The following is a 72,089-nucleotide window of genomic DNA, read 5'->3' as shown; positions in this document are numbered from 1 at the left end:
TTGAGCAAAATCCGAGACCAATACGTCCTGGACTTTGTCAATGTCGTGTACAGTATTGCAATATTCGTGGTCTTCATGCAAATATTCAAGACCATACAGTTGCTTCCAGAGTGTATAATATTCTTTTATGCTCAGAAATTTTGGTTTCTAATGTGAGGCACTCATCTGAGCTATTTTGAAACGGAATGTCTTTCCCAGGGCCAGGGACATTGAGGTGTATATTAGGAGTGTTTACCCTGTTTCTCATAAATCCTGCTACGAATGTAGATGGCATTAGATTCAGGTAATAAAAGTTTGTGTTCGATCTACCGAAATCCAGACATGGATTATTCTATCTTCGACTGTCTTCTTACCATTATGGTTAAGATACAAGAAAATGATAGAGAGGCCTCTTTTGTTTTTGTTGGCGATTTCAATGCTCACCATAGGGAGTGGTTAAATTTTGTTTTTTCCTACTGATCGCCATGGCTTAAGAGCTTTGGACTTTGCCTCTGAATCAGGCTGTGAGGAAATCATAAGTGAAGCTACTCAAAGATCTGGTAACTGCATGGAGCTTGTATACACCAACATCCCTGGCGTTATAACACGTAAACTTAGTTCTCCAGTTGAGACATCTGATCATGCCTTGATTTCATCAGTAGGGAAGACTGAGCAGCCTGTCCCTTGTGTATCATTTTCATATAAGATTTATTTAAAATCTCAAGCAGACTGGAATGGCACTTTGAGTAATCTTTTGGGCTTGAATTAGTCATAATTGTATAATAGTTTTGATCCTGTTGTTCCTTTGAATGAGAATCTAGTCATCATAACTGATAGGCATATCCCTTCTTGTGTGCTAAGGTAACCGAGTGAAAGACAAACCATAGTTCAATGATTGTGGACGTGCTTATTTGGAGAAACAGGAGGCCTATCATCTTTGGAAGGGTAACAGATCAGAGTTGACCTGGAACAACTGTACATTAGCTTAGAGCTTTTGCTCAGAGAGTTTATGTCTCAACTGAAAAGGAATACAATTTAATCATAAAAGAAACCCTTTCTGGTACAACCCAGGAACATAAGTGGTGGGCTACCCTTAAATCTGTCCTCTTTGGTGTAGATGCAACAGTATCTCCTTTACTTAAACCAGATTGCTCTGTCACTCACTGTCCAAATGAAAAGACAACCTTTTTGGCTTATGCGTTTGACAGTAAGCAGAGTAATGAGAAACACGATCTTCCTCATTCTTGTTTTCCTGAGACTAAAATAACTAGTTTTGCTTTTCGATCTTGTGTAATTAAAGCTCTGCTGATAGACCTTGTTGTTTATGGAAGAGTAGACCAAAATGGTATTTTTCCTTTGTTTTATTTTATAAAAGCTGCAGATTTGTTAGCTCCAAAGTTACCTGTTATTTTGTGCATGTTAGCAAGAAGAGGATCTTTCAGCACTTGGAGAATTGGTAATGTTACTCCACTATGTAAATGTGTTTGTGGTAGCTCAAGTTCAACTGATTACAGCCTAATTTCCATGATTCCCATATCATCTAAACTTTTTGAACGTCGGTTGGCAAAACTTCTAAATAGGTTTGCTGAAGGTAATCATCTGTTCCCTAGTTTGCAATTTGACTTTCGTAAAGGGATGTCTTTCTTACAATCTCCAATACTCTACAGAATTCCCTTGATTGTGGTTAGGAAGTACGTATGATTGGCCTTGATTTTAGTGCTGCCTTTGACCATGCTAATCATGAGGCTCTTGTTTCTAAACTCAAACAATTAGGAGTGGCTTGGTCTTTTCTCAGCAACATTATTGAATTTTTAAGTGATAGATTACAAAGAGTTGTTGTTGATGGGCACCATAGTGAGTATAGGATTGTGTTCCTGAGGGTAGTGTTCTTGGCCAATTACTTTTCATACTATATACATATGACATGTAGTTTAGCCTAGAAAACAAGCTCGTTGCATATGCAGAAGTTGCTACTGTCTTTGCATGGTGAAAATTATGGGGTATAAAGTTTAATCATATCAAAACTCAAAGTATGATTGTAAGTAGGTCACGGACAGTTCCTCCTCAACATTCCGATCTCAGCATAAATAATGTTTCTTTAACGCTATATGACTCTTTTATCATTTTAGGTGGGATTCTTGACAGCAAATTTACTTTTGAGAAATACAGTAGGTTTGTGTCTTCTTCAATTGCACACAAAAAATTGGTTTATTGAGAAAGTCTTTTAAGATTTTCAATGATCAATCTATTCTGAAGAAGTGCTTTAATTCTTTCATTCTACCTGGTTTTGATTATTGTTCTCCTGTCTGGTCTTCAGCTGCTGATTCTCATCTTAATTTGTTGGACAGGAACTTACGGTCTATTAAATTTCTTATTCCTGGTCTTGATATTAATCTCTGGCACCGTCGTTCAATTAAATTAGTTCGTTACGCATGTTGAATAAGGTTTTTCATAATTCTGACCATCCTTTACATTCAAATCTTCCCGGATAGTACCATTCTGTTCGTAATACTAGGTCTGCAGTTAATTCCAATAGTCAGGCCTTCTCCATCATGAGGCTCAATACTACACAGTATTCTAATAGTTTTATTCCAGCTATGACCAAGTTGTAGAATGATGTCCCTAATCGGGTATTGAATCAGTAGATCTTCAAAAGTTCAAACTTGCAGCAAATGTTTTTATGTGGAACAGGCTAAGATAAGTCTTTTTTGTAGTTTATATATGTAAGATCTGTTTTAATGATTTTACTGTTCTTAAAATATTTTCATTGTTCATTACTTCTCATATACTTTATTTATTTCCTTATTTCCTTTCCTCATTGGGCTATTTTTCCCTGTTGGAGCCCTTAATCTTATAGCATCCTGCTTTTCTAACTAGGGTTGTAACTTACCTTTAATAATAATAATAATAATAATAATAATAATAATAATAATAATAATAATAATAATAATAATAATAATAATAATAATAATAATAATAATAGTAATAATAATAGGCCGATGGCAGCCAGTTATATAATAAAGGACAGGTCTACGCTCTAATGTTAATTGTTTTTCCTATTGTGCTAATCCTTTGTTGTTTTCTTTTTTTCTGCAGTTAGCTTAAATAAGTAGTATACGTAAGTCAATTATTCTATTCAAAATTTAGATTTGAATGATGTTCACTTTCTTAATTAATCATTATATAATAAAGTTATAATCTATTTCTTATATCTGAGTAATTGCAATATTAATTGATGAAATGTTGTAGACCCAATAAGTCCTGACGATGTAAAAGCTTTTGTCGTGTCCAGGCATTAATACGGTTCAAACCTTAAATTCGGTAGAGTTTGAATGTCAATAATAAAGTTTCGTTTACTGATATCAACTGAAACTTACAAATTAGATCACAAATAGCGGATGGCCACGCCTAATATAATTCGCGCACGTGAAGATGCATGACCATGCTCATCAGTAATACATTTTTCTATATAACCATATAAGTTCCCGAGTAGTGTGTAGGTATAGCTTCTTGTTGAGCCTCAGAGGCAAGTTGACACGTAACCGGATTTACGATCAAAGATGGCAAAAAAATTATATTGTGAAGAATTTTCTTCACTCTTCTTCTTTTAATCGTATTTTTAGCTCTCTTCTACTAATACTATAGCTACCCCTTAAACGGCCTCTCCTATATTCAATTTTCTTTAACGAAACATTGGGAGGACTATTCTAAACTAAAACTTGTTGACAGTGGCGCACGCCTTGCTCGTGACGTCACAGCGTAGATACGCACAACAGAGGGCCTTAGTGTAACCCTGGCGTATGTTGGTTCTTTCCTTAAACTACGTGGGTCGAGATTAATTTCCTAAACTTAATTTTGATATAAATTCCAATACTGCTGAATTAATGCATCTTATATTTCTCAATACCAATTAAGGTTTGTTAATTTTAAGTTGTATGCCCATCGCACCAGTCCATTGCTAATTAATCATTTTAGATATTAATTTTTAGCAAGCCAGAATAGGTAGGACTGTTGTATATATAAACTCCCTTAGAGCAGCAAGATTTCTCTAAAGTATTTAGTACAAAATCCTGCCTCCTATGCACTCCTTGCAACAATATATTGCCCTGTCCTGAAGTCCCGATATGGCACCCCCAATGGATTACCGCGCGCATCATGACCGTCACTTGTTTGGCAAGGTGAGGCCAGGTGATCTCCTCGACCTTAGTGTCGAGTCCATTCGAGGAGAAGCCGCCCTGGCCTACTGACCTGCCTGGTCAGTGAACCTGTGCACCTCTGGCTCAACCCCTCTCCCAAAATGTGACTCACCAAGGAGTCCTGTGGCTGCCGGCTGGAGACAGTGAAGGAGTGGAACCTGGGAACCATATTACCACAAAAAAGGATTCTTGGGGTGGGCCAGAAAAGAGTGCAAAGTGCAACCAGGTCAACAGCCATCACGGGCATAGGACTAATCTTCAAAGGAGTGCAGGTACTACAACAATGGCCATTTAGTTTTCCCCCATTTTTTTTTAGCTTAGACTAATTTTAACTTGCTTAGAATAACTGGCTTTTACACTATTCGGACTGTGTGCAGTGGGATTGTGTGTAAATATTTTTCCGTTATCATTTCTTGCTTGGAGACTAGCACAGTCTCTGGGTCACATGGGCCACATGTCCGACCCCATTTTGATTATTAATTATTGTAGACCACGTGTTTAAATCATTTGAATTGCATTTCTTTTGATACCATTTTTTTGTGCTGTTAAGATGTCCGTTTTCTTTTAATGTAAATTTGTGAATAAATCAATATTAGGTTAATTAAACCTCCTTAGTATTTTTGCTCCCTTATTTATTTTAATGTGTGAATTGAATAGTTGATCACGGGACAAAATTCACAATATTTAAAGAGTAAGTCTATAGGTGGTAACAGCGAGGAACTTTGCATTAATATATTTGCTTCGAAGGTAAAGATCCTTATCTTTAAACTTTTAAACTACTTTACATCACTGCTCCCATTTTGGATTTTGTCTAATTACATTAACGTAAAATACCTGTCCAGCATCTCATTGGGGTAGCTGGGACGGAGTCGGAACAGAGCCTGAGAATGAGATGACTATAGACCTGACAAAGCTAGAATAGGCCATAAATTATTGCTAATTCTACGTGTGGAGTTCTCCGGCCTCTGGACAGTAAATTTCCCCCTTTTGTATTTAAGAGTGAAGGTTAGTGAATTGTGACAGTAAAGTATTAGCAGGGCGTTTGTGCCCCGAGAGTAAGTGCTCATTATCCTCCCCTGTTGAACTTTATGTAACCGTCATAAGGAGAGTTTCCCGGACTAAGTTCCCACTCAGAACACACAAAAAAATTCTCCACATATATGAAATACGTATATGTATAGTAAATTCATTGTAGAAATATCATTGGTAAGCTACTGTATACATAGCATAAGCAAAATATTATAATTACACCATATGTCTGAAGAAAAATATTCCTAGGAAATTGAATCGAGTCTCTTGAAGGCGCAATATTGTGTACAGGACATGTTCCGTTGGCTTCGTTGCATTAAGTTGAACAGTATTTCGTTGATAATTGTTAACAATACAGTGTGCTTAATGCTTTATTTTATAGTCTTTTAAAAGAGTTAACAAGAATATTTCCTTCAGAATAAAAAAAAAAAACAATTAGAGTTTTAAAAAAATCATATATTATTTATGAACCCATACGCAACTATACTGTGACTGTCCGTCTACGCGGTCGACGGACGCGTTAGTTCTCTGTCGGCTTTTGCGTACGTGTTGAAAATATCCTTTTATATCTCTGTAATCTTTTCAGAATTTAGCAATGTCTCCCAAGAAAGTTAAAGTGTGTTATTCTAAGAGGAATGCAATTACAGTGCAAGACAAATTGGGAAATGATAAAGATATAAAAAATAGTGAAAAGTTATGAATATTGTTTGCGCTTTAGGCAAGCTTCGGATGATGGTGTCACCTCATTCAGGATAAAGACCGCATTGTCCAATACGTACACAAAGTTCTGCGAAAAAGCTCCATCATCGAAATCTTCTACTATCAATGTGAAGAGAAGCATAATTTACGATGAATTGTAATAGAATGACTGACACATGAACGAATTCCCTAACCCTACATACTTATTCAAGAGAAGGCCAAGTGACTTTTGAAACCAACAATCCCTATTAAATGAACACTCCATTTGTTGCGAGTCCAGCATGGTTTAATTGGTTCAAGAATTGTTTTACCTGACAATTAACCCATAGGAGAAGCTGCTGCAGCTGAGGAATTTCCAGAATAGGCCTACCTGGGAAAAAAAAAATCATTAATCGACATCGAATTCTCATGGAACTTATCTTCAATATCGACAAGACAGAATTATTCTGGAAGAGAATCCTTGATTTTTCATATATTTACCTAGAAGGCAGCGAAATCTTTACAAGGTAAGCAAAGCTAGACTCAACCTTATTATTAGGGGGGAAATATTACTGGATATTTGAAATAAAAAAATAAAAAAAAACCCTTTATTAGTGTACCATACCCTTAACCCCCATTCCCTCAAGAATATCTCGAAGTCCACACTTCCCAAGATCTGGATGTCTAATTCCTAGGAATGGTGGCCATTTAACATAGTTGGTCAAGGAGTATCTCTGTTGCAGGGCAAAGAAACTGCTTTTCAAGGTTATGTTGATACTGGACTAATGGACTCACGCCTGAACTACATGGACCTGAATGCTGCATAAGATCTTGTATTCGTACCATGCAGCCCCACCCCGTCCCCTATACAACCCATGGACAAAGGCGTCAAATGACGATATTCAAGAACTATTTAAGACATTGTTAACGCTACTTTATCAGAGGACGGGATAACTATTCAGGATTTTGGAAGGCGCTATCAGGGAGTGTTAAACATATGCAATTCTTCGGCCTGAAGTGGTTCATCTGTGTCTACATTTCGTGCATGATTAAAGGCTGTAAAGAACAAGTCGAGGAAATCATAAATTTGGTACCCCTAGTAACGAACTAGAGATGGAGTTGGGAGAGGATTATTTTGAACAGTTGATTAAGGCTCACAGTAACCACTGACAAATAAAGAAATATTGGATTTAGAGGAGCAAAAGATTATAGAAGTTTCCCAGACCCTGTGTCGGGGGTTTCGAACTGATCATTCGAAATCCCCGCCATTTAACTCCACGAGCGTTGCGTTAAATTGGGGTAAGATTGGAAGATCTCGCGGGCGTTTCTGCGAATGAGTGTTGTCCAATACGTGACGGTATTGTGGCATAAATTTCAACCACATGGTGGGGAAGGAGCGGGTGTCAGAGAGACAAAGTATTTATTATTTACGAATTACAAAAATTATATTGTACTGGTTTACAACGACAAAAATATCGATGTATATGTTTAGAGCCAAGGACTCTCTAGCTTGTTGGATTACGGCAAATTATGGCCTTCAGCCGAAGTATTAAGTTTACCCTTTGATCTGAAGTAAGACTTTGATTGTTTCTCTGTCTTGTGGTCGATAAAGAAGCTTTATCAAACCCCTTATTGAATAAATAACGCAAGAGTTCCCTCGCATCTCACAAGGACACTTTAGTTAGCGCGGGAGATCGTAGTTTTCCTTGGAGCTGTCCAGCACGACGCTCGTTCATTCCTGCCTAAACCTCCAACCCAGTAAGTTAAACTATATTGTTCATCTCTCTGTCTCCGGCTCCAAGCCACCGTGATACCAGGTCGGTTCCTTTTGTGTTTTGTATGTAACTTTGTATCTATCTGTAAAATTGTCATCCTTGGGACTGGGGATTAGTTTTATGCATCAGAATACGCCTGTGGACCTTGGTATGTGATTTACCAAGGAATAATTGTTGTAATTACAAAAACTTAGTCTTATTTAGTCCAACGTGGACTCTGTGACAGTTCTATTTTTCAATTAGCTTAAAGTGTTATTGTGTGTTATTTCTCTATCAAATGATTATTTTTGTAATAAACTTGAAAATTGTGATCATATTTTATTGAATCCTGAATAGTTTTGGAAAGCAAACCTCTTCAAGGTCTTGTCATCGGCCCATTCCATCGGGCCTAGAATCATTAATTTCAATAAGTCGGAGAAAATTCACGACATTTGGTCCTTCGAACCGGATGACAAGTGCTTTCCAGAGCTTGAAAGGAAAATCAGTAAGATATGACCTTTAGGGTAGCCCAGATAGGACACAGCCAGCTCCCCCCGAATCTGCCGCAATGTTCTGGTAATGAGGTAGAGATTTACCGAAGGCCAGGAGGTCTGGTCAGTCAATTTCTAAACGATGATTTACAATATTGGCAGAGGAGGTATGAACTGATTGTGTTGTACCTGGGAGGAAACAACCTGGCAACCGATCACCCCAAAACCATGTGGGATAACTTAAGGATCCTGATTGAACGCTTGAGGAAAATTTATGATATTATTGCTATTTGTGACGCCGAAGTTAGGGAGTATCTACCTGACAATAGATTTGCTGCCAATCCAGCCGAGTACATTAGCAAGGTCAAAAACTTTAATGCGAGAATCTCTAAGTATTGTTCAAAGAGGCATCAGTACGGAGTGAGACACCTGCCGATGAATTCAAAAGCCTACCGCGAGGGCAGGTTAAGGGACGGAGTCCAATTTGATCAAATTATTTGTAATGCATTCCTCAATTGTTTAATGAGTCTTATCAGGAGAGAGAGGGAGAGACGAAACAACTAAAGCCCTCAGTGTCCCGATGTGCGATCGACCGCGTGTGCCTCTAGTTTTTTGTGCCCCCATCTTCGTAACGTAAACCTAATTCTCTTCCTTCCTAGTTTGCCAAACGCCCCACCCCCCCCCCCACCCCCCGAAATAGAGCAAAGTCAATCAAAATGGCGGTGGCCACGATCGTACACATCGAGGCATCGATGGGCCTCATAGTAGACTTACTGGTTGAAACGCAGCGTGCGTTAGTTGACACCTATTCTGAGTCCGTGTACCAGAATCTGGTCACGCAATTGCAAGAGGAGGAAAGACAGCTAAGAGAGCTGTACAAGAAACAATCTGTTAAACTAGAACCTGGTTTAGAAACCCGAATCAGGCACACGTTAGGAGAAGCTACGCGAGGTTCTACCCTTCTGTATAATTGAATTGATAGAGTGAAAGTCACTCCGATGGGGAATGTTTCCCTCCCCAGATTGAAACCGCTGCCTCTCCCCACGTTTGAAGGGGAGGTGCAGGAATATGCTTCATGTCGAGAGCTCTTTACGATACATGTGGATCGAAGAGCAGATTTGGATGATGTATCTAAATTCACATATCTGTTGGGGACTTTAGGCAGGGATCCGCTTAGGATCGTAAAATCCCTAAGTTTAACTGCCGCGAACTATAGGATAGCATTGGATCTCTTTGACAAACAATATGGTAATGTCCATCAGACACTCGTAATTCTGCACAGAAAGTTGGCTAATATCTTTGTACCCTCATTAGATCCTGTAGAGCTGAAAAGGTTTCGTTTTGAATTAACAATCATAATTGAGCAGATCAAGAGGCTAAGTAGTAACGATATAGGCCATGGTATGGTCATGAGCCTCATTAATCAAAAGTTATCAGAAGGGAAGCTCTACAGGAAAGTAGTTGAGCATCTGAGAAAGTGTGACTATACGCTAGATGAATTCTTCGACGCGATCGATTTCATTATTAGAATGCTCGAGGACGATGCCTTGCAATGAGGAGATAAACTTGAACCTGACAAGAGAGTAGACGTCAGTGTAAGAGCGAAGTCGAAACCCATTCAGAATAATTCTTGTCCCTTTTATAACGAACGCCACCCGCCTCACGGATGCCGCCAAGTAACTGACGTGGCTGCCAGACGTCGCATTTTGCTCAAGAAGGGCCTGTGTTTCAATTGCACTAAGTCTGATCATCGAAGTGATAAGTTTCCCGTCCCTAACTCTTGTAAGAATTGTAATGGTAACCACAACACAGCCATTTGTGATAATTATAATGCTGGAAAATGACCGCAATCAGTTCCCTCCACTTCAGCCCCAAGTAATAGTGGTAGTCAGTCTACAACATCCCGCCCCGTAGTAAATGCGACGCCTCGACAGCACGAAACTGCCCCCCGTCCATCTAAAAATAAAGTGGAATCCAAACAGTGCAAAAGTGCAAAGATCGCACAGATGTCCAACGTGGACCTCCAATGTACAATCTTGCCAACGGCTATGGCCGAAATCAATCATAAGCAAGGTGGTAAGCGAGTCCGCTCATTTCTCGATACGGGAAGCCAAAAAAGCTTCATATCTGCGAAAACCACGAGGCAATTAGGCCTACCGGTGGTAGGAAGGGTAGCGTTAAACATAGCTCCGTTTGGCTCCGCAGAAATAAGCGGACAATATGATGTCGTAAGCTGTAGGGTAGAGATAGGAAGAAGAGTAGTACGAATGAAGCTGGTGGCACGCGAGAACGTTGACGTCCCAATACATAACGCTGGTTATGTACAAGTTAGACAGCATCTGTTGAGTAAGGGAGTCACGTTGGCCAATCCAGAGAATAAGTCCGATGAGTTGAAAAATGTCCACAATTTAGTAGGGGCCGATTATTTTAGCTACTTCATCATAGGCATCGAGAAAGTTGATGGGATAAGTCTTTTCCTGACCCCTAATGGTATGTTGCCATATGGGAAAGTGCCGCAGTGGCTATTGGAAGGAAAAAAGATCGAACATGTGAAAACGCTCAGTCTGTAGAATTGCGAGTGAACCAAACCAGTTTGACGTAGATGAGTGGTGGCGTTGGGACCGTGTTGGCATCACCCCATCAGAACAATATACTGTTCACGAAGTGGAAGCCATGCGAAAGGTGTCGCAAAGTGTCGTAAAGAAGCCTGAGGGATATCAGGTTAGCCTACCATTCGGGTCGGATGCTAGGCCAGATACGAACTATCGAAACGCTGTAGCGCAGTTAGAATCGTTGCAAACTAAGTTCAGGAAGGACAGGGAATATTTTGATCAGTATCAGGGAGTGATGAATAAGTATCTAGAAGCAGGCTTTATATCAGAAGTAAAGGAATCCAAGATTGAAGGGTATTATATGCCACATTTTGGAATTAAGAAAGATAGCCGCACGACCCCCCTCAGAATCGCGTTTAATGCCTCAGCAAAATCTAAGGGTCATAAATCGTTGAATGAATGCCTCTTACCTGGCCCCAATCTAGTAGAATTAGCACATCATTTGCTTATAAGGTTCAGGTTGAACGAATATGCGATGCTAGCCGACATCAGCAAGGCCTTCCACCGTGTCTTGTTAGATCCCTGTGATGCCAAATACACACGATTTCTGTGGCGCGAGGTAGCAGGTCGAGCGCACACCTTCGCCTTTAGAGTCGTGGTGTTCGGCATCACGGCGAGTCCGTTTTTGTTGCAACAAGTTTTAAATTGTCATTTCGATAGGGAAGGTAGGCCAGATTTGGCGAAGTCCTTTTACGTAGATAATTATCTTAGTACTTTCGAGGATGTAGAGAGCATGAGGCAGGAGCATGAATCTGACAACAAGAACCTAAAAGGGGCTGGTATGCCTTTAGAAGGGTGGGCGTCCAATAACTTAGCCTTCGATAGCGAGAAGCAGTGGAGTGAGCCGGTGAATATGAACGTACTTGGGCTGCGATGGGCCCGAGACGTCGACCAATTGTGTGTGAAAGAGAGTAAGAGAATCAGTGAATTGGGGGAGGGATGGGTACCTACGAAGCGTAGGGTACTTTCCATGTTGGTCTCCATTTATGATCCTCTAGGCTTGATAAGCCCATTATTTGTTCGAGGAAAGCTTTTCCTCCAACAACTATGGGAGGATAACGTAGGTTGGGATGACGTGTTAAAGAGAGAGAAAGCTAGAGAAGCGAGTGAGTTGTTGTGTGAATTGAAAGCGGTAAGCAACATCACATTTCCAAGAGCGGTAGGCAAGAAAAATCTAGAGCTCCATGTATTCACCGATGCCAGCAGTAAGGCATACGGCGCAGTAGCATATACTAGGGACAATTGCAATCAAGTAAGCCTACTCACTAGTAAAATGAGGATCACTCCAAAGGGGATAAACAAGTTGACAATTCCCAAGCTAGAACTATTAGCATTGTTGTTAGGCTGCAGATTAGCCAGGACACTCAAAGGCCTGATAGAGCCACGAGAGATAGTCATGTGGACCGACAGCAAGGTCACGTTGGCATGGGTAGCATCTCCCGATGCCAAGGATAACAAAAATGTGTTCATATCTAACAGAGTGGCGGAGATTGTTTTTCTTCATCAGGTTTGTCGTTTCAGTCTAAGCCATGTCCCAAGCAAACAGAATCCTGCTGATGTCCTGTCCAGAGGAGCAACGACGCAACAACTGCTACAAAACACTCTTTGGCGGAATGGTCCAGAGTTCCTAAGGACCACGGGAGAGCCTGTTCCTTACAAGGAGGACGATCCAACCAATGAAAGAACCGTAGTGGCGGCGGTACAAGAAATGAGGGAGGAAATAAGACCTGTTCCACCAGGAGAGATATGGGAAATTCTACAGAGGGAAGTAGAGTCCCGATTCTTATTGAGAGTTACTAGGATAATCCTAAAATTTGCCAAATTAAAACGGCATCCATTCAGTATTGTTGTCCAATTAGAGCAAAAACATTATTTGCCTACAGTCTATGCTTACTTGGAGGATGGAGTCAGACCCCCTCGTGAAGTTACTAATTTTGTCAGACAATTAAATCTAGTGTTAGATAATAAGTTAATTTGCACTAGGGGACAAGTGTCCTAAGTAGAGGAAATGAAACATTTGATTCTTTTGCCAGCCAAAGGGCACTTAGTTAGTGCTTATCTAAGATATTTGCATAGTTTGCATTTACATTGTGGTGTGAATACATTAATGGGTATCTTTCGACAGAAATGCTGGTCGCCGGGCCTACGTTCCATTGCGAGGCGGATCGTGCGGCAGTGTCCAGAATGCGTTCTAGCCTTCCAGCCCCTGTTGAGACAGCCACCACCATCCCCCTTACCGAAGGAAAGGATCAACCTAACGAAGCCCTTTACAGCAGTCGGAGTGGACCACACAGCAGCCATACAGACTGAAACGCGGCCAGGCTACATACTGATCGTGACTTGCATGGCCAGCAGGGCCGTGTACCTTGATTTCTGCCCCTCCCTGGAAACGGAGGAATTTGTCTTAGCCTTACGTCGTTTTTGTGCTACCCACGGTGCTCCGTCTTTCATCACATCTGATAATCATTAAATGTTCAAGACTGCCAGCAACCTCCTTCAGGGACTTTATGAAGAGGATGAAGTCCAGCAGTTCCTGAGAAAAACTGGAATTGAATGGCGTTTACAGACGCCCCGTGCACCTTGGAAAGGTGGGTTCTTCGAGCGCCTAATCGGAGTGACAAAACGTGTCCTCCAGATAGCCCTCGGGAAGAAGTACCTGCCGGACGCCCACGTACTAACATTAGTGAAGGAGGCCGAGGCGGTGGTTAATAACAGGCCTCTAATGTACAGCAGCGACAAGTGCGAGGATGAGGTCCTCACCCCATCCCATTTAGTGAGAGGAAGCCCAATCAACCTCATGGCACCGATCTTGCCAGACAACCACCTCAATGCGACCTTCACCTCCCGGAGGCTCCGTGATCGTTATTTAAATCTGACAGACTCTTTGAAAGCCTTCCGAGAGAGGTGGAGAAAAGAATATTTGAGTGCCCTGAGGGCCAGACACGACTGTCAATCTGGGGAACCTTCCAAGATCAGTTCGAAACCCCCGGAGACGTCATGCTGGTCAAGCAAGAAAATAAAAAAAGGGGCTACATGGCCCCTCGGACGTGTCGTGGAGTCATATCCTGACGACGACGGAGTCGTGCGTTCAGCCAAGGTGCTATTCGAGGATGTCGAGTCCCTGCGAGCTGTTAGCCACCTGGTTCCCCTGGAAATTGCCCCCTCTGATGACGATGATGGTGTTGGAGAAGACGATGGTGCGTACAGTTTGCCAGCAGGACTGCCAGGGATCGTTAAGACGTCTGGGGACAACCAGGAGATGGTTTAGGCTATGACATCTCGACAACCAGCCACAGAGGTCTTAGGTAGTGACGCAAATAGTGATAACAATACGGTAAGTGAGATGAGTGAAAGTGATGTAGAATCAGAGACAACGGGCGCACAAGGACATTCTGCACGCCCATTGAGAAAGGCTGCTGCGAAGCAGCGAGATTTGATGGAACGATTACTTCAAAATGAGGACATATAACTCATAACTACAAACAATAAATGAAAATGGGAGAGTCACTTCTGGTAGGTAGGGAGGGTGGAAAGAAGTAAGTGTAGGTGAGCTTGAATCAACAGAGGTTGGAAGTGCGTCGGGTGTAGAGTACGGGGATGGGAGGACCTCTCTCGTACATACAAGTCGAGCGTTGTACAGAACCAGGGGCCCCCCCCCCCTTTTTTTGTTTCCCCTAGAATAATTGCCAAGGTGTGGCAGTGTGGGAAGGGTAATTCCATTGATTGATTAAGGGTAGATTGCCTTAGGATTTAATATGTATGTATAAGTTTGTTCAATTTATGATTGTACATGTATACATTGCTTATTTGAGATATTATTGCAGGCCCATTGCCTACTTGCCTTTCTATTGATTGATTCATGTATGTATTATATGTCTAGGTACATTTTTTTTCTGCATTGCCATTCTGTGTGTACACTTGTAAGAGTTGATTGCCCCGGGGTAATATTTCTGTTGATGTATATTGTGTGTACTCCGTTAGAGTCGTTGTGGAGCGCTACGCAACGAGCCTAACAGAGTCTTGGAGTGGTTACTCCTCCCCTGAGTCCAGTCTTGCCTAACTGACCGACGTTTCACCGCCCCTTTATTTCGGGTGTGGAAGATGTCGGGGGTTTCGAACTGATCATTCGAAATCCCCGCCATTTAACTCCACGAGCGTTGCGTTAAATTGGGGTAAGATTGGAAGATCTCGCGGGCGTTTCTGCGAATGAGTGTTGTCCAATACGTGACGGTATTGTGGCATAAATATCAACCACCTGGTGGGGAAGGAGCGGGTGTCAGAGAGACAAAGTATTTATTATTTACGAATTACAAAAATGATATTGTACTGGTTTACAACGACAAAAATATCGATGTATATGTTTAGAGCCAAGGACTCTCTAGCTTGTTGGATTACGGCAAATTATGGCCTTCAGCCGAAGTATTAAGTTTACCCTTTGATCTGAAGTAAGACTTTGATTGTTTCTCTGTCTTGTGGTCGATAAAGAAGCTTTATCAAACCCCTTATTGAATAAATAACGTAAGAGTTCCCTCGCATCTCACAAGGACACTTTAGTTAGCGCGGGAGATCGTAGTTTTCCTCGGAGCTGTCCAGCACGACGCTCTTTCATTCCTGCCTAAACCTCCAACCCAGTAAGTTAAACTATATTGTTCATCTCTCTGTCTCCGGCTCCAAGCCACCGTGATACCAGGTCGGTTCCTTTTGTGAGTTTTGTATGTAACTTTGTATCGATCTGTAAAATTGTCATCCCTGGGACTGGGGATTAGTTTTATGCATCAGAATACGCCTGTGGACCTTGGTATGTGATTTATCAAGGAATAATTGTTGTAATTACGAAAACTTAGTCTTATTTAGTCCAACGTGGACTCTGTGTTTCATGAGCACATGTTGCAGACCCCCTAAGGGTGACAGTTCTATTTTTCAATTAGCTTAAAGTATTATTGTGTGTTATTTCTCTATCAAATGATTATTTTTGTAATAAACTTGAAAATTGTGATCATATTTTATTGAATCCTGAATAGTTTTGGAAAGCAAACCTCTTCAAGGTCTTGTCATCGGCCCATTTCATCGGGCCTAGAATCATTAATTTCAATAAGTCGGAGAAAATTCACGACACCCTGAACCAAAATAATTAATCAATAAGAAATACAGCTGGAATTTTACCATCTATCCAAGTTTTGTAGATCTTTGAGACCCATGATCCTTCAGCCAAACGTTTTTGCAAAAATAGCGAATAGTTTTGAGGATATAGTCATACTATATCGACTGATTTTCGAAGGTAAAAGCTGGGAGTCTATTCAGCAACCTATGGAGCAGTTCTTGGTCCGAGCCAAAATGCTGCAGTCATAACCAGATCTTGACGCCGAAGAACCGCTATCATTGACGCCAGGTTTGACCAAAAAAGAAAAAAAAATAGCACATTTATAGTTGCTTCTTTACCATCGGCCATGTCCTATTCCTCCAACAACTGATTTCTCACTTGCAAATACAGCTTTTCCGTGTCAAGTAACCACGAAAGATGCCCACTTCAAGGTAAAGTGACGTTTATTATGTGTTTATACAGTATTACTATTATTACAGTTTATTGTACCGCAACATTATTGTACCGCAACATTATTGTATCTCTCTCTCTCTCTCTCTCTCTCTCTCTCTCTCTCTCTCTCTCTCTCTCTCTCTCTCTCTCTCTCTCTCTCTCTCTCTCTCCTGTACTGTTAAAAACTACATTTTGCATTATATTTATGTATGTACAGTATTGTACAATACCTCTACTTCACATGGAGGTTTATTAATGTAGGTATCTGATTTTTATAGTAATAGCTGATTATATGTGCTTTTCATGCTTATTACATGTAGGCCTATAGGGAGCGTTAAATCACTCTATAGTGATAAAGTCCCACCTACTTCAAAATTGCCTTTTTCGGGGTATCTTGGAACTAAACGATGTACTGTATATATATATATATATATATATATATATATATATATATATATATATATATATATATATATATATATATATATATATATATATATATATATATATATATATATATATATATATATATATATATATATATATATATATATATATATATATATATATATATATATATATCACCATCATCCTCTCCTCCTACGCCTAGTGAAGCAAAGGGCCTCGGTCAGCATTTGCCAGTCGTCTCTATCTTGGACTTTTAAATCAATACTTCTCCATTCATCACCTCCTACTTTGCGCTTCATAGTCTTCAGCCATGGAGGCCTGGGTCTTCCAACTCTTCTGGTACCTTGTGAGGCCAGTTGAAAGTTTAGGTAACTAATTTTTCTTGGGGAGAGGAAAGAGCATGCCCAAACCATCTTCATCTACCCCTCATCATGATCTCATCCACTTATGGCACTCGAGTAATCTCTTATAGTTTCATTTCTAATCCTGTCCTGCTGTTTAACTCCCAATATTCTTCTGAGGGCTTTGTTCTCAAATCTACAAAATCTTTTGGATATTGTTTCATTGTCATACCACGACTAATGTCCATACAGTAACACCGATCTCACTAAACTGATATATAGCCTGATTTTTTTTATGTAATTTCAGGCGATTTTATTTCCAAATTTTACTTGCCATTGTGTGATTTGCTTTTTTTTTCAACCTCTCATTAAACTCAAATTGTAAAGATCTTGTATTATATTTCATAGTTCCTAAATATTTAAATGATTCCACTTCTTTATTCCTTTCTCCTTCCAATGATATTTCATTTTCCATTGCATATTCCGTTCCCATCATCTCTCTTTTTCTTCCATTTATCTTGAGCTCAACCTCGTGTGATATTTCATGCATTCTGGTAAGCAAGCTTTGTAAGTCCTGTGGTGTTTGGCTAATAAGAACAGCATTAATAGCATACTCTATGTCAGCTGCTAATTTCCTGTTAGCAATCCAGTCCAATCTTTCTCCACCATCCCCAACTGTCCTAAGCATTACAAAATCCATGAGGAGGATAAACAACATAGGTGACAACACATTTCCTTGGGATACTCCATTGTTTACTGGAAATTCATTTGATATTACTCCACTAACATTAACTGTGCCTTTGCTATGTTCATGAACAGCCTTAATCATATTTACATATTTAGAGGAACTCCATAATAACATAGTACTCTACAAAATTGGTCGGTGCACACCATCAAAGTCTTTTTCATAATTTACAAATACCATAAAAAGTGGAGTTCTATATTCTACACATTACTGTACCACATGTGTTAAAATGAAAATTTGGTCAATATAACTTGTACCTTTTCTAAATCCTGCTAGTTTCTCTCAGCTTTTCATCAATCTTTCTCTAGTCTCTTTAGAATGGGCATACCATATATTTTCATGACAACTGGTGTGCGATACCCCTGTAATTATTGCAATCAGTCAAATCTTACATTTTTTGCCATATTCATCAACACTCCCAGCTCCCATTCATCAGGTTTTGCCTATTCATGCCACATTATACAAAATAATCTTGTAGGTATTGAGAGAGTCACTTCATTTTCAGCCAATATAAAATCAGCAGTTATTCCATCGTATCCAGGGGATTTCCATCTCTTTAGTTTTTTCTTTTTTTTTAAATGATTGCTTCGACTTCAAACACACTGAAGTCATTCATGAGCACATAAAATTCTTCTTTCGTTTCAGGTATATCAATCAAATTATTCCCTTCATATCTCCTATTCATGACCTCACTGAAGTGTTCCATCAAACGTCCTTTCTTCATCTTCTGTTGTTATAACAGATCCATCTCTCTTTTTGATGGGTATTCTTCTACTTTGCCCCAGTAGAAATTTTATTAATAATTATGTGAGCATTTCTTACACCATAGCTACTCCCTGATTTCATAGCTTTGTCAGCCTTATCTACTTTCCTGTCTAAATATTTTCTCTAGTCATTCCTGGCTTTTTTTTTTTACTTCACTAACAATACTGGAATACTTAGCATACTCTACCTTATAATTTTCATTACTTCCTTGAAAACTTTCAACAACCAATCTGTCTTCGTCACCTTTTTATAGTATCCTAAGTATCATTTGATATCCAAGGTTTTTTCCTTGTAACTGCATGTCTCAAAACTTCACTACCAAGTGACTGATATATGTTCTTGATATCACACCATTCTTCAATTATTGTCTGCTCTTCGTCACTAGAAGTCTCGAAGACTGCAAATCGATTCCTGCATTCAATTGCAAAGGTTTCTCTGTGCTCATCTTCTAGAAGCTTAGTTGTATCAAACCTAGATATTTTATCCGCGTTTTTGTTGGGTCCTTTCAGTTTTAATTTCATCACTACCAAAATCTGCACCTCTATACCTTTTTACATTTCGTAGAGTCCTCCTCATTGCTTTATTAATAGCTATATGATCTATTTGATTTTTGTAATTGCCACATGGTGAAGTCCATGTATATTTTTGGATGTCCTTGTTCTGGAAAAGATTACCTCTAATAACAAGATTGTTTGTTGAACAAAAACTAAGAAAGTGTGCCCCATTTTCATTTGCAACTTCGCCAAAACCCTCAACACCCATCATATTCTCTATACCTTGATTATTCCTTCCAACTTTAACATTGAAGTCACCAATCATAATTTTCATATCTCTTTCTAGGATCCCATCTATTACACTCTGCAGTTCTTCGTAGTATTCGTCTTTCCTTTCTTCAGGGGAATAATTTGTTGGGGCATAGCAAACTATAATACTCATATTGCACTGCTTTGTTTTAAACTTTGCAAGTAACACTCTATTATTTACTGCTCTTCATTTCCTTAATGCCTTTTTTGCTCTTGGTATCGTCATCATTCCTACCCCTTGTCCTCCAACTCCATCTGTTCTTCCTGATATATATATATATATATATATATATATATATATATATATATATATATATATATATATATATATATATATATATATATATATATATATATATACATATATTTATTTATTTATATATATGTATATATATATATATATATATATATATATATATATATATATATATATATATATATATATATATTCTTACAAAGCTGGTCTAATGTAGAGTAAATACAGAAACTATCACTGAAACTGAAACTGAAACTAAAAGGAAAACCGAGGCTGAAACTGAAACAGGAACTAAAGCTATCAGAGAAGTTAGCCGGTCTTAAAGTGAGCTCTTCTTGTGTAAATTCAAGTATATCATATTAATCACGTAAGACTTTCGTCGTTAATTTCATTGTATTCTTTATTCAAGTGAGTATATGTAAATTTATGTTATTTTTAAGAATTAACTTTTTATTTCACATATGTTTGTTACGAGTCTTATTTATTCTATTTGAGAGTGTTGTGGGATTCGTGCGAGATATGAACAAGAGCTTGGGTAATGTTCTTTTATATTTTATGAGGTATTGCGTCATGTTTGAGAGAGAATGCTCAGTAACATGTGCTTATGAAAATTCTGTACACGTGTTTTAGAAATTTTGCGGAGAGCCTGGTGATAGGACATTATCTTTTTTTTTTTTTTTTTTTTTTTTTCGGGGACAAAGGGTGGGCGGAGCTTGCTGACTAAGAGAGCAGTCTGGCGTGGCTTGAGTAGTGTTTTGGAGAGCGATACTTGGCACATCTGGGGCCTTGCTCGACCCCATGCTTCCTAACCTCAGTCCGGGAATCTCCTGGAAGTAGCAGTTAGGTTTCATATAAAAAGGCGAACACCAAGGTTACACAGAAAGATAGAGATTACCATCCTTAAGATTGTCATCTCCTCACCTCTCTCACTCTCGCACGCAACCCAGTGTACTGTCTTTTAAAGTGTTCAGTACGTTTAACGTAACATCTCCTAAGTTACTAGGTGCCCCAAATCAAATGGTGTGTCGGAAAGATTATAAATCAATAAAACACAATGAACTTATCCAGCGAGCAATGGAAAGTTGACATAGTGGACAACACTCTTCTCAACCCGATTATAAAGAAGATAATCCACCGGGACCGACCACCACATATGCATCAGAGGTCATGACATCCTCCGAGCGGCTCAAGAATATGAAGACGCACCTGGATGGAATTAAATTGGGCTAATCCTTCCGGCACTTAATAAAACCTTAGAACAATTGTAAACACCCTTTTGCTGTCATATATAAACCGTCACTGTCCACTCTATTCCTCATTTTTACTTTACACCTTGAAGAGGGTCAATGTGTATTTATCGAAATATAGTGATTTATATATATTTCCTTTGTTTCTTTTATGGGCTCTTTTGAAGAAACACACACACATACACCCACACACACACACACACACACACACACATATATATATATATATATATATATATATATATATATATATATATATATATATATATATGTGTGTGTGTGTGTGTGTGTGTGTGTGTGTATGTGTATGTGTAGATAAATATATGGTTGGGAAGCAAAATATTATAAGCCAAGCTGCATCACTTGATGGAAAATAGGAATTCTACAAGTCCAGATGCAACCCTAGTTGAAAACGAAAATTGCTACAAGCCCAACAGTACTGCAGCCATAATTTGAAAAGCAAAATGCTGTAAGTCATGCTGGAAACCTAGTTGGAAAAACAGAATGGTACAAACCAAGCTCAAACCTAGTTTGAAAAGATGAATGGTACAATCACAGCTGTAATCCTAGTTGAAAAGAAAGACTGTTAGAAGCCAATTTGCAACCCTAGTTGGAAAAGCAAAATGTCAAAGGCCAAGATGCAAACTAAGTTGGAAAAGCAAAATGTTACCAGTCTAACTGTAACTCTAGTTGGATAAGAAAAAGTTATAAGACAAGCTAATCCCAAGTTGGAAGTCAAAATGCTTAAAGCCGAGCTCAACACTGGTTAGAAAATCAAAATGGTAAAAGCCAAGATGCAACCCTAGTTAGAAGAGCCAAATGCTACAGCCAAGTTGCAAACTGAGTTGAAAAGCAAAATGCTATCAAATCAGCTGCAAACCTAGTTGGAAAAGCAGAATAACATAAGCCAAGCTGAACCCTAGATGGAAAAGCAAAATGGTATAAGCCAATATGCAACCCTAGTTGGAAAAAAAGCTGAAAGACCAGCTGCACCCTAGTTGCAAAAGCAAAATTCTACAAGCCCAGCTGTACCCATAGTTGTAAAAGCAGTATGTTACGAGCCAAGCTCATACCTAGTTGGAAAAGCAAAATTCTACAAGCCAAGCTGCAATGCTAGTTGTAAAAAGCAAACAGCCACAAGCGAATCTGCAACTTTTGCCTGACAAGTAAAATGCTACAAGTCCGTCTGCCACCTATTTGTAAAAGCAAAATACTATACACCAAGCTGCCACCCTAGTTGGAAAAGCCGAATGCTATAAACTCAGCTGCAACCTAAGTTGTAAAAGCAAAACTGTACATGCTCAGATACAACTCTAGTTGGAAAAACAGAATGCTTCAAGCCAAGCTGCAACCCTATTTGGAAAAGCCAAATCGTACAAGCCACCTGCAACACTATTTAGACCAAAAGGCTACGAGCTCATCTGCAACCATAGTTGCAAAAGCAAAATGCTGCAACCCTAGTTGAAAATACAGAATGCTACAAGTCAATTTGCAACCATAGTGGAAAAGCAGTATGCTACAAGTCAACCCTCAACTCTAGTTGAGAAAACAGAATGCTACATGCACAGCTGCAACCCTAGTTGGAAGAGCAAAATGCTACACCCCAGTTGCAAACTTAGTTGAAGTAAAATGCTACAAGCCAAGCCGCAACACTAGTTGAAAAAGCGGAAAGCTTCAAGCCAATCTGTCACCCTAGTTGGAAAAGCAAAATGCTACAAGCCAAACTTCAACCATTGTTGGAAAAGCAGAAGACTACAGGCTAAGCTATAACCCTAGTTAGAAGAAAGAGAATGTTACACAGCAAGCTGCAATCCTAGTTTTAAAATCAAAATGCTACGAGCCCAGTTGCAACCCTAGTTAGAAAGCAGAATGCTACGCCAAGTTGCAATCTTAGTTGGAAAATCAGATTGCCACAACACCAGCTGCACCATTAGCTGCAAAAGCAGAATGCTACAAGCCAAGCAGTGTCCCTAGTTGGAAAAGCAAATTGCTACAAGCAGAGCTGCAACCCTTGATGGAAAAGACAAATGCCAAACTGCAAAATACTACAAGCCCAGCAGCAACCATAGTTGGGAAACTAGAATGCTACAAGCCAGAGTGCAACCTTAGTTGGAAAATCAAAATGCTAAAGGTTCAGCTGAAACTCTAGAAGGAAAAGCTAAATGCTGCAACCACAACTACAACCATAATTGGAAAAGGAGTATGCTACGAACCAATTCGCAATCTGAATCTAAAAAGCAAAATGATGCAACTCTCGTTCGAAAAGCAAGATGGTATAACCCAACATGTGACCCTGGGTAGAAAAGCAAAATGCTACAAGCCTAACAGTAATCCTAGTTGGAAAAGCAGAATGCTAAAAGCTAAGCTTCAATCCTAGTTTGAAAAGCAAAATGCTATAGTTCAGTTGCAACCCTAGTTGGAAAAATTAAATTCCAAAATCCCAGCGACTACCCTACTTGGAAAAGAAAAGGCTATAAGACAAACTGCAATCCTAGTTTGAAAGACCGAATTCTACAATCCTAGCTGCTACCCTAGTTAGAAAAGCTGAATGTTATAACCCAAGCTGCAACCCTAGATATAGAAGCAAAATGCTACAAGTGATGCTGCAACCTTAGTAGGAGAAGGAAAATGCTACAAGGCCAGTCGCTACCCTTGTTGGAAAAACAGCATACTAAAATCCTTGTTGCAACTTAGTTGGAAAATTAGAATGGTGCAAGCCCAGCTGGAACACTAGTTTGAAAAGCAGATTGCTAAAAGCCAGGCTGCAACCATAGTTCCAAAAGTAAAATGCCACAAACCAACCTGCACTGCTAGTTGGAAAATCATAATACTGCAAGCACAGTTGCAACCCTAGTTAGAAAATCAAAATGCTACCAGCCTAGCAACAACCCTAACAGGCAAAGCAAAATGCTACAAGCCCAGTCGCAATGCTACAATCCAAGCTGCACCCCTAGTTGGTAAAGGAGAATACTACAAGTAAAGCTGCATCATTAGTTGGGAAAGCTGAATGCTGCAGGCCAAGATGCAACCCTAGTTTGAGAATCAAAATTCTACAAGCATAGCGGCTACCCTAGTTGAAAATCTAAATGCTGCAACGCTAGTTGGAAAAGAAAAATGGTACAATATCAAACTGCAATCCGAGGGGGAAAAGCAGAATGCTAGAAGCCCTGTTGCAATGCTAGTTGGAAAAGCAAAATGTTATAAGCGAAGCTGTAACCTTAGTTGGAAGAGCAACTACAAGAGAATTGATGAACAATTAAAATGAAGTATTTTAAGAACAATAACAACATTGAACATAAAAACTTAAAAAAAAAGAGGAACAAAAATGAGATAGAATATTATGCTTGAGTGTACCTTCTATAAAGAGAACTCTAACCCAAGACAGTAGAAGACCATGGTACAGAGGCTATGGCACTAACCAAGACTAGAGAAGAATGGTTTGATTTTGGAGTGTCATTCTCCCAGAAGAGCTGCTTACCATAGCTAAAGAGTCTCTTTTATCCTTACCAAGAGGAAAGTAGCCACTGAACAACTACAGTGCAGTAGTTAGCCCCTTGAGTGAAGAAGAGTTGATTGGTAATCTCAATGTGTTGGGTGTATGAGGACAGAATAGAATGTAGAAGAAATAGGTCAGACTATTCGGTGTGTGTGTGTAGGCAATGGAAAATTAGCTGTAACCAGAGAGAAGGATCCAATGTAGTTCTGTCTCGCCAGTCAAAGGACCCAATAATTCTCCAGCGGTGTTGTCTCAACGGGTGGCTTCTCTGGTCAACCTACTACCTACCCACATTTTATAATTTTGTCACAGATCTGAATACATGTCATTATCACTAACCATTGCTTGTCCACTGCAGGACAAAGTCCTCAGACATATTCTACCACACACGTCTGTGTATGGTCTTTCTATCCCAAACTACTGTAAAGCAAATTTTCTTTGCTCGTCAGTACATCATCTTCTCTTCCTTCCTCTGCTTCGCTTGCAATCTGTAGGAACCCATTCTTTTTTTCCATCTGTTAGTTGTCATTCTCATTATATGTCCTGCCCATGCCCAATTCCTTTTCTTTTATGTTGTTGGAATATCCTCTAAATAAGTTTGCTCTCTTAGGATGGTCGGTATTATGAAAAATCTTATACAGCATGCACAACTAACTAAATGAATGAAGGTATCTGATAGTGATATCCAGATCAGGGATAAGGAGTTAGCAGACCTCAAATGTAAATCAATTACATTAAGATGTGGGCTAGCTGCTGAGATACAGACAGAACAATGTTCAAAACATACCAGAATAATAGAATTCAATCATATTACCATGTTAGATAAATCTCATAAAAATTTGAAAGAATTCATCAATATACCAATTTATTGTGCAGTTAAGAAGACAGACCGGATGAATCTCAAAAGTAAAATTGCAATAAAGAATGACACCTATAATTTTAAATGATGTGCCAGTAGTTAAAGAAACATTGCCAACTAAAGGATCCAAGTGAGGTGGGTCCAATGTACTAGACCCTCTAACAATCATGCTGTTAGTTTTGTTAGGGTTAAACTTCATCCCAATACCTTGCAACATAATTTTTTTAAAGCTAAATACCAGTTAAGGAATTGAGCAACCACACACCTACGTACAGGAGATGGGGTCAGTGCAAAGAGAATAGCATCTCGTGTAAGTAACAAAACCACATGCATATACCGTGAAGAGTACGAGAGATTACATTCTTACAGTCATTATGGTGCCCATCAACAACTACTCTATGCAATCTATAAGTGAGAAAATTAATTTTAAATCTTAAAATCAAAGGCCTCATAATTAAGTCAAAAACAGCTATGTAATCAAGAACAGCCATTCGAAATTCATAATCAGAATCATGGGATTTTTGCACAACACTACCAATTATTTCAAAAGCACTGTAAGCTCCATGACTTTTAAGAAAACAAGTTTTAAACTAGTGAACACCATGACTACTTTGGGTATATAAATTCAGATGTTTTCAAAGTAGATGTTCTCCAAGCAAACCAGAACTACCCACTTTTAGCTCACTTGCAAAAATAATAGACCACTTAAGAAAGTTATGTTCACAAAAAAACTAAGGAAAAATTCCATTTGGGTCTAGCCTTCACCTGCATCAAGTTGAAGGAAAAGATTTTCAAGGAGACAGAAAAGCTAAACTATCCCAATCTTATTTTTCTCCTGACTGTTAAACACCTAAGCTATAAGAGTTGCTTTTCTTTCGAACAGAAGGTGCAAGGTAGTTGCTAACAGAGAAGTGAGGTGAGTGCAAGTAACCTTTATTCAACAGATAACAAGTTTGTATGACAACCATCTGCACATTTCTTCGCAGCATTCCCAAATCTGGAGTGATTGTAGCAGAACTGACGATGATCGGCGTCAGTAAGTGGTTGGAGAGGTCGTTGGATGGGGCATGAGTGACGGGTGGCATATATGGGTGATGGGTGGCTTTGTCACTGGTCTGGCATGTCACGGGGCGGGCGTCTGTGTCTTACTGCATTCATGTCGGAGTCAGTCAGTGTTGAGTAGTTATCCTCTGCATCAGGAATGGAGGCATTGATGGAGGTCTTGAAGGTGGTGAAGTGGCTGTCCATAAGGGTGACAGAGCCTTCCGGTTTGAGCAAAGGTGGAACTGTAACATCTACACTAAAAAGTTATAATTTTAGTGCAGCACACCATTTATGTTCCTGAGTTGTACCTTAAAGGGTTTCTTCTATGATCAAACTATATTAATTTTCATATGAAGCATAGACTCTCGTGAGGGACACTGAGTATAGTTATTCGTAGGTTGGTCTGATTTATCACTTTTACATGTATGATAAAGTTTTCTTGTTTCTCCAAATATGCATGTCTACAATAGTTACTGAAGTTGTACCCGGGTTTGCACAACTGCATAATTGTCAGTCTTACGGTACTTAGCTACAGGATGATATGTTGTTAGTTACTAGTTTCGAATATTATTTTCCTGTTTGGTCTTCAGCTGCTGAATCTCATCTTAACTTGTTTGGACAGGAACTTACGATCTACTAAATTTCTTATTCCTGATCTAAGTGTTAATATCTGGCACCGTCATTCAGTTAATTCGTTATACATGTTGTGTAAGATTTTTCATAGTTCTGACATTCTTTGCTTTCAGATCTTCTAGGACAGTACCATCCTGTTTGTAATACTAGGTATGTAGTTTATTCTAGTAGCCATGCTTTCTCCATCATGAGGCTCAATATTACACAGTATTCTGGAAGTTTTATTCTAGCTGTGGCCAAGTTGTGGAATAATCTTCCTAATCAGGTAGTTGAATCGGTGGAACTTCAGAAGTTCAAACTTGCAGAGAGTGTTTTTATATTGAACAGGCTTATATCAAGTCTTTTTATAGATTATTCATGAAATATTTATTTTATTGTTATTACTGTTCTGAAAATAGGTTATATTAGTTGTTCATCACTGTTCTAGTATTTTATTTATTTTCTTATTTCCTTTCCTAATAGGGCTACTTTTCCCTGTTGAGCCCTTGGGCTTATAGCATCCTGCTTTTCCAGTTTTTGTAGCTTAGCTTATAACAACAACAACAACAACAACAACAATAATAATAATAATAATAATAATAATAATAATAATAATAATAATAATAATTATTATTATTATTATTATTATTATTATTATTATTATTATTATTATTATTTTCGTACAAGCATACACAGTATTAGCTACTTTTAACACAACATGACACATCATTGGCTAACTTTTCTACTCAATTATACTATGTTGGCTATATTTGCTGCAATGTGGCCCAACACTAGTAACTTTTACTAAATGATTGTATAGAATAATCTTCATAATCACTTTTTAGCTAATTTTGCTTGTTAGTGGCTTGGTCAATGCACTAGGCACCTGTTATGATACTACAACCTGAGAATTGTAGAATCCTTTAACATCAGGCCACATGGTTTGATGTTTTATCTATCCTTAGCTAAGGCTCTTTTCTTTACTGAGATATTCACTGAATTCTCTGGGATGTTAATCCTTATACATTATTCTCATTTTTTCGCACTTCTGACAATACCAAATATACTACACCTTACATTTTCATTTTGGAGGAAAAGTATTGTAACTGTTTGGTAACACCCCAAGACAGAGTTCTCTTGCAAAAAGCTACACTTCGGCACATTATTCTATCAATTTGCTCTTTCTCTAGGTTTTCTCTATAAAACGGTGTATTTGGCAGGTTTAACAGAAATGTTAAGGATAACCCAGTCAGTGTGAGGCCATGACAGTCCTACTTTCTACTGGTTTCAATCCTAGATGAATAGGGAGAGTTGCTGCATGGTCTAGCCAACTATGTATAAAGTAATGGCAAAAAACAAATAGGAATCGAGAGTCAACAATGGAAGACAATAGGGCTAAGTGATGTTTTGCAGTATCCCCTGTTATTTGTGACAGTCATTGTGCCATTTTTACACAAAGAATCCTAGCAAGGCCCTGTCAGAATACCACAATCGTTCGAACCCTACCCAGAGCGTCGCCACCTGCCCAACTAGCCTATGCCTATCTTCTCCCCTGAGGTATCTCATTTCAGACATCTTCTAAAACAACGTTGCCGTTCAGCGCTTCCATAAAGCGAGCACAGGAGAAGTCGAGAGGAGGTCTATAGGGGTGGGGATGGTGTCGGGAGACAAGGCCAATGACCAATGTGACATCCGGCCAGGCCAATGATCCCCCCATCTGGGTCTGAAAACGGATATTGAGCGAAACGAAAAATCTATATTTGGGTGAGATGGCCATGACGTCCTGATGGAGGGTTCCTTCAGTAGCTTCCTTTGGGTATATATGACTACCATAAATATTCCCAGAGAATTAAACTAAAGGTTTCACAGAATTCTAACTTCTGGTGCGAGTACCCTAAAGGTTTCCCTCTAGGATATCGTATATCAAAAGGGGATGCATGCATTAACACGCCACATGGTTATCTGCACCCCACATAGCGTTTACGCTTCGAGGGGGAAAGGTGGCGAGGTAACTGAGGAGCCGTTCCAAAGTTACCCTTCCTTCGTTACTGTTACGGTACTCGCAACGTAAAAAAACCGTCCGCCATACTGTGTGACGTCACGTCCGTCCTCATTCCTTTTCTGGTAGCTTCCAACATTGGTTTGTTTTTCCCAGTGATCGCCGATTATCTTGTGCATCCTTCGCCATGTCTCAACCTTCTGCCTCGCCTTCTCCTGGAAAGTTGAGTACCAGGTTCTTGTATTGTTTAAATAAGCTCTGGCCGTAAAGTAACTATTTTTTACGCTAAAATCTTGTGTTTTGTGGCAGAGCTGTGCCTTGCCCGGAGGCGCCATTTTATGACGCCGCTGTTCGCCTCGCATGCTTTATTTAGTTAGCCAGAACAGCCTTCCCGGCCTTATAACTAATTAAATATCATTAGTTATTTAGTCTTCATTGCTAGGAATTAGTTATATTATGCCGATGGTATTCTTCGGCGGCGCTGTTAGTTAGCCGACCCCATACTAGACTTTTAGCCTAGCCTAGGCCGCAGACTAGTGTTCATGTTTACTTCTGCATGATATGATAAGTGTTCCTAGTGTTAATGTTAATGAAGATATAGGCATTTTTAAACATATACAAGATTCAGTGTTGCACATATCTTTCGCCTTCTAGAGACCATACAAGGCACCGTGCCTGGTCCATCCATGTCACATCCCCTAACCCAACGTTGGGGCCCTTGTATGCTTCCTTATCTCCCCTGTTACCTTCGGGTAACCTCCCTCTGGGTAGCTTTGCTATATCTTAGCCTGGAATAATTTTCGGGTAGGTTAGGCTAGATCGTTCTTCCCTCTTCCCTACCATAGTATATGGGGGGACCTCGGACAGAACCCCAGAGTACCTATCGTTCATCCCAGTCCACCCTTAGGGAACGCATTTCCCTTTAGGTATCAACTGAGACTGAAGGTGGAAGGGCCCTGCCCTTCCCCCTAGGCTGCTCTTGGTTGGGGCACGTCCCTTCCTCCTGTGGCCTAGCGATATGTCTTCCCAGCCCTCCCTAATCTAGGAGAAGCTCTCCTGGTTTAGGTTAGGCTTTGGGGGATTCTGTTTTATAGTTTAGGACAGTACACCAGTGCTGTGCCTACTCTGAGATAACCTACCCTAGGGTTGAAGAGCGTTTCTCTCCTACCTGGGTAGTATAGCATCTAACAGATTCCCCCACTCCTTGGGAGCTTTAGGGTTGCAACCCCTTCTGCTCCCTCAGACCCCTACCCCCACTCTATCCCTTTGTGTTGGCTTACCTTCACACCCCTCTCCGCTGTCCTACAATTCCTCCCTTGGGGAGAGTTGTAGGTTAAGCTGTGCTCTCCTGCTTGGCTGGCCGCTCTGCTACACTTCCCCCTCATAGTCGAACTATAGGGTAGTGCCGGCAGCCGGCCTACCGGCGGAAGATCCCCCTCTCCCCCTTTTTGAGTGTCCTCTGATCCTCCCTTGGATTACCATAGGCATCCAGCCATCTGCCGGCCCCCTGCCGCCGGGTGATAGGCATATCCCCTCCTATCATGAGAGCACTCCTTCCGGAGGGAAGCCGGTCGGGTATCGGACATTACCCTTCCCCCCTCCCTCCTAATCTTTCTCTCTTCTATCATGGTGCCGGTCCACTGCCGCCTCCGCCTGCCGGCGCTAGCCGCCGGCACCCCATGTGACCTTCCTACTTCATAGGATGTTCCTATCTGAGGATTACCTAAGGAGACAGCCTGCCGGGGGCCGCCACCCCTTGCCGCCAACATCTCAGACAACCCTCCATCTTATGTACCCAGCTAGGTTCACCAACGCCGACAGCCTGCCGGCTGCCGGAGGCCACCACCCTGCCGGAAACCTGCCGCCATGCCGGCGGTCGCCCTTATAGGTGTCTCCTACCTCTCTGCTGCTCAGTGTGTAGCCTTAGATGGATTCACCCCGCCGGACCGGCCACCGGCTTGCCAGCGACGCTCCTGTGGCTTCCATGGACAAGCACCCCTCCCCCCGGCTGCCAGCCCCGTGCCGGCAGTCGACCTAATACAGCCGTATAGCCAGACTACTCTTTCTTTGGTATTTCATACCTTAAGGACAGTGGCTGGGGTGTACGGTTGTACAGTACAATATTTCCAGCATACTCTGTGCTTCTCAGTGCAGTCTCTTGCCGGGACCTACCCAAATATAAGGGGGTTTTATCCTATTTTCCCCCTTCTTTTCTCTAGGTTCTGAATGATTTCAGACCCTCTCCACTCTGTAGACAATTCCTTTATAGGGAAGCCTAAGTTTGGCTCCCCCACAGGGATACCATTCCCTCCCCTAGAACCTCAGGTCCTAAGGAATTGTCGGCAGAAAAGGTCACGGTAACTGGCTGGACGGGACTCACAAGTATGTGTCTTCCTACTTCCCTTCTAGCTCACCTATCCTGAGCTCACATAAAAACCAATTCTACAGATTAGTGAATCTTAATTTTAAGAGTAATGTAAGCTTTAACTCTGTCTTTCATGTACTCATGATCTCTTTCTTTTACAGGAGGAGAACCTGAAGTGTGAGAGCTCCTTCTGCGGAGTTCGCCGCCCGGACTTCTACGGGCATAAGGCGTGCCGGACCCACGCCCCCTGTGCAGCGAAAAAGGGCAACCTTAAATATTGGGATCCGCAGTCCTGCTCAACCTGCAAAGGCCTCCTTGATGAGGCGTTCGACAACCCTCCATCCGCGGAGGCCAGGGACAAAGCTCGAGAGAAACTGTGCAAGTGGGTGTGCGGTTTCTAGAAGAACGCCACCGGGCCTTATCTCCCTAACGAGAAGATGAGGGCCTTGCTTTTCCCTAAAGCTCTATCGGACTCTGTGATCCCCCAGGATCAGATCCCCGGTGTCCAACTTACTGTTGAACCCGAAAAGTGTTATCTCGACAAAGTGGAGAAGATGTCGGAAGTCTCCGACAACAAGAAGAGAACCCTCATGGGTGAGGATCTGGAGGAAGAAGAGGATCAGGTGGAGTTCCCGGATTCGGAGGACGAGGTCGCCCAAACACCTCCAGTAACCCCCGTTGTGGTCGAGGAGCCACTCCCCTCTACCTCCGGCACCTCGCTGCCCATGCTACCAGCCACTGGAGATGCCATCCAGGTGCTGGTGGCACTGATGGACGAAAGGCTCTGAAAGAATCAAGAGGAGCTCAAACGTCATTTTATGGGATTGAAGCAACCGAAAAAGATTTCGGTTAAGGATCTTCCCCCCTGCTTGGAGTCTAACCCCTGGAGGTACGCCGAGCATATGCCAATTACAACTGGCAAAATCTTTATCAATGATCGGCTTGGGTCCATCCTCTTGGAAGAGGTGGAGTTCTTCCCCAGCTTTGAGCCTTACCCGGACTGTTACGTCCGGCTCAGGTCCAAACCGGCCTCCAAGGAAGAGACCGAACCCAAAGAAGTGATCGTGTTCGATCACTCGAAAGCCCAAGCCATGCTGGCAAAGTGTCTCAAGAGTCGTGTTTTTACCAACTCTAAAATGCTAGTATTGAGCAAGAAGCACCCGTCCTTTCTTGCCCCCCCTACTGCGACCTTTCCCTTTGTTGCAAAGGCATTCCATGTGGTCATGAAGGCGGTGGAGGAAGGAAAGCCCTGCCCTACCTTGGAGGAGTGTAGGCCTCTCTCCCTCGCCCTTCCCCCGACGACAGATTCTGGAAAGATATCCAGTTCACTTTTACGGTCGGGGAACTGGAACCTGACGCGGCTGGCCGTCAGTTCAATGAGGATCTTCCAAAGCTGAACGACCACCTTCTTTGTCAGGAGCAGGAGACCAAGGAGAGACTAGCCGCCTCTCTGTCTCACCAAATTCAGCTGGAGGTCATGGCCGGGGACGTTAGGGTCCCAGATTTGTATATGGTTCTCGTGAAGACCCACCTAGTGACCGTGATGAAGGACTTGTACAGCTTCATCAAGGCCCGGAGAGCCTGCATAGAATTCGTGTTTGCCAACGCGGCAGTGAAACACGAACCCCGGAAGCTAATCTCCTCCAACATCTGGGGCAAGCATTTCTTCCCAACAGCTCTGGTGAAAGAGATCGTGGACAAAGCCGCCTCTGAGAATCGGAACCTTCTTAACAAATGGGGAATGTCCCGCAAAAGGAAATCCTCTCAGGAAGAAGGCCCTCAACCTAAGAGGAAATCCTCCAAACCACGACCCCAGCAGCGTCAACCCAAACGCCAGTTTCCGGCTCCCACTACTCCCCAAGTGGTTACACAACCACAACAGACCTTTCAGTTGGTCCCCCAGCCGGTGGTGTCCTAATCACCGGTCTTCACCCCTGCCTATGAACGACCATCCACTACCTTTCGTCCCAGAGGTAGAGGCTCCGGCAGAGATTCCTCTCGCCGCCCCTCCAGGGGCAGGGGAGGAAGGGGAGCTAGCGGCCGAGTTGGCAAACTCTCGGGAAACCAGAAGCAATGAAGGGCTTCCGGTGGGAGGAAGACTCCGCCACTTTCAGGATCATTGGACCTTCGATCCTTGGGCACACAGCATCATCAAGAAGGGACTAGGTTGGAGCTGGATGCAACCACTGCCAACTTTCAACCAATTCTTCCAGCCTTCAACCCCCATCTTGGAAGAATATGTCCTAGAACTCTTGAACAAGAAGGTGATCAAGAGGCTAAAGTCCACCAGGTTCCAAGGAAGACTATTTTGTGTTCCAAAGAAGAACTCAGACAAACTCAGAGTCATTCTCGACTTGTCCCCCCTCAACAAGTTCATTGCGAACAACAAATTCAAGATGCTGACCCTTCAACAAATAAGAGCCCTACTGCCTCACAAGGCCTACACGGTCTCAATAGACCTGGGGGATGCCTAGTGGCACATCCCAATGAACCACCATGCTTCGTCCTACCTAGGATTCCGGCTCCAACGAAGAAGCTACATCTTCAGAGCCATGCCCTTCGGGCTCAACATGGCTCCGAGAATCTTCACGAAGCTAGAAGACACAATCGTCCACCAGCTACGCCTTCAGGGCATCCAAGTGATGGCCTACCTCGACGACTGGCTGGTCTGGTCGACATCGCCAGAAGAATGTTTGAGAGCTTGCAGCAAAGTGACCCAGTTCCTGGAACATCTGGGTTTCAAAATAAACACCAAGAAGTCTCGCCTCGCTCCAGCTCAGAAGTTCCAATGGTTAGGAATCCATTGGGATCTTCAGTCACACCGCCTTTCCATCCCACTGAAGAAAAGGAAAGAAATAGCAGGGTCTGTCAGAAGACTTCTCAAATCCAAACAGATCTCAAGACGGCAGCAGGAGCAAGTTCCCAGCTCCCAACAGTTCGCCTCAATGACAAACCCAGTGGTATGACCACAGCTAAAGGATGCCTCAGGAGTCTGGAGACGAAACGCATCCGTCGCTCAAAGAGATCTCAAAAGACCCCTACCGAACAGGCTTCGCTCCCTTCTAAGCCCGTGGTCAGAAGCAAGGACCTTGAAAAGATCCATCCCTCTCCAACCTCCGCCTCCATCGCTCAACATCCATACGGACGCTTCTCTGGAGGGTTGGGGGGTCACTCCCATCAACGGCAAGTTCAAGGAACATGGTCTCCCCCATTCAAGACGTTTCACATCAACATCTTGGAGGCCATGGCGGTTCTTCTCACCCTGAAGAAATTATCCCCGCGTCCCTCGATACATATCCATCTAACTCTGGACAGCTCGGTAGTAGTCAGATGTCTCAACAGTCAGGGCTCGAGATCACCCCACATAAATCAGGTGCTATTACCCATCTTCCGCCTGGCGGACAGGAAGGAGTGGCACCCATCTGCAGTTCACCTACAAGGATTCCGCAACGTGACGGCGGACGCTCTATCAAGGACAAGCCCCATAGAGTCGGAATGGTCTCTAGACGCAAGATCGTTCTCCTTCATCTCTCGTCAAGTCCCGGAACTACAGATCGACCTCTTCGCAACGAGCGACAACAAGCAACTTCCTCGATATGTGGCCCCTTACGAGGACCCCAAAGCGGAAGCAGTGGACGCCATGTCCCTGGACTGGAACAGATGGTCCAAGATTTACCTGTTCCCTCCACCTAACCTTCTGCTGAAAGTCCTCTCCAAACTGAGAACCTTCAAAAGGACAGCAGCCTTAGTGGCTCCCAAGTGGCCCCGGAGCAACTGGTTCCCCTAGTCCTGGAGCTACAGCCCAAGCTGATCCCCCTGCCAGGCCCAGTTCTCTCCCAACAGGTGCAGAAGTCGACTGTCTTCGCTTCATCAAAGAAAGTCAAGGACCTTCATCTCATGATTTTCTCTCCCTAGCCGTGACGAAGAGGTTTGGGATCTCGAAGAAAAGTTTGGACTTCCTAGAGGAATACAAAACAAAGTCTACCAGAAGGCAATATGAATCATCCTGGAAGAAGTGGGTATCCTTCGTCAAGGCAAAAAACCCTACGGAAATCTCCAGATTTTTGCATGTCCTTCTTTATTCACCTTCATGGACAAGGCTTAGCAGTCAATACGATTTCCACCTGCTAATCGGCCTTGACTAGACCACTTCTGTACGCCTTCCAAATAGATTTATCCAGCGAAATCTTCAATAAACTTCCGAAGGCGTGCGCTAGACTCCGTCCAGCACCTCCACCGAGACCCATCACCTGGTCCCTGGATAAGGTGCTCCATTTTGCCTCTAACTTGGACAACGAATCTTGCCCTCTGAAAGACTTGACTCAAAAAGTGATCTTCCTTTTTCCTCTCGCCTCGGCAGCCCGAGTCAGTGAAATAGTGGCATTATCAAGAGAAGAGGGCCAGATACAGTTCGCCGACACAGGGGAACCTACCCTCTTCCCTGACCCCACGTTTCTCGCTAAAAATGAACTTCCCACCAAAAGATGGGGCCCTTGGAGAATCTGCCCCCTGAAGGAAGATGTCTCGCTATGCCCAGTGGAGAGTCTTAAGGTCCATCTTCAAAGAACTTCAGACTTTGGCGGAGGACAACTCTTTAAAGGGGAAACTTCGGGTAGTGACCTGTTACTAAAACAACTAAGAGCGAAAATCACCTACTTCATTCGCAGAGCGGATCCTGACAGTACACCCGCAGGTCATGATCCTAGGAAAGTCGCCTCTTCCAGGGGTGGGGATGGTGTCGGGAGACAAGGCCAATGACCAATGTGACATCCGGCCAGGCCAATGATCCCCCCATCTGGGTCTGAAAAGGGTATTTCTTTGTAGGAGTGGCTGGGCACGGTTTTCGCTCTTTAACCCTCTTGGAAGTAAGAGAAGCTTCTATGGCCTCCGCACAGGAGGCAACAACGTCTTTTTTTCAAGGTAAGGTGTCTGTATTAGAAGCTCATATCCTTAGAATCCTTACCCAGCCTTCCGTCTCTCTTTTTATCATATCCCATTCTTTCATTTTATTCTAACGAAAGATCCTACCCACTGAACCTTTATTAATTTCATCCGATCCTTACATCCCAACCACGTGTGTCATTTGCTCCTAACTATGATAACCTCGCCCTATGACAGTGTTAATTTCCTTGCAATAGCGTTTCAAGTATGTAAATTATGCACTTAGTATTTATTTCTGCTTAAAAGTTATAAACACACGACTTCGTGTTCTCAGCCTATAGAAGTATATTGCGTAAGTAACTGGTTAATAACTTAATTTTTGGGCTCAAGCCATGACGTCCTGATGGAAGGTTCCTTCAGTAGCTTCCTGAGGGTATATATGACTACAGTAGTTATTCCCAGAGAATTAACTAAAGGTTTCACAGAATTCTAAATTCTGGCGCGAGTACCCGTAAGGTTTCCCTTTAGGATATCGTATAATAACAAGGGACGTATGCTTGACATAGCTATCTGCACCCCACATAGCGTTTACGCTTCGAGGGGGAAGTGTGGCAAGTTATGGGAGGAGCCGTTACACTACTCTCCTCCTCCGTTACTGTTACGGTACTCGGCGACATCATATCCGGTCGCCATGTTGGCTGCCAAAGCGCGCCTTCCTCATTCCTTCTCATGTAGCGTATATGACTAGGTGCTTTTTTCCCAGTTTTCGCTAAGTGATCCATAATGTCGCAATCTTCTGCCTCGCTTTCTTCTGGAAAGTTGAATACCATATTCTTGTATTGTATAAATGAGCTCTAGCCGTAAAGTAACGTCTTTTTATCTTAAGATACCGTGTCTTGTGGCGGAGCTGTGCCTTGACCGGAGGCGTCATCCATGACGCTGTTGTTCGCCTCGCATGCTTTATTTAGTCAGACTGAACAACCTTCCCGGTCTCTTAACTAATTATCACCATTAGTTATTTAGTCTTCATTGCTAGGAATTAGTTATATTATGCCGATTGTATTCGTTTCGGCAAGTGTAGGTAGCCGATTCTCATGCTAGCTTGCTAGCCTAGCCCCTAAGCTCGATAGCCTAGGCGTTTTCGTTTACTTTCATGCATGATATAATAAGTGTTCCTAGTGTTAAATTACGAAATGAAGATATAGGCATTTATACATATAAGATTCAGTGATTAAACATATGTTTTCGCCTTCTAGGAAGTATATAAGGGGTTTCGGTGATCTTGGTAGTCGACTCCCTTGCCCCTAACCTAACGCTAGGGCTCTTGTATACTTTCTCACCTCCCCAGTTACCTTACCCAAGGTAATCTCCTCCCTCTGAGGTTGCCTAGGCTACATCCTAGCCCTCCTTACCTTGAATCGTATTCGAGTAAGGTTAGGCTAGGTTTTTCTTTCCCCGCTCCTAGCCATAGTACATGCGCTTTGAGTTTGGGACAGAACCTCAGAGTACTAGTCGTTCACCCCGAGCTACCCCATTAGGAGAATGAACTCTCCTTCTGGTTCCTGCTGGTAGGCGAAGGTGGCGGGGGGGGGGCCTCTGCCCTTCCCCCTAGTCCACACCTGGTTGGGTTACGACCCTTCCTCCCTGTGGTCTAGCGACCTGTCCTACCCCTGTCTTTCCTGGTTTGGGGACTTGCTCCCCTAGCCTAGGTTAAGCAGACCAAGGGATTCTGTTTCTTTATAGTTTAGGACGGTACATCAGTGCTGTACCTTCTCTGTGCTAACCTACCCTAGCCTGGAGAATGAATTCTTCCTACACCTGGGATAGTGCTAGCCCTGAAATAGAACCCCCCCCCCCTGGGGGCTACGCCTCCTCCTACACTCCTCCTCAGGACCCTTGCCCCTCCCCACTCTGTCCTTTTGTGTTGGCCTAGCCATCACACCTCTGTCCGCCGTCCTACATCTCCACCGCATGCTGGCGGGTTGTGGGTTCGGCTCGGTCCTTTCGTTGGTTAGTCCAGACTGCTACGCTTCCCGCATATAGTCGAACTATGGGATAGCATACGTCAGGTCGGTCTGCTGGCGGAAGGCCTCCCTATCTTAGAGTGTTCCTCGGTCCTCCCTTGGGCCGCCACCCGCAACTCTAGCCGGCTGCCAGCTCTGTTGCGGCTGGATGAAAGGTTGCTACCCTCTCCCTTTCATTTGAACACTCTTTCCGGAGGAAGACGAGGTCTGGGTATTGAGTTACTGCCCTTCCCTCTTTCTCCTCCTATCCTTTCTCTCTTTCTACCAGTGCTGGTCCACTGCCGCCTCTACGCTGCCGGAAACAGCTGTCAGTGTAAACCGTTATCCTCTCTGTCTCATTGATTGACGTCAGTGTTGGAATACCTTCGGCGGTTGCTTGCTGGCTGCCGGGGGCTGCCGACTTGCCGGCAATCTGCCATCACCCAGAGGTTTCGCCCTATCTCTGCCGCATAGACTGATGGCTGGGAAAGGTTTCCCCTCGATGGAGATTTGCCGGCGCGCTTCCGGCATGCCGTCATGCTGCCGGGGCTGCCTAATCATTTTACTTCAGTGGACTGTCACTTTTCCCCTTCCGGCCCGGTGCTGGCAGTGACTATCGTATAGCTATATACAATAGCCAGTACATTTATGGTATGGTACATACCCTAGACTGTAAACTATGGTGTATAGTTGTGCAGTAAACTCTTCAAGCATACTCTGTGCATCCATGCACAGCCCCTTGTTTCTCTCCCTTTTCTTCTATGCTGAATGAACTCAGTTTCCCCCCCTCTCACCATGGCTAATTGCCCGGAGGAAGTCTAAGCTTCGCTTTATCCAATGTGGATATTTCTTCTTCCTCTCTAGGCTCCTGAGGAGCCCTTAGAATTAGTTATGGCGTGAGGTCACGACAATTGACTGGGCGGGATGCACAAGTGTGTGTCTTTTCTGCTTCTTTCTAGCTTACCTATCCTAAGCTTACACTTGAAAGGAATCTTATATTATAAGTTTGTATAACTTTAATGCTACTCTAAGATTACTTTAAGTCAGTGTAATTGACTTCCGCAGACTCATTTGCCTCTTTCTTTTACAGGAGGAGTACCTACGGTGTGAAAGCGCCTTCTGCAGCGTTTGACGCCCGGATTTCTACGGCCACCTGGCGTGCCGAACCCACGCCAGCTATTCCATCTCCCAAGGGACTCTACGTTATTGGGACCCGCGGGTTTGCACTGTTTGCAAAGACCTGCTCCATTAGGCGTTCGAGCAGGAACATCGCCCGAGAGAAACTGCGCAAATGGGTGCGTGGTTTCCAAAAGAACGCCACGGGGCCCTATCTTCCAAATGAGAAAATGAGAGCTTTGCTCTTTCCAAAGGCGTCTGCAGATACCGTCATTCCCAAGGCTTAGATCCCCTGCGTCCAACTGACAGTTGAATCGGACGTTTCGGACACACTTCAAGAATTCCATCTTGATGAGGTGGAACGAATGTCAGAAGTGTCGGACACCACCGAAAGGACCCTGAGGGCCGAGGGTCAAGAGGAAGAGGAGCATGTGGAGACTCCCGACTCCCGAGAGCGAGGTCACCCGCGCCCCTCTGTTTATTCCATTGCTGTATCGGAATCCATCCCCTCTACTTCTTCCACTCCTGTGCCCGCAGTAGTGGCTAACCAGGATAGCCTCCAGGCCTTGGTGGCACTCCTGGATGAGAGGTTCCGTCAGGGATACACGGACCTTAAGAGGGAGATCCTCCATCTGTCGAAACAGACGACGAAGAAGATCAGTGTTAAGGATCTTCCCCTATGCTCAGTGACCAACCCCTGGAGGCATGCAGAACACATGCCCATCACGAGTGGATGGATTTTCATCAATGATAAACTAGGGGCAGTTCCCCTTGAAGAAGTGGAGTTTTGGCCTAGTTTCGAAGCTTACCCGGACTGCTACATCCGTCTCAAGTCCGAGTCAGTCTCCAAGGAGGATACCGAGCCTAAGGAGGTCATTGTCTTCGACCACGCTAAGGCTCAAGCTCTTCTAGCCAACTGCCTTAAGAGCAAGGGCTACACCAACTCCAAGGTGCCGGCCCTAAGCAAGAAACACCCATCCTTTCTTGCTCCTGCCACCATGGTCTTCCCCTTTGCTGAAAAGTCCCTGCTGGCAGTGTTGAAGGCGGTGGAGGAAGGGAAACCCTGCCCTACATTGGAGGAATGTAGGCCCCTCTCCCTCGCCTTCCCTCCCGACGACAGGATCTGGAAAGACATCCAGTTATCTTTCTCAGTAGGAAAGTTGGAGGCTGACGTCGCAGGATGGCAGTTTAATGAGAACCTCCCCAAGCTCTCCGAGTACCTTCTGCGTTGGGAGCAGGATACAAAAGAGAAGCTGCCTGCCTCCCTGTCTCATCAAATGCAGTTTGAGACAATGGCCGGGGACACTCGGGTCCCAGGCTTCTACATGGTTCTTGCTAAGTCCCATCTCGCCACCTTGACGAAGGACTTCTACAGCTTCATCAAGGCCCGGAGAGCCTGTAGAGAATTCGTGTTTGCGGATGCCACCGTCAAACACGAACCCCGGAAACTGATTTCCTCCAACATTTGGGGGAAAGATCTCTTCCCTAACGACCTCGTGAAAGAGATCGTTGACAGAACCGCCACTGAGAACCGGAACCTTCTCAACAAGTGGGGCATGTCAAGAAAGAGGAAATCTTCTCAGAATGAGGGCCCCCAACCTAAGAAGAAATCAAACAAGCCCCAACCGCAGGAGCGTCAGGCTAAACGCCAGTTTCCGGCACCCGCTACTCCCCAGTTGGTGGCTCAGCCACAACAGACATTTCAGCTGGTCCCTCAGCCGGTGGTGGCTCAGTCACCAGTCTTCACACCAGCCTACGAAAGGCAGTCTACTACCTTTCGTCCCAAAGGTAGAGGCTCCGGCAGTGACTCCTCTCGACATCCATGTAGAGGGAGAGGAGGAAAGGGAGCAGGTGGCCGAGGTGGAAAACCCTCGGGAAACCAGAAGCAATGAAATGCTTCCGGTGGGAGGAAGACTCCGCCACTTTCAGGATCATTGGACCTTCAATCCTTAGGTTCACAGCATCATCAAGAATGGACTAGGGTGGAGCTGGGTAACACCACCTCCAACCTTCCACCAATTCTTCCAACACTCCCCCCCCCCCCCCCCGTCCTGGAATAATACGTCCTAGAACTCTTGAACAAGAAGGTGATCAAGAGGCTAAAGTCCACCAGGTTCCAGGGAAGACTATTCTGTGTTCCCAAGAAGGACTCCGACAAACTCCGAGTCATTCTGGACTTGTCCCCTCTCAACAAGTTCATAGCGAACAACAAATTCAAGATGTTAACTCTTCAACATATAAGAGCCCTACTACCTCGCAAGGCATACACAGTCTCAATAGACTTGGCGGACGTCTACTGGCACATTCCAATGAATCGCCAGGCCTCCTCCTACCTAGGATTCAGGCTTCAGAAAAGGCAGTATGCTTTCAGAGCCATGCCCTTTGGACTCAACATGACCCAGTTCCTGGAACATCTGGGCTTCAAAATTAACACCAAAAAACCTCGACTGTCTCCAGCTCAGAAGTTTCAATGGCTAGGAATCCATTGGAACCTTCAGTCACACCGTCTTTCTATCCCTCTAAAGATAAGGAAGGAAATAGCAGGATCTGTCAAGAGACACCTAAAATCCAAACGGATTTCAAGACAACAACAGGAACAGGTGCTCGGCTCCCTCCAGTTCGCCTCAGTGACAGACCCAGTGCTACGAGCACAGCTAAAAGATGTATCGGGAGTCTGGAGAAGATACGCATCCATCGCTCGAAGAGATCTCAAGAGACCTCTGCCAACCAGGCTTCGCTCACTCCTAAAGCCATGGTCAGAGGCAAAGAACCTGAGAAGATCAGTTCCCCTTCATCCACCGCCTCCGTCGGTCGTTATCCACATGGATGCTTCGCTAGAAGCATGGGAGGGGTGTCACTTCCATCAACGACAAGTTCAAGGAACATGGTCTCCCCTATTCAAGATGTTTCACATCAACATCGTGGAGGCCATGGCGGTACTTCTTACTCTGAAGAGGCTGTCTCCACGTCCCTCAATCCACATCCGCCTATCTCTGGACAGCGTCGTTGTGATCAGATGTCTCAACCATCAGGGCTCAAGATCGCCCCAACTCCACCAAGTGTTACTGCCCATCTTCCGCCTAGTGGACAAGAAAAGATGGCACCTCTGGGCAGTTCACCTACAAGGATTCCGCAATGTGATGGCGGACGCTCTATCGAGGACAACCCCAATAGAGTCTGAATGGTCCCTAAATGCAGACTCATTCTCCTTCATCTCCCGTCAAGTCCCGGAACTGCAAATCGACATCCTTCCGATGAGTGACAACAAACAACTTCCTCTTTACGTGGCCCCATACAAGGACCCCAGAGCGGAAGCGGTGGACACCATGTCCCTGGATTGGAACAGATGGTCCAAGATTTACCTGTTCCCTCCACCCAACCTTCAGCTGAAAGTCCTCACCAAGCTGAGAACCTTCCAAGGAACAGCAGCCCAAGTGGCACCCAAGTGGCCCCGGAGCAACTGGTTCCCTCTAATCTTGGAGTTACAACCCAAGCTGATTCTTCTGCCGGACCCAGTTCTCTCCCTGCAGGTTCAGAAGTCGACTGTCTTCGCTTCATTAAGGAAAACCTGAGACCTTCATCTCATGATTTTCTCTCCCTAGCCGTGACGAAGAGGTTTGGAATCTCGAAGAAATGTTTGGACTTCCTAGAGGAATACAAAATTTACCAGAAGGCAATACGAATCATCCTGGAAGAAATGGGTGTCCTTCGTCAATGCTAAAAATCCTACAGAAATCTCTATAGACTTTTGTCTGTCCTTCTTTATTCACCTTCATGGACAAGGTTTGGCAGCCAACACGATTTTCACTTGCAAATCGGCCTTGACAAGACCATTACTTTATGCCTTCCAGATAGACCTGTCTAATGACATCTTTAACAAGCTGCCAAAGGCATGTGCTAGACTCCGTCCTGCACCTCCACCGAGACCCATCTCCTGGTCTCTTGATAAGGTGCTCCATTTTGCCTCAAGTCTGGACAATGAGTCTTGCCCTCTGAAAGATTTGACTCAAAAAGTGATTTTCCTTTTTGCTCTCGCCTCGAGAGCCCGAGTCAGTGAAATTGTGGCTTTATCTAGAGAAGAGGGCCAGATACAGTTCGCTGAGACAGGCGAACTTACCCTCTTCCCTGACCCAACGTTTCTCGCCAAGAATGATCTTCCCACCAAAAGGTGGGGCCCCTGGAGAATCTGCCCTCTGAAGGAAGATGTCTCTCTATGCCCAGTGGAGAGTCTAAAGGTCTATCTTCGAAGAACTTCAGACTTCGGCGGAGGACAGCTCTTTAAAGGAGAAACATCGGGATCTGATTTGTCACTCAAACAACTAAGGGCGAAGATCACCTACTTTATTCACAGAGCGGATCCTGAAAGTACACCCGCAGGTCATGATCCCAGGAAAGTCGCCTCTTCCCTGAACTTTTTCCAGGCAATGGATTTCGAACGTCTTCGATCTTTCACGGGCTGGAAATCATCAAGAGTGTTTTTCAAACACTACGCGAAGCAGGTGCACGAACTTAAACGTTACTTGGTGGCAGCAGGTAGTGTGTTAAAACCTGCTGCTTAGTGCTGCGCAGAACAGTGAATTATTCGGGACTCAAACTCCATGGGTGCCTGTGTTGACCCTAGTGCGAAACATAGTGATTTTAAGTGCCACCTTGTGACACTAGGGACTGTTCTTCTACAAAGGTGAAGTAACATAGACAGAAACACGTGTGCCACATGTTTTTAACATGAAGTGTATATAAGACTTTCTAGAAAGGCTTTATAGTTCCCCTGGAACTTATGTGTGTAATGGCAAGTTCTTCCTTTTTAGATTCCACACCCACGCCTTCTGATGTCTTTAGTCTATGTTTCTAATTGCATTCCAATTGAAATTTACTTTTCATGTTAATTCTTATTCTATTGAATGAAATAGAATTTTGTTACCCTGTGCGTCTCATTTCGCCCTCACACATGAAATAAAAACACTGGTAGAGAATTTTTATTACCTTATTATTTGAATATTATTAAATTCAATGTTATGATATTGCTTCTTCTTGATGCATACTCACCTAGACCAAGGCAATTTGTTCCAACACAATTGTACTTACTTTCTTCGATCTGTCCATGAGACCGGCCAGATCTCTGACAATAGGTGAGTTCCTTTATCAAGTAACTTCAAGATGTTCCTTACGTCCAAATAGGACTTCCCTGCCAAGGGGTCAGGAAGCGATAACATGGTATATGCTTATCTGAAGTGACATGTAACGGAGATATCACAGGTCTCTGTGGTCATCAGACCAAAGGAATATTGTTTAGAAGTCGAAGGCACTACAAAAGTAAAAAAATTCACGATACATTAATTCTCTGGTACATTTCCATCAGGACGTCATGGCTTGAGCCCAAAAAACGGATTTTGAGCTAAGCGAAAAATCTATTTTTGGGTGAGATAGCCATGACGTCCTGATGAACCCGCCCTTGTTCTCTAATCCGGCCTGTCAGGCCCCTCCCAATCTCATTGTATCATGGAGGCTGGCATATACACCGGAAGGAATGAGGAAGGCGCGCTTTGGCAGCCAACATGGCGACTGGATATGATGTCGCCGAGTACCATAACTGTAACGGAGGAGGAGAGTTTTGTAACGGCTCCTCCCATAACTTGCCACACTTCCCCCTCGAAGCGTAAACGCTATGTGGGGTGCAGATAGCTATGTGGCGTGTCAAGCATACGTCCCGTTATTATACGATATCCTAAAGGGAAACCTTACGGGTACTCGCGCCAGAAGTTAGAATTCTGTGAAACCTTTAGTTAATTCTCTGGGAATATCTACTGTAGTCATATATACCCTTAGGAAGCTACTGAAGGAACTTTCCATCAGGACGTCATGGCTATCTCACCCACAAATAGATTTTTCGCTTCGCTCAAAATCCGTTTTATTTTCCCTTTCCCGAGAATGAGATTGTGTTTGATGAAGTCGTCCACTATCTGTCCAACTCCACATGAAACACCTTGGGGCTAATTTCACCAAGAATAACATTTTCTGTTGCGTCCCCTTGTGCATATTTCAGTTAAGATAGTATTTTGTAATTTTGTCTTTACGTTCATGCCCTAAGTCCATAACCAAGGCCAGACTCCTGTGGCGTAATACACTGGTGACCTTCCCAGGATCCACTAAGATAGTCATTTCAAGTTATTGCGATTAGAGTAACAACTTTCACCCTTTCTGTCTTTAGCAACGAGATGAACCTTAATTTCCTTTAAAGTAAATTCTATTATCACTGGAGTTGGAACCGTGGAAGAAAAACAGCCAAGGAAAATTCATATTTAATGTAAAAATCTCATGTTTTTATTGTGTGCTCATTTGTGCAGTGAAGTCTCTATTTAAAACACGCGGTAAGCTTCAATTTCATTCAGCAAAACAGCCAACCATATTTCATGAATTTGCATTTTGTTTGTTTTGAGCTGCGGTTATCACAGTCGTTAGGATTTATGACATTTATTATATATTAAGTGCGTGTACTTTAGTGTTAAAAAATGAATGAAATTTAAGAAATTTTACGAAGCGTAATAGGCTAAGCACGTGTAAATTTCAAGCAGAGCCACCTCAGATAACTCCGCCCACAGCCATTTTTCCGAATGAAGGGTTTGTTGTTATCGTTAGTTTAGTTTTTTATTTACGCAATTCTACGCAACGATAGCGCAGACCTGAGATTTTGGCCAAGTTATTGCCCGTTGGTAAATGGTTCATGCACATAGCAATCGCTCATTTGTGTGCATGAAATGAATCATGTAGCATTTGATTTTCAGTGTAAAGAAACAGGCTGGTTTGTTATCGAAACTCTAGGCATACGATTCACGTAAACGTTTTTACAGCAGTGAGTGTCTAATTTCTGTGTTGAATAGCGGTAAAGGAATGTTGCATCCCTTGTTATCTGGATTTTGCAATATTTAGTGCCTTATTTCGATTTTTTTAATATCTCGTGGGATATGCATACGTAAATTATTTGAAAGGAATAATTTTCATACGATTGTGTTAGAATTGTTAAACTAAAGATAAAGGATTTAAGATATAATCATTCTGATAAAGATTTGGGAGGTGTAATTCCTTAATTCACTCTTGTTATAGGGAAAATTTATAAGGGGTTGATTATTCTTTGTGAAGCAAAACGTTAGCTTAGTGACATTGTTTGGTATTAATCAATTTATTTTACTTTTAGGTATAAATTCAAACTTTCCTAAGTCGCAGAGTTTTAAGTGGTCGTATTGTAAAGATGCACACACACACACACACACACACACACTCATTTACAAACAAACCCATTACTAGTACATGTTTAGTGAACAGGATCAGCCATCACTGTGATTCCTATTTTATGTCTAGTGTTCAGGATCAACCATCGCTGTGATTCCTATTTTATGTCTCGTGTAAAGGATCACCCATCACTGTATTCCTATTTTATATCTAGTGTGCAGGGTCACCTATCGCATTGATTTCTGGTGCTCACCTATTGCCATGATCCCTGTTTTATAGGTATTGTTTAATTTTTTGTAAAGCTAACCTATCGGTGATAGTTCTTGTCCGAGAGATATTTTTTCAGCCATTTTGTATTCTGCCCAGGTCCATCTTTATTCTTTCTTCTCTGCGACTCTTGCTAGGGCTAAAGCATCTTTCTCATTCGTGTAATTTCTTGCATAGTCAATAACGTACCTTGAGCTGTTGAGTTTGATCTGGTCTCTGTCTCCATAGGGCATTAGCAAAATGACTGCTGCTGAGATCCAGGAGTTTGTGGTCTTGGCAGAATGACAAAGCTATGAATATGACGCATTGCAGGTTGTAAGATTATGTGCGGGAACTCATGAAAGAGGCCAATGCCCAGAGAAGAGTCGAACAAGAAGAGTTCTTGAGAGAGAGAGAGAGAGAGAGAGAGAGAGAGAGAGAGAGAGAGAGAGAGAGAGAGCATGGATTAAAATGCAGGATGAAAGAGAGAGTGTATGAATTAAAGATGCAGGAACAGGACGCAACACTTGCTCCTCAGTAGGACAACAAGGAACTGCAAGGTGGCTTAATGAAGTGAAGTCCGTATTTCAGATGTGTGATGTAGATGAGGATATGAAGGCCCTACTACTATCAAAGCGTATGGTGGGGAAAGAAAAGACTGCTCATTCTGTGCACAAAAAATTACTCACTATGTCCAAGTAGATCCTCAGCTTTCGCTCCGGCTGCCCTCTCAATCTCTATTTGAGAAGCACCTAAAAGGCAACCTGCTGTTGGGGAGATCACCGTGGCTCTGCCTAAGGATGACAGCACTCCGCAATTGGCCTGAGCATTGAAGGATACCAGTGCAGATGTTTCGCTAATCTTGTGGCACCAGGTTCCTATCAGTGCCAAAGTCCAGCAGGACAATCACATAATAGTCCAGTGGATCAAAGGAGTCACCAAGGACCTCCCTACAGTGGAGTTGAAGGTAACCAAACCCAAACTCAGCAAGAGGTGCAGACTAGGGGTAGTGAGCGATCTCGGACATAAGGGCTATGATTTGCTCTTGGGTCAAGACCTCTTGAAATGTGTTCAATTCGCACCACTCTGGTGCACGAAGACAGCCGAGCCGGAGCTTGAAACTGTGGAGACACCATCTTCAGAAAACAAATGGGGAAATAGCTTGGTTAAGTAAGGAGGCCCAAGAGTCTTCCTCCTCCAGCCGTGTTTCTGAGCCTCGTACCCGAGAATTCTATTTGGATGAAGCCATGCTGCTTACCACCACAGAGGATAGAGCTACCCCAGTCACCAGCCCAGAAGTCTCAGAGGATGCTGAAAGGGAAGCATCCATCACCCCGGAGAGCCTAAGGAACCAGACCGAGCTCATCAGATTTCAGCTGTTGGACGAGACGCTGAAAAAATACAGGGAAGCTGCCCATTCGGACGAAGCAGAAATGAATAATTTCTGTAAGGTTTAATTCCTGCTGAAGAATGAGGTGCTCCTCAGAATCACTCGAGGCCCTCACGATCCCACTGAGGCCTTGCGCCAGTAAGTAGTTTTCCCTCAGAACCTCCGGTTGTCGGTGTTATGCATGGCCCATGATGGACTGGGAGGACACTTTAGTGTGAAGTGCACTACCCAGCTGATCCAGCGTCAGATCTTTAGGCCAGGCGTGCAGAAGAGTGTTAAGGCTTATGTAACCTCCTGCTATCCTTGCCAAGTTGCCAGTAACCCAAACCAAGTAGTGCCAAGGGCTCCTCTTCAACCCATCCCATCCACAGTTATTCCTTTTCGGGGTGTGTTGGTTGATTATGTAGGTCCCCTACCCTGGAGTAAGCACAGAAATCGTTTCTTACTTGCAATAATCGGTCGTTTCATGCATTACCTCGAAGCCGTGCTGACTACAGTAGGTGTGCCAATGCCAGCCATGGTATCAGAGGTCTGACACAATTCTTTTGTAGGTTTGGTTTTCCAACCACAGTTCAGTCAGATAAGGGCACTCACTTAATGACAAGGGATTTTAAGTCAGCAAAGGAATACCATGGTATCCACCACCAGACCTCTACTGCATATCATCCAGAGAGCCAGGGACTCGGGGAGCATTCCCACCAAATGCTGAAAAATAATCTTGAAGAAGTTAGGGGAGATTGACTACCCCGATTGGGAGGAGAACTTGCCTTATTACTTGTTCACCCTCCGCCAGGCACGCTCAGAAACCACAGGGTACAGCCCTTTTTCGTTGCTGTACACCCTCTCCATGCTTAGGCCCCTAGACTTATTATATGAACCCTGGGACCCCTCCAAGGCCTCTTGGTTGGAAGAGCTGCCAAATATACAGGCTAAGTTACGAGCTGCCTGGGAAATTACCTAGCTTCGGAGGCAAAGTTACAAGGTATCACAAAAAGTCAAGAGGATCGTGAAACCCAAGATCAAAGTTTTGAAGTGGGAGACTAAGTTCTGATCCTCTGCCCAGGAGAGTTGAGACCATTGAGCACAAAATTCATTGGCCCCCACAAGATTCTAGTGAAGAACGGTAAATTAAATTACCTTTGGGATTGCAGCATAAGACAGGCCAAGTGACTCCATATTAACCTACTTGAGCCCTATCAACAGAGGGCCAATGTGGTGGGAACTGTTACCCAGATCCACTCACCTGAGAGCAACTCCTAGGTTCTAGGCAACTTTACGCTGGTCACGCCTGCCTTAGAGGCTGCTAGAGGAGTATCATCAAGAAACTTCTGCTACAGTACCCACAGGTAGTGCAAGACACACTAGGTCACACCCAGCTCTTGGAGCACAAGATTGACTTGCTCAATCACATTATTGGTGACCACTAGAGGACTCATTCACTCCTGCCATGCCCCTCACTGTTGTGCCCTACTATTTGATGATGAAGCCCACCAAACCTGACTCTTCCACACATGCAGCCTCAATAAAACTGCCACCCTTCGCCAGTGGAGAAGCATTCCCCTGGTTTCGGTGTGCCGCAGTTTCGCAAAAAGGCGTGACTTGCTCAGTCGTTACAGCAGACTATGTCCTCGTGGCGATTCCCGAGGACACGTTCCCAGAAATCTCTGTTTGGCTTTGCGAACAAGGGGACACCCCAATAGCGTACAATCCCCTCAAAACATACCTCCTGGAGCAGTAATCACCATGGCTAGCCACCTGTATAGCCAAACTTTTTCAGGTCTCTCAACAGCCGTTCGTGGACCAAAAGGCTTTGCTCACCCTCAAAGAAATGACCAGTATTGATTGCCTGCAACCTGCCGCAGACGGCTTTCTTCATGAAGTGAATCTACTTTGTTCCCTATGGGTATGGCACCTACCTGAACCTGTACGCTCTGCCACCCCTGATGTAGATATTTTGCCCATGAACGACCTGATGACCAAAGTAGACGCCCTTATGGACAGACACTTCACCACCTTCAAGACTTCCTTCAGTGCTTCAACTCCTGACAAAAAGGACAACTATTCAACATCGACCAAAGCTGACGTGAATGTAGTAGAACACAGACACCCACCCCGTGACATGCCAGAGCAGTGACAAAGCTACCCACCACCCACATATACCACTCCTCGCTTACGCCCCAACCAACGACCTCTACAGCCACTTACTGACGCTCATCAGCCGCAGCTATGCTACTACTACTCCAGATTCGGGACTGCTGCGAAGAAATGTGTGAACAGCTGTCATTGGCCAAAAACACCTATAAGTAGCCCATTGCTTGTGGCAGTGGCCTCTCCTGTCACTAACCTTTTCTCTTTACCTGATGCGTGTACAGGTATGTGATATTTAGTAGACACTGGTGCTTGCCTTTTTCTTCTGCCAAGGCCACTCTCCAGGTAACGACGTAGTCTGTCCAAGACTGCCGATGTCCATCTGGTAGCTGCCAATGGATCTATGATACCTACCCGTAATCATGTGATTTTTATTAGAAACTGGTGCTTGCCGTTCTCTTCTGCCGAGGCCACTCTTCAGAACATGACGTAGTCTGTCTAAGACTGCCGACATCTGCCTGGTAGCTGTCAACAGATCTGTGATACCCATCCACAGTTATGAAACCCTTACATTATCGTTTGGAAGTGCCAAATATAATCGGAAGTTTCTCAATGCTGAGGTCTCATTGCCAATCCTTAGGGCAGATTTCCTTTCACATTTCCACCTCCTGGTTGATGTCACTCATCGAAGATTATTCAACGTAAACTCATACTTCTCTACACCTCTTCAACCCGCCCCCTCTGACCTTGCTCTTCACATCAGTACAACCATGGATGCCTGCAGCCACCTCCACACCGTACCTTAAAGTTTTCCGTCTAGACCTTAGTCAAATGCCCACAGTTCCCGCCAAACACAGTACTTATCACCATATCAAGACAACGAGGGCCCCCAGTGTTCGTCAGATTCAGGCGTCTGGCACCAGAGTTTGGCAGCTGCTAAACAAATGTTCACCGAAATGGAAAAATAAGATGGCTCTCTGTGTCTGTGTGGGGATGATAAGCAGCTGAACATGCCAACAGAACCGGATCACTACCCCCTCCCAAACATCGCTGATGTGACCTCCTACTTGCACAAAGTGAAGGTTTACTCCTCGCTCGACCTCCTGAAGTGATATTATCAGAGGCCCATGAGCCTAGAAGACATCCCCAAGACCGCCATCACCACTCCTTCGGTACATAAATCTTCAATTACTCCTGTTTTGGCCTTCGTAAAGCTGGGGCCACTTTTCAATGCTTCATGTATGGCATCTTAGGGGACCTCCCCTTCTGTGTATGTTACCTGGATGACATACTTGTTCTCTTCCTCCAAAGAGGAACGCCTGTCACCTATGCATTGTGCTTGTCCACCTACAACAGAATGGCCCTTTAGTCTGGTACGACAAGTGTACCTTCAGCGCCAACGAAGTAGCAGCCATTCAGAACTTGGGCATGATCAACTATTATCACCATTTCCTGCCAGCCATCACTGCCATTTTTGCCCTCCTTAACGCCTCTCTCAAGGGAAAGCCAAAAGTCCTGAAGTGGGGTCCCCTTCAAAAAGTGGCCTTCTGCTACGCAAAGAATGCCCTATCCGCTGCTGCTGCTCTCACTTTTTCCATGCCCTCTCCTTCTCTCCACTGATGCCAGTAACATTGCTATTGGTGCAGTACTTGAGCAGGTGTTCAACAGCTCACCCCGTCCTTTTGGCCTTCTTCAGGAGAAAACTGTCCAAGGCGGAATCCGTTTACTCTACCTTCAACCGTGAATTGCTGTTGGTGCATTTGGCTGTCCGTCCCTTTCGTCACTTCTTAGAAGGTATGCACTTCATCATTCGCATGGACCACATGCCTCTGGTGCATGCCTTCACTCGACTTTCCGACGCCTGGTCCACCCGTCAATGCCAACATCTCTCCGCCATGGCTGAATACAATTGTACCCTTCAACATGTTCCTCAGAAAATAAATCCCATTGCTGGTACCGTGTCAAGAAACACTTTGGCCGCCATTCACCTAGAATTGGATTACAATGCCTTGGCAGAAGCCCAAAAAACAGATCCATAATACCAAGCATGTAGGACATCCTGCATATCCCTCAGATGGGAAGACGTCCCCTCGACGACTCCAACTCCACCCTCCTCTTTGACGTCAGTACTGGTAGACCTAAGCCATGGTTACGTGTTCCTATGCGCTAACGGGTGTTTGATTTCATTCACTGCCTTTCACATTCCTCACGCCAATCTACTGCACAGCTACTGAAGACGAATTTCATTTGGCACGGCATTACTAAGGTTGCTAAGGACTGAGTCGCGCCTGTACTTCATGCCAAACTTCAAAAGTACATTGACACACGAATTCAGGAATGGGCACCTTTTATCAACGTCAGTGTCATTTTGCTCACATTCACGTCAACGTAGTATGTCCCTTACCCACTTCACAAGGACATCGTTACCTGTTTACCATCACTGGCCACTCCACTTGTTGGCCTCAAGCAATTCCCATAGAAACTGCAATGTCCGCCTCGTGTACATCTGCCTTACTCTCAGGGTGGATACTGAGATTTGGTATCCCTGAGCATATTACTTCTGACAGGGGTACCACTTTTACCTCTCAATTGTGGACATCATTAGCAAATCTCCTGGGCCTCACCCTACATCAGACAACCGCCTACAACCCTGCAGCCAACGGAATGGTTGAACGTTTTTACCACACCCTCAAAGAAGCTTTGATGTCCTGATGCAATAACTCCAACTGGTTTGCTCAGCTTCCCTGGGTTCTCATTGGACTTATGAGCACTCCTAAAATAAACTTGGATGTCTCAGCAGCTGAAATAGTGTATGGTGACCTATTGGTCGTCCCTACCAAATTTTTTCTGTATCGCACGTTTTCCTGTGCAACAACACTAACAAACCACCGCTGATGCCTCCTTAAACGGGCCCTTTCCACGGGATCCATCGAACAATGAAGGCCATTCGTACTCAACATTTGTGGCAAAGAAGACTTGGTCTCCGTTGATCTCCACAAATGTGTGTACCTACTGCAAGATGACACGCCTACAGTACGCCTCTCAAGAGCAGGGCACCCCATTTCACATGTATGTCTTTTTTTAGGGGGGATATTCTCTTTTTTAATGTATAACTTGCTCTACACCTCAATATTAATAGAACTGGTTTAAGCCTTTCTTTTCATGAATTGATTTGTTTGAATATCTGTGCCTTCTTCCTCTGAAACTCTTGTATACAAGTTTGCTGTCTGTTGAAATAAAGTTAGTTGCATTCACCTCGCCTCTCAGTTATAACCTAACTGCTCACTCGCACAATATTATTGCTATCATTTGTTACTTTCATGGGTTATTTTCTACTTTTATTTTCCATTTCCTTTACTGATGGGGCTCTATGGCTTGTGGTGTTCTTTTTCAATTAGATTTGCAGCTTAAGCTTTTGATGATAATAATAATATTATGGGGATACATCAAGAGCAAAATTTGCGTCCAGATGATACATATGGCATGAGCTATGGGATTGTTTAGTGAACTATGATTTTTTTCAATTAAATTTTTTAGAAATTAGTTTTTCACGTCTATTTAGGTGATGTTGATTAGATTAAATATACTTTATTCCACAATACTCATTTAAATAATAATTTATTTGGCTAAAGTTAATTAGCCTTACAGCGAAAATCTAAAAGTGGTCGTTATTAGGCCTACTTATTACTTGCTTTGACAAGTTCCTTAATTAGACGGTGCAAAAGCAAAAATCTGAAATCGATTCCACTATCTTCCCGTAAAAAAAAAAAAAAAAAACGTTCACCAATATCTTGTCCTGTACACTTAGGTTTTTTACCTTTACTGCCACTCACCTCCAGACTACTAGTTTTCTTTCGTTTGACAATGAATTAACCCTATATTTTTTTTTCTCCCAGCCTTCCTGTGCTGCTCGCACTCTGTTTCAAATAATTCTCTTTGGACTTGAGAATATAGTCTCAATTGACCAGCGCCTCCTAGAGTCGTGTCCAATTTTTCCACTTCTCAAGCCAGTGTTTAAGTGGTAAAATATCATGCCATTTTTTTTTTTTTTTTTTTTTATTTCCGGTGCTTACAGAAAACGGGGAATATTGTTTTATTTTGGTCAACTGTTTAGACCACTATTAATTGGAATTACACAAATTTCTTTAAAAACATATAAAATTTGAACTTCAAATTATTAATAATTATTCTAAGCGTGTTAGATATTGTTTTTTTTTAAGTAAATATATATGGCTATGTGAACTTATCACCATTTATTTAATATTAAGCCAGTATTACAATAGAAATGAAGGTTTTTTGCTTGTGAAGCTACTCGAATAATCTCACGTGAAAGTTCCTTTTCTCACAAGTGATATCAAGACGTAACCAAGTTTGAAGGAAAACTACTCTTTCGTTGATTCTTGCAGCGCACATTTGAGCACAGGGATCCTTAATATTAATCTAATGTAAGATATCGCCGTCGTCACTATGATAATCACAACACTTATCTTTACATGCGATCCCGTGTTTCAAAATGTGACTTTTTCCAAAAACTTTAGTTATCATTGTTCATTTTGTCATAAGAATTTCCTTCGCAGTAACATGAACAGTTATGACACTCATTTAACTTACCATTCAACATTTCTATAGTACAAATCTAGAGAAAGCAATAGTCCATTAGTCTTTACGGGGTTGACAACGATAGCATGTTAAGCAAGCGAACTCAAAGCTACAAAAACACAAAAGCGCGGGTGAAGTGAATATCCGGTGAAACCCATTCAAGGAATGCCTGTTCCTTAGAACGGGACAAGTGGAACTTTCCAGTTTACAGGTTAGGATCATTGGTGGTGTAAAACTGGAATTTTGTGATGTTTTCTATTCTAACAAGTGTGATATTTATCAACACTGAAAACAGAATCTTGTGTATTTACTTGTGGCTTATTTCCCATCCTCTTTTTTTTTCTTTTTTTTTTAACATGGGAATATGGATCCAAATTGTTATAATATGTTGGTCTTTGGTGAAGGTACTGGTGAATTATACTTTTAAAATAAACTACTTCCGTCATCTGTACAAAGAACAATAATTCCTTAAAAGGTAGAGAATAAAATTGATATACTTTTCTCACACGATACTGGTTCCTTGCACAGAGGAAAAAAAATACTTTTTACAAAGACTATATATCTTCTTTTGAAAATATAAATAGACAGGGTTATTATGTTTGGATATTAATTTACCTTGAATTTTTTGAAGATTATGAAAACTACATTTTTGGAAAGTTTTTAGTATGAGCAATTAGAAAAATAGTGTTTCCATTCACCCCGAGTCCCATAAAGCCACAATATTCGATTTTACAAAAATGCTACTGTGAAAAAGGTTTCCGTCAATATCTGAGCTTCTAAATGACCTTGAGCTTTTATTTTGACAACTCGACTACCATTTTCAAAGCCAAAGAGTCCAGTGCCCATATTTGCAGATGTGTTGAGACATTTGCTTTAGTAGTTCCTGCAAATCCTTATTAATTACATAAGACATTGTTCATTCGGCCATACTAAATACCAACCACAAGGACATGTGGTATGATTATTCTAGGCCTATATTGTGTATGTTGAACAGTTTACTGTGCCCTACATGTGAGTTAGTAGTAATTCTATTTCAGGCTTCATATATGAAAGACAAACCACAAGCTGCTGAAGAAACTACTTGTCAAGGTCAGATATTTATCCAGTGGAAGCAGTTTATGCTGTGCAAATCTAATGCTGAAAAGGAAGAGTTGCTGCAACATCCCAGGACAGACTCTTACCAGTGTGTGCTGAACACAGTAGAGAAAGAGCCAGAAGTGTGCATGATGGCAACTATATTAAGGTTCAATAACGACTGCGAAAGCTGTACAAAAACACACTGTACAAATTAGGTAGTCTAATATCGTTATTGCTATGCAAATATAACTAACAAAGACTACCCAACGTAACCGAGACCGTCATGCGTATGCATTAGGTAGCCTACTGTCCGCCACACTAAATAAGAGCTTGATGTTGTAGATCAAACAGTGTTAGGTATGTAGATGAGCAGCCACAAGATACGCAAATAAACTATGAGCAGTTTAGTGACACATTTAATACATTGAATGTTGGTTCAGATGTTTACGCTAGTAATTCAGTATACATGTCGCACCCTGAATTTTTAGTCGATTTGCAGGTGCAAGGTTGTCAAACTATAAGGTTCCGTATTGATACAGCAGCAGCTACTTCTATTTTGGGTCGTAGGGCTTATAATAGTTTAAGTGTGAAACCCCCGCTGAAGCGTGGTGGTCTTCCTGTAAAAGGTTTGTTTGGTAAACCAGAATGTCCAGAGGGAATTGTTTCACTACCAGTTAAGTACAAAGATGTTTTGTATAATATTGAGTGTCAGGTGTACAATGAAGATGTTCCTAATTTGTTATCTGTAGCAGACTCTGTACGTATGAATCTGGTGAAACGCATTTTTAATGTTAATACTACTAATCTTTTGCTGCAGTATTCTGATGTCTTTAATGGTACAGGTAAAATCCCAGGTGATTACAGTCTCCAGATTGCCCCTGATGCCCAGCCTGTAGCCCTCAATGCCCGCCCCATACCCGCAGCACTAAGAGAACCTACAAAGACTAAACTCGACGAGCTCGAGAAGTTGGGAATCATTGTCAAAATTCCTGTCGGTGAGCCAACGCCGTGGTGTTCAGCGCTTCATGTAGTTCCTAAGAAGAAAAAAGACAGTGACAAAGTAAATGAAAAAGTGGAAGTCAGAGTAACTATTGATCCACAGCACCTCAACAGAGCGCTAAAGCGTGAGTAACACCCGATCACAACGATAGAAGATGTCATGACACGGACGGACGGGTCAAAGTTTTTCACAGTGCTCGACGCTAACCAAGGTTACTTCCAGATAGGCCTAGATCTTGCCAGCCAGAGGTTAACCGCATTCAACACACCATTTGGGAGGTACATGTATAAACGCCTGCCCATGGGAACCTCGTCAGCGCCCGAGATCTACCAACGTGCCATGAACGACATGTTTTCAGATATTGACGGAGTTGAGATAGTAATGGACGATATCCTGGTGCATGCAGCGACCAAAGAAACCCATGACCAGCGATTGGAACAAGTGTTAAAGAGATGCAGAGAGAAAAATCTGAGACTAAACCGACAGAAAACCAAGCTGTGTGCCGAAGAAGTCACATACATCGGACACAGGCTTACGAAGGACGGCGTGAAAATTGATGTCTCGAAGGTTAAAGCAGTGACTGATATGCCGGAGCCGACGTCTATCGCCAACATCCAGACTCTACTAGGCATGGTGACGTATACATGTAAGTTCCTGCCAAACCTGTCGACTGTGACGGAGCCGTTTAGGAACCTCATCAAAGAAAGCAATGATGAAGGCTTCAAATTCTACTTCAACGATTCGCATAGAGCCGCCTTCAAAACTCTCAAGGAGATGATGACGAGTGCTCCAGTTTTGCGATACTACAGTTCAACAGAGCCCATAACGCTAAGCAGTGATGCGTCACAAGCTGGACTCGGTTCAGTTATTCTACAAGGAGGAAAGCCAGTCGCCTACGCTTCCAAGGCCCTCACCGAGACCGAGAAGAACTACAGCCAGATAGAAAAATAGATGCTAGCCATCGTCTTTGGCTTCAAGAAATTCCACACTTATGTGTATGAAAGATCTGATGTCACAGTAGAAACTGATCACCTTCCATTAGTCAGAATTATGGACAAACCGCTACATCAAGTACCTCTACGGCTACAGAAAATGAGGATTACTCTTCAACACTATGACTTCGACATTGTCGGAAAGTCAGGGAAAGACGTCCCAGTAGCGGATGCCCTCAGTCGTGCCTTCTTGCCAGCAACGGATACAAGACTCCTAAACAGCGTCAATTATCAAGATGTATTTGCTATAGAAGTTAGAGGCCTGACAGCGTTCACCAAACCGAGGCAGAAGGAGTTGTGGGAGACGACAAAGAATGACAAAGCATTACAAGAGCTCATAAAGGTGATAAAGCAAGGATGGCCAGAAAACAGAAAAAATGTGCCTCCAGAAGTATGTCCATATTGGGACTCACGTGATGAGTTAGCTGTGATGGATGAGATCGTGTTCAAGGGCGACAGAGTGGTAATTCCTAAAGCTATGCAGAATTTGATCTTGAAGATTATTCACGAGTCGCATCTTGGCATCGTCAAGTGTAAGCAGATAGCACGCGATATAGTCTACTGGCCAGGAATGAACAGTCAAATTGAAGACATGATCAGTAAGTGTGCCGACTGTCAAGAAAATCGCCGACTACAGAAGAAAGAGCCAATCATTACACATGCTATACCTACAAGGCCATGGCAGACGATAGCAGCTGATTTACTCCAATGCTGCGATCGAGACTTTCTCGTAGTGACAGACTACTACAGTGATTTCATTGCAGTGGAAGAATTACAAGGAAATACCCACAGCCAGACAGTTATTGACAAATTATCAAAGATCTTCGCTGTGCATGGTATCCCAGAGAAGCTTTTAACAGACAACGGACCTCAGTTCCGGAGTCACAAGTTCACTGATTTCGTCCGAGACTGGAGTATTATCCACGAAACAAGTAGTCCCCTCTACCATCAGTCCAATGGGAAAGTAGAAAAGTCCAATCAGACTGTTCGCCACATGATGGAGAAAGTCAATGGAGATCAAAGTAAGTTCTACTACAGTCTGCTGATGTTTGAAAATACACCCAATCCAGACACTTCCCCAGCCCAGAAGCTGATGTCCAGGAGAACAGCGACAAAACTGCCAACTGCACCAGTACTGCTAAAGCCTAAAGTAGTACCAAGTACACAAGTTACAGGTAACATACAACAAAGACAACAGAAGTACCGGAAAAACTATAACAGGAACGCAAAGGCACTTCCATCACTGAAACCTGGTGATACGGTTCGTGTCAGAGATGGTAAACATTGGAGACCAGCACAACTAGCTCCAAACCAGCCCTCTCAGCCAAGATCACACAATGTGGAAACTGAAAATGGAAACATATGGAGAAGAAATAGACGTGACATTTTAAGGACGCACGAGAAGAACATTTTCCATAGAGCTCCGAGAGACTTTGAGACTGGTTCAAATAGTGCTGCTCCCCCAATCCCTCAAGATACACCTCAACCTGCTCCTAATCCAAATCCTAATGTCCAGGTTAGACAGGCCCCTAGACCTGCTCCAAGCCCCATTCCTCCAGGTCCCCAGGGTCTTCCACCAAGTTCTCCGCATGTTACGACACGCTCTGGTCGTGTCTCAAGGATGCCTTCCAGGTATCAGGATTATCAGATGTAAGTCAGATAAAAATTGTTAGTGACTGATATTGAATGTAGGTCACAGCTAGCTTTTGATGTTTATTTATTTTTTTTTTTTTAATCCTGGATGGTTATTACAGTAAAGTGTTTAATTGTGCTAAAATTGCCTAATCAAATATATCTTTTCAGAATTTTGTTAAATATGTCATTTTTTTTTCTTCTGATATTAAAATTTGCTGATGTATTACCAATGCTCTAAATGATTGTTATAAAGAAAGGGAGATATATAGATATTTTTGGTAAATTTTAAATTTGCATAATAACTGTTCAAATATCTATTTCTCCATGCAGTAGTATGTAAGTTTATGTAATGTACATCTGTATGTAAACTACTATCTTTTTTATAAGAAGGGGAGATGTTATATATGCGAACGCACCCGCCTTAATGTAATAGAAGAACGCAACCGATTCTGCGCACTCCATAGCCACGCGCCATTGTAATAACTTCAATAAATAGTATGTACAAGTTAATCTACACTTGTTGTGGTTTATCAGTAACCTACAGATGTAACAGCATGTTGTGTAGAGTCACTCGAGCTACCATGGTGTTTTCCTCTCGAACTGCCAGTTTTTTTTATTGCTCCCATCACTTCTACTTCAGTCTTGTTAGTAAGACTGCCACCAGCTGATCGTGTTAAGTCTTTTCGTAGTTGTTCTTCGCAGCATTCTAGAAGCTGTACCACGCGATCACGGCCCTCAATTTTAGTTGCGTCTACATAGACCATCGTGATTGAAAATATGCCCATTCTTCACTTGTTCCCGCTGTCGATATTGTGGGTCTTTTAACTCTTTCTACTTTGGCAGCTTGTCCAGGAGCATGTGTGGTGCAGTGAGCAGTTATGAGTGTAGCTACGATGGCGGCCTCAAGGTCGTCAGTGACGTAATCACAGCCTGGTATTGGACATCCTACTGCTGGCATTTTGATTAGTTCTTAGGATTTAGTCATTCACAATATCTGTTATCCTGAATCCATCTCTGGCTGTGGTCATAAATAAGAGCTTGGTCCATTTATTCAAATGTCTTTATTATTGAACAATGACCACGGTCAATCTGAAATGAACATAAAACATATTTAGAATGAATGATGAACAATGTATATAACTCAAATGAACATAAAACATATTAAGAATAAATGATGAACAATGTATATAACTCAATGTTTATAACCCTCTACACACTGCCAAAAATATGAACAGAAAAGGGGAAGCACTGAAAAGGATGAATCAGGGCCATCAGCATCTGGCTCTTCAACATTTTCACGAGGTCCACTGGATAAGGAACAATGTTTCTTTAGTCAGAAAGAAAATGATGAGTAGCTGTATCAGGTGAGGATTGTCAGCGCTGAAAAATCTGTTTAGGAAGCTGTTGAAAATACAATGATGACACACTGAAAGCAAGACTGAAAATATACATTGTATCAGGGGGGGGGGATTGCATTCCATTGATGTTTGGTACCACAAAATCTGCTGGAAAAAAGTGTGTTTTCCATGAACAGCGAGAAGCCAGCACCAATGAAGCAAAACAGACATGAAGAACTCTTGTTACAGCGTGCAAATCTGCTCAAGATGATTAATCTTAGTGATGTTCAGCATACCTACCTATGGCAGATATTAAATCCATATAGCCTATGTTAATATCCTTGGCACAGAAGACTGAAAATCGCGTACCTGCATTCAATAAAAAGTGACTTGAATAATAGAAATTAAGAGTAAATAGGAACCAGATTAAGTTTATGATTGTAAATGGATGCCAATAGCTTGGGATGGAGCAATAAATGCCAAGGTGGATCGTAGAAGAAGAGAAGTGGTTGATTCATTTTAGCTAATTAGAATTAAACAGCAGGATGTGCGCATAATATTGGAAAACTTTGATCTTCTCTGATGAAAATAAGGTGGGAATTTATGTTGGGATTGTTAAGCCAGATCTCCCTTATGAGAGTGACGTAGGAATGTAGAAAGTAATTGAAATGAAAACAGGTTGAAGCTGTTGAGATGGTTTATGTATAGACTAGTAAATGTGCTTTAATCAAACTTCTATGGAGATAAATACAGAGAAACATAGAAGTGCCAGAAAGTTTATTATTATTATTATTATTATTATTATTATTATTATTATTATTATTATTATTATTATTATTATTATTATTATTAGCTAAGCTACAACCCCAGTTAGAAAAGCAAGATATGCACAAAGGCTCCAACAAGGAAAAACAGGCCAGTGAGGAAAGGAACTAAGGAAATAAGGAAATAAGTAAATGATATGAGAGGTTATGAACAAATAATATAGAAAATTTTTAATACAGTAAGAACATTAAAACCGATCTTTTATATATAAAGTATGAAAAGACTAAAGTCGGACTGTTCAACATGAAAAACGTTTGCTGCAAGCTTGAAAAATAAGCGGCAATAAAGAATTGTAAATCGCAGTTCTAAAGGTCGAGTTAAGAGGAGAGGAAGACCTAGGAAGAGTTGGAGATATTACATGAAAGACGTGTAGAAAATTAAAAGCCCTGATAATCAAGATGTGCAAAAGTTCTGGCCAGACAGGGGTGAATGGTGCAATATGTGTAGGGGGTTAGATGTCTGCTGATGGTTATGTTTATATGTAGTAATTATATGGAAGTTTTATTGCACAGACCTTTTATCCACAATTCAGCAGTTTTAGGATGAATGGGAAAATGAGTGTAGCGCAATTTTTTTTTCTATACAGTAATCACCTGAAGAAGCTGCTTAAAGTTGAATTTATATATATATATATATATATATATATATATATATATATATATATATATATATATATATATATATATATATATATCACGGAAAATTACCCTACTGCTTTTTTCAGCTGTCATGGCGGCAGAACCTCTCTCTCTCTCTCTCTCTCTCTCTCTCTCTCTCTCTCTCTCTCTCTCTCTCTCTCTCTCTCTCTCTCTCTCTCTCTCATGCCCAAAACCAGAATTCCCAAGAACTTATTATAAAGTATTCCCACTGTTACAGGTATCATGTTTTCCCGGATACATTTAAGTGATCAGCAAGCTTAAGACGTATGTTCAGTTTCAAGACAGTAAAGTTATCTGCGACGAGAATGAGAAACAGATGTAGCAACTTGTTCTATAAACGAAATGAAGTATAACTGCTCTATTCAGAGATTTCGTGCCAACCAGCATTTATAAGCTACTCTCGAGAACCAGTTACACTACCAAATGCCTGAGTGTAGTTATTTTATGTTTGTTTTCCATTAGAATTACGTATCCTCGCAAGCTAGCTAATCTTCAGTCCAGGGGATAAATGTAGACAGTTGACTTCATTTTTAATTGTCTCTAAACGTTATGACATCCATCCTGCCTTTATCACGAGGTAGGCTACCAGTAGATATTGCAATGCGATGCCGGGAAATTCCAATCCTGCCTCCTCCACTAGGCCTGAATTTTTGCCAACTCACCCAGGGGAATCGTTTGGAACCTTCGGGCGTGGGCGTTACCTCGCAAGATTGAATGTGTGTTGGTGTCGTCTATTTATACTTATTCGTGAAATTAAATTATCATCATCTTCTCTAATCTGTATGGTAACCGAAACACCGTATGCTTCGTATTTATCTCCAGATATCTGATTTGGTTTCCAACCGCTATTTTCCCACGGCTCATTTTCGTTCTCTTAACTTCCCCGTATTTATTTCTCCTTATAACTAAACCCTTTAGGTTACGCTTTATGCTCGCCTATGTTCTGGAACAAATCTATATATAATTTAATTTGTTCGTTGCATAAGTAAAACTTTGAAATCGGGAATGCAGTCTGTGGTGACTATCGCACGTGCCTATCATAATTTGAACCCTCAGCCACTCCGTGCAACTGAAGCGCCGTTTGTGGTTTGTCTATGACTTGAAGATGCCTCTCTCTGCCTCTCTTCTGTAGCTGCTTTTGCATTGAGTGACAGGATGATTTGAACGCTTTCTGGGTTTTCTTTCTTTGATTTCAGAAGGACTTATTGGCAAAAAAATAAGGTAACAATAAACGTAGAGAGAAGCCCTACAAGGCTGATTTCCTCAATATATTAAAAGCTTCAAAATAGGAAGAACTGTTAACTCAGCCATCCAGGAACGCACATAAGCGTTGTATGGCCAGTGGGGTATTTTTTATCTCTGAACTTGAGACGATGGCCTTGGAAATGGCTTTATGCAGGTTTACAACAACCTGTTACTGGTACCTGTGTACAGTTGCTTTTTTCGAACAACGCTTCTCGGAGAAAATGGACAACAAAGCTCAACATGAGATTATTATTATTATTATTATTATTATTATTATTATTATTATTATTATTATTATTATTATTATTATTATTATTATGAGTATCGTTATTAAAATGGTAAACTGGTGAAACGTTTTGCCATTAATTGCTGACTGGGACCATGTCTCATAGGCCTACAAAATTTACTACGATGGTGTTAATAATATTGATTAAGACGCTGACTGGGACCATGTCTCATAGGCCTACAAAATTTACTACGATGGTGTTAATAATATTGATTAAGACTTGCGCATGCTTCTCAGAAAAAGTAACATATCACCCTCATTGAATACAAGAAAGACAGGAATTAACCATTCTAGAAACTTCTTTGATGTCTGAATCCCTTTACAATCTTTAGAGGTTCTTGTGTGTTCCACTGTTCTCCAGAAAGGGGGACTGCTGAGATAAGGGCCTCTAACAACTATTTGATTCTGCTGAAGCGACTCATTGACTTTCTTGTAGGCTACACCACGGGAAATATGCTATATTAAGTCATTCAGAGATTAGCCAAGTTTTGAAGAAAAATAGAAAAGAAAGAAGGTTGAATGACTGGGTGGGAGTCGTGTGACTAAAGAAACAATTGACAGTCAGAGAAAAAGGAGGAATTTCATCTCCGTCGTGTAAAAGTTGGACCTGAAAATCTGCAAATAATAATTCAGATGATTTTAACAGGAGGTGCGTCAATTGTCAACAACAAATACAGTATCAAATTACAAATATTTTTTTTTCTCAAATTTATCCTGCTTGTGGTGATGATTGTCAGGGAGTGTAACCGACTCCTGACGTAGATTCTCATTATTTAGTAATTTTGTTATAATTGATTGTGTATGAGCTGTCTTTTATCATATCTACCAAAGGATACCTAGTGGATGAAACTGGCGAAAAGCCCCTTCCAGTAACAAAATTGCGAATTTTTGAGACCTAGTCAGATTACTACAGTGTAATATATTATATGATTTAATCGAAGACCATAATTCATATCTTGCAATATATTTAAATGATGTAAAGTGAATTATGTAACATTTTGAAATACGAGTTACGTAGGCCCGATGGTATGGGTAACTCAATGGGCTTGTCACATTAATATAGGAATGAGAAACAAGAGGAGAGAAGGTAGCAATTTCCATTATATGTCCGTTGAAGAAAAGAAACTGCCATAGCACTGAACTTTTGTAAGCTACCGACTTTCTCAAATTGAATGGGAGATGTGATGACCTATTGCCCAGGAAGACATCTCAAAGGTCAAATGTTCCACTTGATAGTTGCAAAGGCGATATAACTGACAATATATATATATATATATATATATATATATATATATATATATATATATATATATATATATATATATATATATATATATATATATATATATATATATATATATATATATAGAGATAGAGAGAGAGAGAGAGAGAGAGAGAGAGAGAGAGAGAGAGAGAGAGAGAGAGAATCCCTCCTTTCCATTAAAAGGTGTCCTGAATGTCATAGAGAGAGAGAGAGAGAGAGAGAGAGAGAGAGAGAGAGAGAGAGAGAGAGAGAGAGAGTAATCCCTCCTTTCCATTAAAAGGTGTCCTGATATATATATATATATATATATATATATATATATATATGATAAATTTTTTGCACATTTAAACGTGTTTTTCATATTCAAATAAGCCATATATATTTTTGATACATTAATGTCTGGATTCTCTTAACGACCTCGGGATCAGAGCCCCAGGCGAAATCACACAAAGACAAGAGCTTGTGACCGTCCGGGAATCGAACCCTGGTCCAGCAAGCTTGTATAGACAGTAACTACCACTTGGCCAAGTGGTAGTCACTGTCTATACAAGGTTGCCGGACCAGGGTTCGATTCCCGGACGCCAAGTGGTAGTTACTGTCTATACAAGCTTGCCGGACCAGGGTTCGATTCCCGGACGCCAAGTGGTAGTTACTGTCTATACAAGCTTGCCAGACCAGGGTTCGATATATATGGCTTATTTGATATATATATATATATATATATATATATATATATATATATATATATATATATATATATTCTTACAAAGCTGGTCTAATGTAAAGTAAATACAATAGTTTATTCATGATTTATTTTCATATTATATATGTGAATTGAAGAGATGAGTTCCTCTCGTGTAGATTCAATTGTTTTATGTAAATTAAGTGAGACTTTCGTCGTTAATTTCATTGTATTCTTTATTCAAGTCAGTATATGTAAATTTACGTTATTTTTAAAAATTAACTATGTGTTTCACATAATTTGGTTACGAAGTCTTACATAATCTGGTTGAGAGTGTTATGTGATGTTATGTGTTACATAATGTTCTTTTATATTTTTATGAGGTATGCGTCACATTTGTGAGAAAATACACAATTTTTATATGCCATGTGCTTTGAAACATTCTCGAGGGACATGGCATTAGCTCTTATCTTTTTTTTTATTTCGAAGACAAAGGATGGGCGGAGCTAGCTTGAGAGAGTTTGTCTACCTGTTGCAAGGGTAAGCGTCTGATTGCCTGAAAACCCAAGATTTGTCTCGTGACATTTTTATCTACTTGGAAACTCTGATGTTACTGTCAGGTCAACCCCCACCCCCAGACTTCCAGACCTCCTGGAAGCTTCTGGAAGTAGCTAAGTTTCATATAAAGGCAACCCCAGGGTTGCATAGATCAGATAGAGAATCCCAGCCTTAAGTTATAGTCATCTCCCCCTCTCTCTCGCTCACCTCGCATACGCCACTGAGTGTATTGTTTTAGAAGTGTTCAGTGAAATTTTAAACTTTTGGTGGGACGGGTTTTTGTAAATATAGTGAGTACTTATAAAAATTATCTTAGAGTTTTTGTAACTGGGCCTGTAGGGAGATGAAAGGTACTTGTATCATGATCTGGTTATCTATTTTCATTAAGTATCAAACTTAAATATTGTATTCAGATTTAATTTTAAAGTGAAACAAGTGATTGTATAATTTTCATAAGTATTATTTCTTTTGTCTTAGTCCAAGGTATATTCAGATTTAATATTTCAAGTCAAGGGACTAAAAAAATTTCAGAATGTAAAATTTTTTTCTTAATCTAAGTTTTGTTCAGACTTAATATATCCGGTGATTTATTGGTTTCATGTAAATTTTTTCAAAGTGCTGTAATTTATATAAAATATATTTATTTTTGTAAATAGTGTATTATTCCAATCACCAGTGTTTAAATTAGTATTCACTTGTATCCTGTTAAAAAATCGTAGTAAGAGTTTGTTTGAATAATACATAAGAATGATTACTCAGTTTTGTTTGTGTGTACTTGAGAGACCTTTGGATATTCAATGTTTTATATATTGCTGTCTCAGAGTTCAGGTATCAATATTTCCAAGTGTAACAGATTTAATGTAAAAGCAAACCGATGAGTGTGGAATTCGAGAGGCTGTTTAACTTGCCAACCATAATATATATAATATTATATGTCTGGTTCCCTTCACAAACACGGGACCATCTTAAAATATATCTATGGTGCCCAGACCTGTGAGCCATCATCAAATAATATATTTTTGGTGCCCAGACCCTTAGGATCCAGTGAGTCTGTTTTGAATATTAGTGATAGCAGGGCTGTGTTTTGATAAAAGGTTTTGAACAGTTCAATGTTGATAAGATTTTGTGTATTGTTAGGATATATTTTTGGAGAGGTATTGAATATTGTTAAATTACAAGGTGGCACAGTTTAATATCCAAGAGTCTTTGAATAATTCAAATGTTCAGAAATTGTCAGAAGCTAATGTAACTAAAGCTCAGTGGCTCTCTATTATAACGGCATGTTGTGGCCATGCTACGAGTGGAAAGATTGAAGCCCAAATCAAGTGTCTAGCCTTAGAAGCGTTAATAAACTCCGGAAAGTTGTCAAATTAAAATATTGTAGCAGCTCGTGAACTGTTGGAGGAGGCTGAGGAAGAAATTTTAGCAGAGCAAGGACCAGTTGACCCACAAATTGAAGGCATGAAAGCAGATAGGCAGAACAAGAAGAAAGAGAGAGAAGATGAGAAGAAAGACAGGCAGAAGAATCATGACTTGCGAAGGAAATAGAAGCAAGACGAGAAGAAGGTGCCTGGGAGATTGTAAGACATACGAGAGAGATGGAATCAAGGGGAATCACAAGACGAGAAGCAAAAGAGAGAAGACAGTAAGAAAAAGAGATGGAAGAAGTGAGGCATGTGCCGGAGTTGGATCTCTTGAACGCCCGTGCACAGTTGGCAACGCAGACAGAGGCGAACCCTGCTAGGCACGAATCCATGTTTAATGTATCAGATGACCAGAGGTTAATTCCAAAGTTCACAGAAGAGGCTCCTGATGAATTCTTCGATCATTTTGAAACGGTCGCATTGACGATGAAATGGCCAGAAGATAAATGGTCTGTGTTATTGCAGAGTTTATTGATTGGGAAAAAGCCGCAGTGTATACTTTTCCTTATCTCAGGACCAGAGGAAGGAGTATCAAGAAGTGAAAAGGAGCGTGCTGCAAGTGTATCAGATGACCCCTGAATATTATAATGAAAGATTCCTAAGTTTGAGGAAGGACGAGAAAATGACTTTCCTGGATAACACTTATAAGGTACGAAGATGTTTTAAGAGATGGCCAGAGGCTGCTAACGTGAGGGAGATGGGTGAATTAGAGAATTGATAGTACTAGAACTGTATCTATGAGGAATTCCTGAACATATTCGAACGTACTTGAGAGAGAGAGAGAGAGAGAGAGAGAGAGAGAGAGAGAGGTGAAGAAACTTGATAAAGCCGCTTCGCTGAGTGAAGATTATGATATTATCAGTCGTTAACCCTCCTCGGACATGAAGTTTCAACCATCGTTCCGACCAAGTGTCAAGTATTCGCCGAACCATGGAAACCAGTTCAGTAATAACTATGTGAACAAGTTCAACAGTTACAGCAGAAGTAGCACAGATACTGTTCCTAAGCAGAATGCGATTGTACCACAGCAACAATCGTCGAATCGTCCTCCTTCTAGTATCGTGAAAGACATGCAGAAGGTTGATATTATCTGTTTTAAGTAATGCAAGAAAGTTTGAAGAGGAAAATAAACCAGCCAACGTTTACAGGACGAACAGGACAAACCCAAACAGCTTGAATACCTTTAAACCATATATTTATGAAGGTATGCTAGCAGCAATAGAGAGGAGTGAGCGAACCCCAGTCAGGATATTGCGTGACACAGGTTGTAACCATAGTCTGGTGGTACGAGGAGTACACCCGTTATATAAAGGTGACCCCAGGGTTGAATAGATCAGATAGAGAATACCATCCTCAAGTTATAGTCATCTTCCCCTCTCTCTCATGCACCTCTCATAAGCCACTTAGTGTATTGTTTTTAAAGTATTCAGTGAAATTTTAAAGTTTTGGTTGTACTGGTTTTTGTGAACATAGTGAGTACTTATGAAAATTTTCTTAGAGTTTTTGTAACTGGGCCTGTAGGGAGGTGAAAGGTACTTGTATCGTGATCTGCTTATCTATTTTCAATAAGTATCAAACTTGAATATTGTACTCAGATTTAATTTCAAGTGAAACAAGTGATTGTATAATTTTCATAAGTATTATTTCTTTTGTCTTAGTCCCAGGTTTATCCAGATTTAATATTTCAAGTCAAGTGCCTATATAATTTTCAGATCGTAACATTTTTGTCTGAATCTAAGGTTCGTTCAGACTTAATATATCCGGTGATTTATTGGTTTTATGTAAAGTCTTTCAAAGTGCTGTAATTTATATAGAATATATTTATTTTTGTAAATAGTGTATTATTCCAATCACGAGTGTTTGAATTAGTATTCACTCGTATCCTGTTAAAGAATCTTAGTGAGAGTTTGTTTGAATAATTCATAAGAATAATTACCCTGTTTATTTGAGTGTACTTAAGAGACCTTTGGATATTCAGTGTTTTATATATTGCTGTCTGGGAGTTATAAATGTCTCAGAGTTCGGGTATTAATATTTCCAAGTGTAAGAGATTTAATGGAAAAGCAAGTAGGTGAGTTTGGAATTCGAGAGGTTGTTTAGCTCGCCAGCTGTAATGTATATATATTATATGTTTGGTTCCCTTCCTAGACAGGGGACCATCATATAATATATATATATATGTATATATATATATATATATATATATATATATATATACATATATATATACATATATATATATATATATATATATAATATGTATGTATATACTCATATATATATATAATGTATATATATATATATATATATATATATATATATATATATATATATATATATATATATATATATATACAGTATATATATATATATATATATATATATGTGTGTGTGTGTGTGTGTGTGTGTATGTGTGTGTAGGTGTGTATGTATATGTATATATATATATATATATATATATATATATATATATATATATATATATATATAGGTAGTAGGTTGGCCAGGCCACCAGCCGCCCGGTGAGATACTACCACGAGAGAGGTATTGGATCCTTTGACTGGCCAGACAGCAATGCATTGGATCTCTCTCTCTGGTCATGGCTTATTTTTTCTTTACCTACACTTACACGGAATAGTTTGGCCTATTCTTTACATATTCTCGTCTTTCCTCATACACCTGACAACAATGAGATACTTAACACTTCTTCACCCAAGGGGTTAATTACTGTACTGCAATTTGTTCAGTGTACTTTCCTCTTGGTAAGGGTAGAAGAGACTCTTCAGCTATGGTAAGCAGCTCTTCTAGGAGAAGGACACTCCAAAATTAAACCATTGTTCTCTAGTCTTTGGGTAGTGCCATAGCCTCTGTACCATGGTCTTCCGCTGTCTTAGGTTAGAGTTCTATTGCTTGAGAGTACACTCGGGCACACTAATCTATCTTATTTTTTTTTCTTCCTCTTGTTTTTTGAAATGGTGTGTTGAGCAGGCTTAATAGAAGGGCCATGGATCCCTGGTGGTTTATCAAGAGGTTGTCTTTTCCTTTTTCTGATTCTTTTTCTTCTCAAAACCATCCTTACTGTCCTCCTTTCAGTTGAAGTGGCTATCCTGGAGGGTATTTAGCCTTGCATGGTATATCGGCTCCTTGTTGACCAGTTTTTCCGACTCTTTACTATAGTCTATGGGTATCATCAATCACTTTACTTATAATTCTGTACATAGTGTTTTATTATAATTCTTGTTAATCTAGTTTCTAAGTATGCTGTCTCTTTTTTTATTTCTATTAATTCTTATGCTGTCTGGAGACATTGAGCGAAATCCGGGACCAGTACGTCCTAGATTTCGTCAATGTCGTCTTCTGTATTGCAATATTCGTGGTCTTCATGCAAATATCCAAGACCTTGCAGTTGCGTCCAGACAGTATGATATTCTTTTGTGCTCAGAAACTTTGGTTTCTAATATGAGGCACTCATCTGAGCTGCTTATAACTGGTTTAAGAAGCCAATAATGTTGAAACGTGATGCCATCCCTAGGGCCAGGGGAATGGCAGTGTATATTAGGACTGAGTACCCTGCTTCTCATAAGTCCTGCTATCAATGTGGATGTCATGAGATTCAGGTAATAAAAGTTTGTGGCAGGCATAACAACTTTTATTTGTGTTCGATCTACTGGAATCCAGACATGGATGATTCTATCTTCGATTGTCTCTTTACCATTATGGCTAAGATACAAGAAGATGATAGACAGGCTTCTTTTGTCTTTGTTGGTGATTTTAATGCTTACCATAGGGAGTGGTTAAGTTCTATCTCTCCTACCGATCGCCATGGCTTAAGAGCTTTAGATTTTGCCTCTGAATCAGGCTGTGAGCAAATCATAAATGAAGCTACTCATAGGTCTGGTAATTGCTTGGACCTCGTATACACTGACTCCCCTGGCGTTATGACTAGTAAGGTTGGTTCTCCAGTCGGGACATCTGATCATGCCTTGATTTCATTAGTAGTGAAGACTGAGCAGCCTGTCAATGATATATCATCCACTTGTAAAATTTATATGAAATCCCAAGCGGACTGGAATGGGATTTTGCATGATCTTTTGTGCTTGAATTGGTCACAGTTATATAGTAGTGTAGATCCTGTTGTCCCTTTGAATGAGAATCTAGTCAACATAATTGATAGGCGTATCCCTTCTCGTGTGCTAAGGTACCGAGTGAAGGACAAACCGTGGTTCAATGATGATTGTAGACATGCTTATTTGGAGAAGCAGGAGGCCTATCACCTTTGGAAGGGTAACAGATCAGATTTGACCTGGAACCACTATACTCAGCTTCGAGCTTTTGCTCAGAGA

The sequence above is a fragment of the Palaemon carinicauda genome, chromosome 2 (genome assembly GCF_036898095.1).
Source record: "Palaemon carinicauda isolate YSFRI2023 chromosome 2, ASM3689809v2, whole genome shotgun sequence".
Classification (NCBI taxonomy): Eukaryota; Metazoa; Arthropoda; class Malacostraca; order Decapoda; family Palaemonidae; genus Palaemon; species Palaemon carinicauda.
The sequence above is the reverse complement of the archived record's forward strand: the minus strand, read 5'-3'. Positions refer to the sequence as shown.